Source organism: Anolis sagrei, chromosome 3 (genome assembly GCF_037176765.1).
Source record: "Anolis sagrei isolate rAnoSag1 chromosome 3, rAnoSag1.mat, whole genome shotgun sequence".
Taxonomy (NCBI): Eukaryota; Metazoa; Chordata; class Lepidosauria; order Squamata; family Dactyloidae; genus Anolis; species Anolis sagrei.
The window spans coordinates 166,696,190-166,768,278 of record NC_090023.1 but is presented as its reverse complement, the minus strand read 5'-3'; the positions used below and the strand labels follow the sequence as shown (position 1 = coordinate 166,768,278).

Genomic DNA, 72,089 nt, shown 5'->3' with positions numbered 1-72,089 from the left:
TGTATTGCTGGAGTCTTCCTTGCAGGATCTTGAGCATTACCTTACTGGCATGAGAAATAAGGCCCACTGTACGAAAGTTTGAGTATTCTTTAGCATTTGCCTTTTTTGGTATGGGGATATAAGTGGAATTTTTCCAGTCTGATGGCCATTCTTGTGTTTTTCATATTTGCTGACTTATGGCATGCATCACCTTGACAGCATCATTTATATTTATCCCAATAGACATACCCAGGCTGGATTCACAAAGATCAGAAGCTCTCTAGCAATACCTCACCACAGTGCTCTGTTTTGCTTTGTCTTTCTCTTCAATCCCGCTTGTCCTCTTTCTTTTTCACATCTTCCACTCCAGGGCTCAGTCCATTTTTTTCTCCCTGCTAATTCTCTTCTTCTCGGGACTTGTATTCCATTCCATAATATTCCTTTATTTATACTCTACCATTTCTCATGAGACATGCCACCTAGATGGACTCAAAATGTCTCTCATTATTTCTCTCCCTCCCATTCTCTTGCAACTGCTTGAAGAGTTAGAACAGGGGTCCTCAAACTATGGCCCACAGGTTGGATACAGCACACCAAGGGAATTAATCCAACCCCCACCGCCATTTCTAGGTTGCTGCTATTCCTTCCTTTTACACCACCTGTCTCACACACTACCATGGAAGAAAGGAAGGTCAGAAGAAAAGGAAGGAAGGAAGGAAGGAAGGAAGGAAGGAAGGAAGGAAGGAAGGAAGGAAGGAAGGAAGGAGAGAGGAATGGAAGGAAGGAATACATGGAAGGAAGGAGAGAGAAAGGGAGGGAAGAAAGAAAGGGGAATGTGGGAGGAAGTCATGGAAGGAGGAAGAAACAAACCTATCAGCCAAGTCACACTCTCTCAGCCTCAGAAAAAGCCAAAGGTAAATCTCTTGGAATAAATCTTGACAAATAAGCTCTGTGATAGCCTGAAATTACTTGAAGGCACACAACAACAACAATCCTAATTAACTTGATTATCTCATCAGCCAAAAGCAGGCCCACTCTTAATAGCATCAGCCTAGCCCTCCACTCCTGAGAGATTTCTTACATAACAGGGTTATTTGATTGCTGAACTTCCAGTAACATTTATGTATGTATTCTGCTCCTGTCCTCTAGACTATTGGCTATCCCTCCCAATTTGGTGTCGTCTGCAAACTTGATGATCGGTGAGGTGGATCTGTAATTGGTTAAGTGGACGAACACAGAGAGTGCTCACTAATGCTTCCTCTTCATCTTGGAAAGAAGTGACAAGTGGAGTGCCGCAGGGTTCCGTCCTGGGCCCGGTCCTGTTCAACATCTTTATTAATGACTTAGATGAAGGGCTAGAAGGCATGATCATCAAGTTTGCAGACGACACCAAATTGGGAGGGATAGCCAATAGTCCAGAGGACAGGAGCAGAATTCAAAACGATCTTGACAGATTAGAGAGATGAGTCAAAACTAACAAAACGAAGTTCAACAGTGACAAATGCAAGATACTCCACTTTGGCAGAAAAAATGAAATGCAAAGATACAGAATGGGTGACGCCTGGCTCGAGAGCAGTACGTGTGAAAAAGATCTTGGAGTCCTCGTGGACAACAAGTTAAACATGAGCCAACAATGTGATGTGGCGGCAAAAAAAGCCAATGGGCTTTTGGCCTGCATCAATAGGAGCATAGTGTCTAGATCTAAGGAAGTAATGCTACCCTTCTATTCTGCTTTGGTTAGACCACATCTGGAATATTGTGTCCAATTCTGGGCACCACAATTCAAGAGAGATATTGACAAGCTGGAATGTGTCCAGAGGAGGGTGACTAAAATGATCAAGGGTCTGGAGAACAAGCCCTATGAGGAGCGGTTTAGGGAACTGGGCATGTTTAGCCTGAAGAAGAGAAGGCTGAGAGGAGATATGATAGCCATGTATAAATATGTGAGAGGAAGCCACAGGGAGGAGGGAGCAAGCTTGTTTTCTGCTTCCTTGGAGACTAGGACGCAGAACAATGGCTTCAAACTACAAGAGAGGAGTTTCCATCTGAACATGAGGAATAACTTCCTGACTGTGAGAGCCGTTCAGCACTGGAGGCTCCTTCTTTGGAAGCTTTTAAGCAGAGGCTGGATGGCCATTTGTCAGGGGTGATTTGAATGCAATATTCCTGCTTCTTGGCAGGGGGTTGGACTGGATGGCCCATGAGGTCTCTTCCAACTCTTTGATTCTATGATTCTATGATTCTATGTTCACTGAAGTCCAGCAAGTAAATGAATGGATGGTTGTCTTCCACTATCTACCTATATGCCTTCCCTACCTCCATCCACATTCCTAGGATCCTTGAGATAGAGGGGGAGAGAATCCTGTCATTCCCATAAAATATATTGCTTTGGCAAACCCAAAATGTTGAATTGGGCAAATGGATAAGGGATTGCCAAAAGAGAGTAAAAAAGGGTGCAGTTGAGCAGTACAAGATTATCCCCACCACCACCACCATTTTACAGTTACCAAAAGAAGGCAACCTTTTCATCTGTAAGGCACAACAGTTTAGATGGGTGGGTGTAGATTGGCCAAGTAGCCAAACAGCTATCAGTAAAGGCTGGAGATACAACCAGCATAATAGCTATGTAGACAATAAGCAGTTGCTGGAGAAACAGATTGGTGGTGTCATAATTACACTAGCCAACAGGGAGCATTTGGAATTTTTTCTCCAGAATTACATTTTTAAAAAGAAATATTGTTAAACAAATGATAGTATAACTTGAAGTCATATAGGTGCACAATAAAAAACTAACCTCAATGAATGGAAAGAGGAAATAAATTTGGAAGAAGGTTAAAAGAATTTTTTTAAACAAATGATGGCAGTATAACTTGAAGTCAAATAGGTGCACAATAAACAATACTAAATAGGAAGCCCCCGGTGGCGCAGTGGGTTAAAGCACTGAGCTGCTGAGCTTGTTGATCGAAAGGTCGCAGGTTCGATTCCGGGGAGTGGCGTGAGCTTCCGCTGTCAGCCCTAGCTTCTGCCAACCTAGCAGTTCGAAAACATGCAAATGTGAGTAGATCAATAGGTACCGCTCCGGCGGGAAGGTAACGGCGCTCCATGCAGTCATGCCAGCCACATGATCTTCGAGGTGTCTACGGACAACGCTGGCTCTTCGGCTTAGAAATGGAGATGAGCACCACACCCCAGAGTCAGACATGACTGGACTTAATGTCAGGGGACTACCTTTACCTTTACCTTTAACATCAATTAATAAAAAGAGGAAATAAATTTCAAGGACACCAGTTTTATATTCTTCAAGAAACCAAGCAAAAACTCTGTTTAATTGATGCAGAATTCAAGTAGCATAATCTGATTAGGATAGTTTTTCTTTTGGAAAAAAAACCACCCCAAAATATCCAGCAATGTCACGGAAACATCTTATCTAGAAAACATCCTCTGGTATTTGCCTTAAAATTAAATTGAGTTTGGAAGTTAATCTCTCATTCAAGTCTAGATCCAATGTTTTATGGAATTAAAAATGTAGTTCTGAACAGTGGAAAACCTTCTAGTTTGCATCTCCACCACATTCAAAGTTGTGAAATTAAATATTTGTTCTTCAACTTTTGATTTATATTTATAAATAAGTTAATAAAAGTGGAACTCTCTGCCCTGGAGTGTGATGGAGGCTCCTTCTTTGGAGGCTTTTAAACACAGGCTGGATGCCCATCTGTCGGAGTGCTTTGAATGCGATTTTTGTGTTTCTTGGTAGGGGGTTGAACTGGATGACCCATGAGATCTCTTCCAACTCAATGATTCAGTGATTCTAATAAAAGTTCATTTTATATGCAATTTTTCTATTCATGTTTTCTATGAGAGGAAAGATCTTGTCAATAGAATGGGCTTGCATTTTTTATGAAACAAAGATAATTTGAAGAGCTATCGATAAGTTCCCTCATATACTCTGAAAATGATTTGAAAGGAGCATTGGGGATTTGTATATCTAGGTCAGTTTTCTAGAGCCCTTTTACTGTACTTCTAATATCACAATAGTTTTCTAATAGTTTATTATACATTAAAGCTATCAGGCATTTGTATAATAATTTGGGAGTTGGTATACATGATTTCATATTCTGTCACTGCTCTACGTAAATATTTCCCTTTTCATCTATTCCTTTACTGTATGAAGCATGATCGAACCAAATGATCTTCATGGATCCCATGTTACTTTTCAATAGAACTATTGTTTTTGCTTTCACTCCATTAAACAAGTCCCTATGTTTCTATTGGTGTTGTGACCTTATTCTTGTGCACCCATCTGTAGATTGCTTGTGTCCCTGTGTGTCTCTTTGCTCTCCAACTGGCAAAATCATAGAATCATAGAATCAAAGAGTTGGAAGAGACCTCATGGGTCATCCAGTCCAACCCCCTGCCAAGAAGCAGGAATATTGCATTCAAATCACCCCTGACAGATGGCCATCTAGCCTCTGTTTAAAAGCTTCCAAAGAAGGAGCCTCCACCACACTCCGGGGCAGAGAGTTCCACTGCTGAACAGCTCTCACAGCCAGGAAGTTCTTCCTCGTGTTCAGATGGAATCTCCTCTCTTGTAGTTTGAAGCCATTGTTCCACGTCCTAGTCTCCAAGGAAGCAGAAAACAAGCTTGCTCCCTCCTCTTTGTGGCTTCCTCTCACATATTTATACATGGCTATCATATCTCCTCTCAGCCTTCTCTTCTTCAGGCTAAACATGCCCAGCTCCTTAAGCCGCTCCTCATAGGGCTTATTCTCCAGACCTTTGATCATTTTAGTCGCCTTCCTCTGGACACATTCCAGCTTGTCAATAGAGAAGGCTGAGAGGAGATATGATAGCCATGTATAAGTATGTGAGAGGAAGTCACTGGGATGAGGGAGCAAGCTTGTTTTCTGCTTCCCTGGAGACTAGGACACGGAACAATGGCTTCAAACTACAAGAAAGGAGATTCCATCTGAACATGAGGAAGAACTTCCTGACTGTGAGAGCTGTTCAGCAGTGGAACTCTCTACCCCTGAGTGTGGTGGAGGCTCCTTCTTTGGAGGCTTTTAAACAGAGGCTGGATGGCCATCTGTCAGGGGTGCTTTGAATGCAATATTCCTGCTTCTCGGCAGGGGGTTGGACTGGATGGCTCATGAGGTCTCTTCCAACTCTATGATTCTATGATTCTAACTGGTCCCGGTAAGCATTCGGTCTATAGTATTTTGCAGCTATATAACTATATCAGTGTATGTGGATTTTATGCATATCTATGTCCTGTATTGTTCCTTTTTTTGTGACATAGTCTTGCTTTAAGCTCAAAAAAAGTCTCTATCACTTCCATTCCTTTGAAAGGAGACCAGTCTGGCTCCTTCCTTGTTGTTCTTCTGTCAGCAAGCAAAGACAGGTGGTCAGCTTTTAGACTGGCGAGAAAACATATTTGAATGGGTGAACACTGTATGTTTTTTTTTACCAGTGTGCTTCTTAATTAATTTAATTCTGCTCTCTTTTATAATTACAATTTATTTAATTGTATTTTAACACAGCACTGCAGCCTTCTGCACTTTTATCTGTCTCTGTAATCTTGTGAATTGCTATGGGATCTGTTTCAGAAGAAATATGGAATACAAATTAGTTATATCATTTATCTACCGAGTTTTCTGTTCCATTCTGGTGATGTGAAGGTCTGTATGCAAATTATACACAATACGAATGATGAATATATGTACTATTTTACCCCTGTTTCACTTAAAATATATGCAACTCAAGGGCACAGTCTGACTTGGATGTAGTATTTAGTGGATTTGCCTAGCATGCAAGGATTCTTGTAAAATCATGTTACTAAACCACCTTGTGACTGAGCTGCATTTGAAAATGGAAATATTAGCCTTGGCTGAAAATAAATTGAATTCAGTTTGATGGCAACTGTAGCTACTAAAATCCACCATATTTTAAAGTTGGTCTCACTTAAATGCTATACTTGAAAGTCACAAGAGAAGTCCTAGAAAATGTGCCAAAAGAAAGCAAAAGGGTTGAATAACATAGTAGAGTTTTATCATCCCCTAGTGGAGAGAAAGAGTGTGTGTGTTAAATAACTGTGTTCCTATGTCTTACCCCAATTACTGGTAATTTGGTATTTATATGGGGGGAAATCCTAGAATTTATAGTAACAAAATATTTATAATTGCTCTTCTTATGTTACATCTGTAAATAAGTAAGTAAATTGAAATTGTTATAAAAGATCATTCCATTTTGGCTTTCATAATGTTAATTGCTTTGCATTTGATCCTTTGCTGAACTCCATATCTACCATTTTGTATGAACAATCTGAATCTAGTATGGCTTTTCAGATATTCCTTATATGTACTTAATTTGGGGTTCCAAATCTAATGATTCTGAGAAATATCATCCTTCTCTGGCTGAGATAAAAGAGCCTCGGAACTGACACAAAAACGTTTACTGGAAGTTTGTTTAATTTATTCTAATATTTCTTTAGAATTTGCTGTGCCCCTAACAATATTTGCAGTTGTTAGGGGCACAGGACCCCATAAAAGTGAAAACCACAAATACAAAACACTGTTGGAAATTGACCATAGAATTGCACTGGATCATCTAGAGCAGGGGTCCTCAAACATTTTAAACAGGGGGCCAGGTGACAGTCCCTCAAACTAGGTTCTTGTGGGGTTTTTTGGGCTATAGAGCCATGTTCTAGAGGCATTTCTCCTGACGTTTCACCTACATCTATGGCAAGCATCCTCACTACCTCTGAGGATGCTTGCCATAGATGCAGGTGAAACGTCAGGAGAAATACCTCTAGAACATGGCTCTATAGCCCGAAAAAACCCACAAGAACCTAGTGATTCCAGCCATGAAAGCCTTCGACAATACATAGTCCCTCAAACTCTTGGAGGGCCGTATTATAATTTGAAAAAAGAATGAATGAATGAATGAATGAATTCCTATGCACACTGCACATATCTTATTTGTAGTGCAAAAACACTTAAAAACAATATTTGTGTAAATATTGAACATGGATGGACAAGCACGCTCCTCTGAGGCAGTTCTTCTGTTTCCGCCATCTGCTTCTTTGGCCTGAAACTCAGCAAAAAAGCTCCTGTTTTGTAGCAGGTTTCCTATGAGGCGGGTGAGATAGTAGTCCTTTGTGATATTATACATTTTTCTCAGGAAAAATTCAGTAGATGTAAAGGGTTCATGAAGGTTGTTGTTCTCAGTCTCTGGTTGTACTTTTCACATGAAGTCATTTCAATCTTTATTTCAAACCTGTTTTGCTTTGCACCTTTCCAGTGTTGGTAGTGGTGTGACAAGGCAGAAATGCCATTGCTGACAGTTTGGAAAAGATTTTTCACAGATAATGTAATCTGCCATCCTAGCTGTGCCCTGCCACGCGTTGCTGTGGCCTATAGTAAAACTTATCAAAGTTGAGGTAGATATCTGGACTATTATGAAAGAGAGGTCCCTACCTATTCCTTCCCCCTTTTCCTCCCCCTTTCTCTACTTTCTTCCTTCTCTACCTCTTTCTTTCTTTCCTTCTTTCACTACTTGGTTTCATCCTTCTCTCTTTCCTTCATTCCCTCCCCCTTTCTTCCTTTGCCTTTCTTCCCTCCCTGTTTGCTTCCTTCTTTCACTTTTTATTTCCTTTTATTTCACCACCATCATAACAATAACAATAATGCAATGCATTGCCTCCGGGACCTGACACCTCTCCCATTCCCCCTAAAAGGGTCTCAGGAACAATAGCATAATAATAATAATAGAAATAACACCCTTTACCCGCCACGTGTTGCTGTGGCCAATCTTCCCTCTTTCTCTCCTTCTTTCCCTCCCTCCCTCCCTCCCTCCTTCCTTCCTTCCTTCCTTCCTTCCTTCCTTCCTTCCCATCTTTCCTTCTCCTCTTCTTTCTGTATCTCTTTCCTTCCTTCCCCCTTTTTCTTTCTCTTCTGCTGTCTCTCTTTTCTTTCCTTCCATCTTTCCTTTTCTTTCCTTTTCTTCTTCCTCTAACTTTCCTTCCTTCCCCCTTTTACTTTACCTCCCTTTCTCTTTCTTCCTTCTTTCCTTCCTTCCTGTCTTTCCTAGATTTTGACAGGGCGGGAAGGGGCGGGGTGGGGTTTGGAGGTGGCCTGAAGTAAAAGGAGGTAAGATTGGGGCAGGGGAGTGATGGAGCGTGGGGTTGCGTGTGTGTGTGCGGCGGCGGGGGGAGTGATGGAGCCTGGGGTTGCGTGTGTGTGTGCGGCGGCCGGGGGAGTGGGGTTGCGTGTGTGTGTGCGGCGGCGGGGGGAGTAGGGTTGCGTGTGTGTGCGGCGGTGGGGGGAGTGATGGAGCGTGGGGTTGCGTGTGTGTGTGCGGCGGCGGGGGGAGTGATGGAGCATGGGGTTGCGTGTGTGTGTGCGGCAGGGGGTGTGTGTGTGCGGGAAGCGGCGCGGCGGGGCTTGGAGTGGGCATGGTTTCCGCAGAGGGAACGTTGGCCGGAAGGCCATGTGCACGCGCGATGGAACTTGCGGCTGGGCGCCAATGCGCATGCTCAGTTGTTTTGCCGTTTTGTGAGTGTGTTGTTGTGTTGTTTTTCATTTTGAGTAGATATGTTTGTACCTTGTGGGTTGTGTTATGGGCACAGGGATTTTGGTTAAGTTTCGTTGGGGGATTTTTGAGTTTTGTTGTTTTGCCGTTTTGTGAGTGTGTTGTTGTGTTGTTTTTCATTTTGAGTAGATATGTTTGTACCTTGTGGGTTGTGTTATGGGCATGGCAATTTTGGTACAGTTTCGTTGGGGGTTTTTTGAGTTTTGTTTCCTCGTTGGATGCCCCTAACAAATTTATATATATAGATTGTTGGTAATACTATGGTATTTTAAATTAGAAACAAAAATTAAAGAAGTTATTAAATACTGAAAACCCTTTGGAACTTTCAACCCACTTTGTGTAAGCATTCCCTTATTGTTAGAAAGACTTCTAGTTTCTGCTTTGTGTCTCTAGCTATATTCACGGATGTGCTAACTCCATCACCACCTTGCAGAATGCACTAATCAGACAGAAAAGTGCTGAGAATAGCAAGAGTCATGTTTATTTATTTATTTATTTGTATGGAACATTTCTATGTCGTGTTTCTCCGAAGATTCAAGGGGATTTACAACAGCAGTTAAATATAAAATAAACCATTAAGAGATAGAACATCTCCCTCAGTCCTAGTCAGATGTAAAATTATCATTCAATAAATAAAACCATTTAAAATTCCCCAAGAAGATAAAATATAATTAAAATACAGCTCTTAGGCTTCTGTCAACCCTAATTAGAAGCTATTCCACATAGGAAGGTTTTCAGGTTTTTCCTAAAGAACAAGAGCATGGGGGTTGCTGTGATCACTTCTGGCAGAGCATTCCAGAGTTTAGGTGCCACACTCGAGAAGGTGCCATCTCTAGACAATTTTAAGTGACGACTGTCTCTGACCTGAGTGGATAGGAGCGTTTCGTTACTCAAGCTTTAGAGTCTGGCTGGTATTTATTTATTTATCATGTCAGGAGCGAACCAAAACAGTTGTATTGCATTAAAAACAAACAAAACACAAAGTTTGCAGACTTCGTATTCTATTAAATGTCCTTTGACCAGTAGGTGGCCACTTGGAGTGCCTCTGGTGTTGCTGCAAGAAGGTCCTCCATTGTGCATGTGGCAGTGCTCAGGTTGCATTGCAGTAAGTGGTCTGTGGTTTACTCTTCTCCACACTTACATGTCATGGATTCCACTTTGTGGCCTCATTTCTTAAGGTTGGCTCTGCATCTCGTGGTGCCAGAGCGCAGTTTGTTGAGCATAAGTTCAATCAGGGTTTCTTAGAAAACTGTTTGCTGTCCCCAGTTGTGTTCCATCTGCCGTTTTAAGACTGGAATCAGAAACAGCCTCACTCGAATCACTGGCTTGGAGAAGGGCCCTAGGATACTGGATGGTGAGGGTGCACAAAGGGCCTGAAGCGGGATATACATATCTGATTCAAAAAGACCTCTTAAATTCCACCGAATCAAAGCGCTAAATCAGAAACTCAGGCAGATGGGCCTCTCAGAGAATATATTGAGCGGTTTTGAGCATAAAAAGTTAATGCAGATCTTAGCGGAACGAATCAGTGACATAGACAAACAGGACTCAATGACTCTGGCGTGCTCCACATGCTCTCCATTGAGTTTAGGCCTAACATTTAATTCTTTGGGAGGTGCCAAATACTTAGAAAATTTAAACATCCCAAAATTTCGCCTTGCTTTCAGTTGGGCCAGATTCAGTGCCCTCAAATCAGCCATACTAGAGGGTAGATACAAAGGGACTGATTACGAACACAGAGTTTGCCCATGCGGGGAGGGTAAAATTGAAACTGTAATACATGTACTTTTTCAGTTCTTGTGGGTTTTTTTCGGGCTATATGGCCATGTTCTAGAGGCATTTCTGTACTTTTTATTTGCACAATTTACAAGAATGATAGACTAAGGTTAATATCCCCTCTACTCACCAAGTGGCCAGGAAGATCCCTAAATTAGTACTGCACTTATTTACTGTCTGATCTTGATAAAAGGGTAACAGAACAGGTGGCCAAATTTCTGTTTGCAGCAGCAAAAAGCCGCAAGTGCTTCATGAATAACCTGTAAAGGCTGAGTGTAACGAAGAGTACTCGGGAGACTTATTATTAATTTGCAATCAGTTCCTGTTTTAGATTATATAGACAGTCATTTATCCGATAGCAAATGGTGATACTTGTTTTTATTAGTTATAAGCCAAATGTGATGTTATTAATTGTTAATTGTTGTATTTCATCATCCTACTTTTACTTGACTTAGCCGATGGTTTGTTGACCGAAATAAAGGCTACTGACTGACTGACAGTTTGTTGAGCACCTTCCAAGTCGTCCAGTTTTCTGTGTGCCCAGGAGGGAGTCTCTCATTTGGTATCAGCCATTGATTGAGGTTCTGGGTTTGGGCCTGCCACTTTTGGACTCTCGCTTGCTGAATTGTTCCAGCTCGTGTCTCTTTAGATCTTAGAAAACTATTTCTTGATTTAAGTCATTGGCGTGCTGGCTAATACCCAAACGGGTTGGGCCGAAGATGTCACTGCCTTGGTCTTTTCACTATTGGTTGCTATTCCCTGGCAGATGTCAGGTGGTGCAATAATGGCTAAACAGTGTAATTTCTCCAGTGATGTAGGGCGCAGACACCCCATGATAATATGGCATGTCTCATTAAGAGCCACATCCGCTGTTTTCGTGTGGTGAGATGTGTTCCACACTGGGCATGCATACTCAGCAGCAGAGTAGTATAGCACAAGGGCAGATGTCTTTACTGTATCTGGTTGTGATCCCTAGTTGTGCCAGTCTGGCTGGTTTATATGGTAGGAAATGCTGTCTCAAGTATCTTGAACCAAAACTGTGTAGGGATTTATAGGTTAAAACCAGCACATTGAATTGGGCCCAGAAACTAATATGGAGCCAGTGGAACTTTCTCAGCTGGGGGGGGGGGGGGGATATGTGCCAATGGGCAGTCTGGCTGCCATATGCTAGAGCAGTTGAAATTTCCAGACACTTTTTAAGGGCAGTCCCATGTAAAGCACATTGTAGTAGTCCAAATGGGATGTAACCAGAGCATGTACCACCATGGCCAAGTCAGATTTTTCCAAAAACAGATGCAGCTGGTGCACAAATTTTAATTGTTATTTCTTAAGTTATCTATATGTATTATTTTGGAAGATACAGAAATGTATGTGTATTCAGAAACCTGGAACTGAGTTACTCTGCAACTACAAAGGATTATGGTAAACACACACACACACACACAATAAAATGGTAAACTACCATAAGAAAAAAATTATATCTCAAAATTGCACAGTTCTTTTCAGGTGCAATGCAACCATCATTTGGGAAGAACTTTCAGGAGAAATATTCATATCCCAAGTTGTAGTGCTGTTGCTTCCTATTAAAATTCTGCTTATCATGAACTTGTTAAAAGCACACAGATTCTGACAGGAGAAAGAAATTAGCCTTGAAATGGAGAATGAAGTCTTTCTGGAATGGGCAAGTTTAAGACAAAGCCATGGAAAATATGAATAGACATTTTTTCAAATCATATTTGCTAGGCACAATAATGACCCTTTCGACTATATACAAGATGACAATTTCTCAACCTAATCCCCCACTCCATATATATATAGACTAAAATATGCACTAATGCAAATACTTGAGATAGAAAGTACACTGAAATAAGCAGCATTAGACTAATGCAAGAACAAATAGCTATCAGTGTTTAGTGATGCTAGGCAAAACAAAACAAAGAAGAAGGTTCTAAGTTGAGTAGACTCAATGAGTTTACTGATATCAAGTGGATGATTACAGTGGACAAATAGGTAATTTCCAAGAATGGAATAAAGGAAGAGCTCTTAACTGTGATGCATTTCCTTTGTCTGAAATGTGTGGGTACAACTTCTGAAATAGTAGTGCATGTTCATATTATATACGTTCACAGAGCATACTTATTATGTCTCTCCCACCCCTCATTACCACCCCAAGCCTATTACTTTTAAAGAGGTTCAGCGACGGGGCAAGAGTGAGTGACAGCTAACAACTCTGCTTCACTAGCCGGATTTGCTAGAAATGGTGCTAATTAGTTCTCTGTTATTCCACTTTTTTAAAGTTGCTTTTAAAATGTTCTAATTTCTCTTTCCTCTTCCTACTTTCCCCTTTGCCCTCAAATTACTACAGTTTATTATTTATTTATTTACCTTACTTATATACCGCTGTTCTCAGCCCGAAGGCGACTCACAGCGGTTCACAACAAATACGAACAGCAAAAATTCAGTGCTACAGTATAAAAACAGTTAACAACCTAACACATTACACAATTAATAAACAGTTACTACAATACCCATCACTGTCGTCTCGTCATCAAAAACATGTTCCAGATTCGTCATCCATTGTTCCATTCCAGTTGCAGTAGTTTATTCAATTAACTCAGCAAGGGGAGGGGGGGGGGATCAGATAGACTCGGGCAAAAGCAAACTGCTGCAGCCTCTTCTAGCTTGTATATTGTGGCATTGCCAGGTGACATTATAGGAGATGACATCAATCATGGGATTTGGGAGAGAAAGCAGCAGAGTAATACTGACCTGTCATCTTTACTCCCTCAGTTTACTAAGGCGGAATGGAAGAGGTCTGTCCTTCCCCTCTCAGCTGGATTTCTGTACAGCAATTCAGCTCATTCGTGTCCCACTCACTTGCCCACGGGTGATCCCAGTCTGATTAATGCAGCGTTTCTCAACCTGGGGGTCGGGACCCCTGAGGGGGTCGTGAAGGGACGTCAGAGGGGTCGCCAAAGACCATCAGAAAACACAGTATTTTCTGTTTGTCATGGGAGTTCTGTTTGAGAAGTTTGGCCCAATTCTCTTGGTGGAGTTCAGAATGCTTGTGATTGTAGGTCAACTTTAAATCCCAGCAACTACAACTCCCAAATGTCAAACTCTATTTTCCCCCAAACTCATTTGTACATATTGAGTGCCAAGGTTGGTCCAAATCCATCATTGTTTGAGTCCACAGTGCTCTCTGGATGTAGGTGAAGTACAACTCCAAAATTCCAGGTCAGTGCTCACCAAACTCTTCCAGTATTTTCTGTTGGTCATGGGAGTTCTGTGTTTGGTTCAGTTCCATCATTGGTGGAGTTCAGAATGCTCTTTGATTGTAGGTGAACTGTAAATCCCAGCAACTACAACTCCCAAGTGACAAAATCAATCCCCCCCCCTCAAATTTGGGCATATTGGGTATTTGTGCCAAATTTGGTCCAGTGAATGAAAATACATCCTGCATGTCAGATATTTACATTATGCTTCATAACAGTAGGAAAATTACAGTTGGGAAGTTGTCATGAAAATAATTTGTTGGTTGGGGGTCACCACAACATGAGGAACTGTATTAAGGGGTCGTGGCATTTGGAAGGTTGAGAAGGACTGGATTAATGGATTGAATGGAATTGTATGATTGGGTCTGGCTGTTGTTGTTGTTCATTCGTTCAGTCGTCTCCGACTCTTCGTGACCTCATGGACCAGCCTACGCCAGAGCTCCCTGTCGGCCGTTACCACCCCCAGCTCCCTCAAGGTCAGTCCAGTCACTTCAAGGATGCCATCCATCCATCTTGCCCTTGGTCGGCCCCTCTTCCTTTTGCCTTCCACTTTCCCCAGCATTATTGTCTTCTCTAGGCTTTCCTGTCTCCTCATGATGTGGCCAAAGTACTTCAACTTTGTCTCTAGTATCTTTCCCTCCAGTGAGCAGTCGGGCATTATTTCCTGGAGGATGGACTAGTTGGATCTTCTCGCAGTCCAAGGCACTCTCAGCACTTTCCTCCAACACCACAGCTCAAAAGCATCGATCTTTCTTCGCTCAGCCTTCCCTAAGGTCCAGCTCTCACATCCGTAGGTTACTACAGGGAATACCATGGCTTTGACTAGGCGGATCTTTGTTGCCAGTCTGATGTCTCTACTCTTCACTATTTTATCGAGACTGGACATTGCTCTCCTCCCAAGAAGTAAGCGTCTTCTGATTTCCTGGCTACAGTCTGCATCTGCAGTAATCTTTGCACCTAGAAATACAAAGTCTGTCACGGCCTCCACGGTGACCTATTAAAAGTCTGGTGGGGCTGAAGACATTATGGAGGAAGTGAAGAATTTGGTTAACTTTGGCAACTGCTGTTTCTCTCGGGGCCATGTGAAGAGGTCTACGGAGACCCTTTTCTCTTCAGCTGTGTCTCAGACCTGCAGGAATGCAACATCCTGAACACTTGCCTCCTCCCAAGAAGCCTGCTGAACTGAATGAAGAGGGATGATGAGCATGAATGTTAAATCTATGGATTATGAGTGAATTTTAGAGTACACTAGCGGTCCCCTGCCACGCGTTGCTGTGGCCTAGTCTGGTGATCTGGAAAATAAAGTAATGAGAAAGTGTTGGTTTCTAATATATGTAATGTCTTTCTGCTTGTGGATAAACAGTATCTCTTGCTGTTTCTTTGCCAGTGTTGATGTGGAGATTGTCTTGTTTGCCTACTCTGGAACAGGCAACATATCAATGTCCTTCTTTAGAGGTCCCTTTCAAATCTTTGATATGTGTGTCAGTGAATGGCTGGATGGCCATTTGTCAGGAGGGCTTTGATTATGTTTTCTTGCCCTGATGAAGGGAGTTGGACTGGATGGCTTTAAGTATTTTCTGTTGGTGATGGGATGGTTAAGGTTCAAAAAGTATTCATGATAAGTCCCTCCCTCTCTTTTTCATGTTTACAGAGTGTTTCACTTCCTCTTCTTCAACATCCCACATTTCTCTTCGAAGAAAGATATTTTAAAACATTTCTCCTCAATTTCACTTATTAGAAGTTAAATGACCTTTGATTCCAGCAACAACTACGTGTGTTTGTCCCACTGTATACTAAAGTGGCATGCTTTGATTAGCAAAAATAAACATGGACTTATTTGTGATTGCAGTGAGACAGATTTCCTACCAAATACCCAGTCAGACTGTCCTCCTTTCGTGGGGACTTGAAAATATGGCTCTTCAATCAAGGCTTTGAGAATTTTTAGTCCTTAGTTGTCCTACATAGTAGTCACACATCCTGCACTTCATCCTATGCCCCCTCTCCATTACTGCAGCTGTCACTTAGTTTATTCCTAACTAGCCATCCCCTGCCACTCATTGCTGTGGCCCAGTTTGGTGATCTGGAAAATAAAGTCATGAGAGAGTGTTGGTTTTTAATATATGTAATTTCTTTATGCTTGTGGGTAAACAGTATTTCTTGCTGTTTCTTTGTCAGTGTTGATGTGGAGATTGTTTGGGTTGCCTACTCTGGAACATGCAATATATAATTGTCCTTCTTTAGGGGTCCCTTTCAAATCTATTATACTATATCTCTCTGTGTGTGAATCGTATATATATATATGGCTGGATGGCTCTTTGTCAGGAGGGCTTTGATTACGTTTTCTTGCCCTGGTGAAGGGAGTTGGACTGGATGGCTTTAAGTATTTTCTGTTGGTGATGGGGATTCTGTGTGGGAAGTTTGCCCCAATTCTGTCATTAATGGGGTTCAGAATACTCTTTGATTGTAGGTGAACTATAAATCCCAGTAACAACAACTCCCAATTGTCAAGGTCTATTTCCCCTAAACTCCATCTGTGTTCATATTTGGGCATATGGAATATTCATGCCAAGTTTGGTCCAGATCCATCATTGTTTGAGTCCACAGTGCTCTCTGGGTGTAGGTGAACTACAAGTCCCAAACTCAAGATCAATGCCCACCAAACCCTTCCAGTATTTTCTGTTGGTCATGGGAGTCCTGTGTGCCACGTTTGGTTCAATTCCATCACAGGTGGAGTTCAGAATGCTCTTTTATTGTAGATGAACAATAATTCGCAATAACTACACCTCCCAAATGACAAAATCAATTTTTTGAGTGATGGTCACTCCTTGGGTTAGTAGGTGTCTTGTGGCGAAATTTGACGGCAATTCATCCAGTGGTTTTTGAGTTATGTTAATCCCACAAACTAACATTCTATTTTTTATTTATATAGATGTTTACAGCTTGGTCATGTCTACAGCTATTTATCACTATGGTGAGAGGACCACAGTTTGATTGAGTCTGAGTTGATGTGCATGTGTTTTATTTTATTGTACAGGGTTAGTCAAAATGCATAGGCCAATAAGCCATTCAATTGAATGGCTTATTGGCCTATGCATTTTGACTAACCCTGTATTTTATATTGTGCTCACTCTTATGTTTTGTTTTTAGGCACTTTATGCCATCTGTAAGCCGCTCCGAATCCCTTCAGGGAGATGGTGGCAGGATATTAGAATAAAGTTGTTGTTGTTGTTGTTGTTATCATCATCGTTATTATTATTATCATTATTATTATTATCTTCATTACAATAAAAGTTTCCTGGGACCAATTGGCCCCTTTTGTTTGTCCCATGCTGGGACCACATAATCCATTCAACCATTTCAGAACCTTTCTCTCCTGGACTGCCCAGCCCCGTCAGCCATTGGACAGAGGGAAATCTGCATGGGAGGTGAGGAGCGCTCCCCATTGGCTGATGAGTGCCACACTCACTCCTCTTCAGGGAAACCTCCTTGACATCATCAGGTGTCAGCCAATCACGGCAAAGCCTGGTCCGGCTGGGTGGGAGTGGGAGTAAAGTGTATAAAATGTCTGTTTTTCACTGTAATGTATCTCAGCTTCCTTTGGTGGAATACAGCAGGTTGGCATCTCTATCAGATGATTGAATGAATACTTCGGTGGCTTCTTCTTCAACTTGGTGAGCTTTATTTTGACACATCAGACTTCTCCTTTTGCTTGCCAGGTGTGTGGACTCACAGGACAGTTGATCGGCAGTACCAATTGCCGCTTAATGGACTGCACCTCAGGTTCTAGTATCCGTGGCTTGGATCTCACTATCCATGGCTTTTTAAAATTGCTCTGTTTCAATAATTCTCTCCAACATTTCTGGAAAATCAGCTCAAGCTTAAAAATTTGGAAGGGACTGTTCTTTGAGCTGCACTATCAGAGCATCATCTGTGGATATTTATGTATATCTATGGATATGTTTTGTATAAAAGGAAGTTTTTCTTTCTTTTTTGCTTTGTGCCCCTCCAGTTCATACATATTAACTGAAAATGGATCTCTAATTCAGTTTTTCTTGTACTAGGAACAAGAAAATATTCATGGAGACTATAACCCTTTGTACACTGCCTTGACAGTTCTCAGCTTCCTGGCCTCAGAAGGAAAGAAGAACCAAGTGTTGACCTCAGTGAAAGCCTCTGCAAGGGGATTTGTGAAGGAGACAAAGGGGCACCAAAAAACTCTGGGGGAATGCAGAAAAGCAGAAGTTGTGGGACAAGAGATGGGCCTTGGTGGTCTCCTTTGGACTAAATGTTGGGGGAGTAAAGTGTCTCAAGGAAAGTGGACTGTGGGTTTGCTGAGCTGTCTGACTGGGAAGGTACTTTGAGAAAGTGAAGCCATGGAGAAAGCCTTGGAAGTAGCTGGCAAAAACCCTGCTTCTAATGAGAAGGCCGACCAACGAACAAAGCTCTTCCCCCTGCAAATACTTACCAAGGTCTTTATCCTGAAGATACTTAGTGAGACCTGTGTTGGCTAAGGATTTGTGGACCTTAAATAAAGTCCCTTTTCCCTACTTGAGAGGCTCCAGGTATGTTTGAGGAGTCATAAAAACAGGGGTGTTTGATATACCCTTTCCCACAGGGGGTATAGATCCCAAAACAATCTGTTTTAGTTGTTTTTGGTATCTTTTTCTCAGTGTACACAGCAATGGTAACATGTTTCCTCCCCTGGGAAAACACCTGAGGTCAGTAGGAGTTGGAGGCTCGATCTCTGGGAAGAGGGAGCCAGATTACAGAGACTTTGTAAGAAATCCTTGAAACAACAGAGCAGATGTCAAAGACATGACCATGGCTTTGTGGTCCTTAAATTAAAGGATTGTTTATTAAAAGAGTTAGAGCAGGCAACACCTTGGTCTTGTTCCACATTCAAGTTTAAGTTCCTTTTGAAAGCTTTGTGTTCATGTTCATGTTTTCATGTTTGAAAATAAGTTCTGATCTTCCTTGTTATAGATTTATGCTTATGTTTTGATTCCTGATTTTTCCATGTACCTTGTTACTTTTGGACAGAACTCTGATGAACTCTGATGCATAGACTATTGCCTTTTATTTTCCTATTGCTTTTTGGGACATTGCTTTTTGTATTACTTTTTTGCCTTTTGATATTTGTTTTCTTCAATAAACTGTTTAGTTAGTAATATTGGGCTCTTGTGTGGTGCAAAGGTGAATCCAGGCCAGAGTGCATCAACTAATTCTAATGTATTTCAAGCAATCAATGTCATGAGATGTTATAAATGAACTAGCTATCCCCTGCGACGTGTTGCTGTGGCCCAGTCTCATAAGCTAGAAAATACAGTAACGAGAAAGTGTTGGTTTCCAATATATGCAATGTCTTGATGCTTGTGGGTTAAAAGTATTTCTTGTCGTTTCTTTCTCAGTGTTGATGTGGAGATTGTCTGGTTTGCCTACTCTGGAACATTTAACATATAAATGTCCTTCTTTAGGAGTCCCTTTCAAATCTATGATACTATATCTCTCTGTGTGTGAATCATACATATCTATCTGTGGTGGCCATAAGGAGAAAAATAAAATAATTATAATTTAAAATGAAAACTTAGAAAACTTTCAGGCTGGCTCTATCTTAAGTCAATATTTGAAGAAGCCAAGGCTAAAGGCTGAACGCTGAGGTAGGAAACTTGGCTCATGAGTTAAATCGATATTATTGATCCAAAAACTAACATCTAAAGGTCACGAAGTAGTAGCGCCACCTCCTGTCTGGTTGATGTAAATAGCAGGTAATTTCACACACCTTTTTAAATGATCAACTGAGAAAAATAATGTATTGTGAAAGTAATCACAGAAGAATTAATGGGGAGGCTGCTTTTGAATAAGTTTTATGTTAAAGATACATATATGAAGACATATGTATAAAGAGATATATATGAAGTTATGATTCATTCTAAAGATTACGTAATTCATCTGGGAACGTGGCTGATCAGCTGACGAAAAGGGGAGCAGTGGAAATTATAATATCTTGCCAACAATTGTTCTTGGCTGCGGTTCCTCGAGGACAAATTGATATTGATTAGATTGTGTAAATGTCAAGACCCATATGCGCATGTGTAAACCTGTGAATTTATGCTATAAATGCTGGAGCAAATCTGACTTCCAACTTGTGTCAGATATTGTTTTCTGGACACCCTATCAAGCTTGATAGAATTAAAAAGCCTGGAATCAGTTGCCGTCTCCTTTCTCTTCCTTCCTGATTGTGCTCTAAATGATCTCGGGTAACGAATCTTCCGCAACATATCTATATCTATGGCTGGATGGCACTTTGTCAGAAGGGCTTTGATTACATATTCTTGCCCTGGTGAAGTGAGTTGGACTCGATGGCCTTAAGTATTTTCTGTTGGTGATGGGGGTTCTGTGTAAGAAGTTTGCCCCAATTCTTTCATTCTTGGGGTTCAGAATGCTCTTTGATTGTAGGCGAGCTATAAATCCCAGTAACTACAACTCCTAAGGTCTATTTCCCCCAAACTCCATCTGTGTTCACAATTGAGCAAATGAAGTATTTGTGCCAAGTTTGGTCCAGATCCATTGTTGTTTGAGTCTCTGGATGTAGGTGAACTATAACTCCCAAATTCAAGGTCAATGCCCACCAAACTCTTCCAGTGTTTTCTGTTGGTCATGAGAGTCCTGTGTGCTGAGTTTGGTTCAATTCCATCATCGGTAGAGTTCAGAATGCTCTTTGATTGTAAGTAAACTATAAATCCCAGCAACTACAACTCCCAAATGACAAAATCATTTTTTTGAGTGATGGTCACTCCTTGGGTTAATAGGTGTCGTGTGGCCAAATTTGGTGGCCATTCATCCAGTGGTTTTTGAGTTATGTTAATCCCACAAATGAACATTCCATTTTTATTTATATAGACTTAACCTGTTAAATACTGCTTCAGCTGTAGTGTGAACCAACAAAGAGATGAAAGTGGGTTGCTGTGAGTTTCCCAGGCTGTATGGCCATGTTCCAGAAGCGTTCTGTCCTGAGGTTTTGCCCACATCTAGGGCAGGCATCCTCAGAGGTTGTGAGGTCAGTGCTTTCATCTGTTTGCAGAGCTGGGCGACCACAGATTAAGAATTGTTGGCTTTGTTGAAGGATTTCTAATTGGCCTTAATTAAGAGTATTCCCTCTTCTGTGGTGGCAAATTATTTGTGCACAGTGGCAGGGAAGTTGACATTCCACTGATAAGTGAAGGCCATACAAGATGGGCTTTTATTTGCCTCTCTTTGTGCTTTTTGCAGCTTAGTATCATCTTCCTTGTGTGCATTCATTGACTATGCCTGTACCAGGCATACTACTTCCACTAGATTCAGAGATAAACTCCACAGATAGTCCTAGATCCCAAGATGAAGCATGGGCCCATAGCTGGCTTACCATCAGCAGAGTGGGCCAACTGCCTCAGGCAGCTTCTTTTGGCTATGATAAAAAGACAAAAAACATGGCTAGAGATTGTGGAAATATAGCATTTACTGCTCTGCCTCAGACAACAGGTTTGCTTTTGGTAGGCCCTGTAATGACAAGACTATACAATTACTAACTGGGAAGAAAAAGGACAAGGGAAGGGATAAACTGGCCAAATTCCCACAATTTCTCACTGCACTGTTGTGGAAATAATTATATTGTATTTCATGGATCTTAAGGCACATTTTCCCCAAGTTTTTGTTTTTTAAAAAATTGGCTTACCTCCAAGGGAGGAGGAGAATGAAGGGCACCAGGTTTGTTTTTTTTAATGGCATACCTCCAAGAGAGAAGACAAGGAGAAGGATGAGGAAGGTCTCCAGCCCAAAACTGTTTCAGTTTTTGTTTTCATTTGCTTACCTATGAGAGCGGATGCCTGGCTCGAGAGCAGTACATGTGAAAAAGATCTTGGAAGTCCTCATGGACAACAAGTTAAACATGAGCCAACAATGTCATGTGGCGGCAAAAAAAGCCAATGGGATTTTGGTCTGGATCAATAGGAGCATAGCGTCTAGATCTAGGGAAGTAATGTTACCCCTCTATTCCGTCTTGGTTAGACCACACCTGGAATATTGTGTCAAATTCTGGGCACCACATTTGAAGAGAGATATTGACAAGCTGGAATGCGTCCAGAGGAGGGCGACTAAAATGATCAAGGTTCTGGAGAACAAGCCCTATGAGGAGCGGCTTAAGGAGCTGGGCATGTTTAGCCTGAAGAAGAGAAGGCTGAGAGGAGATATGATAGCCATTAGGCTTGGGTAACCACGGAAAAATTTGGTTCTAAACTCGTTTTGTTTTTAGGGGGCCCTTGCGTTTCGTTTTTTTTAATAATTCCGAAATTTTCCTTTTAAAAATTTCAAAATATACGAAATTTCGTAAAATTAGAAATTGATTCGTTACTGGAGGACGTGATTGCGCAATATGCTAAAAAAACCTCCAAATGGGACAGGGGGGAACGTCTGAAGTTTCCCTCTCGCTCTGTTGTTGACTGTTGGTGTGATAAAACAAACAACAACTATAAAACTTGCACCAGACATGCGAAAATAATTACGAAATAATTACGAAACAATTACAAAACAATAACGAAATAAATTGAAAAAATTGTTTCGAATCTAATTTACTCCTCACACTATTCCTGCATGGCTCAATATTGGATCGTAAGCTAATTTAAATACAAATTAATAACGAATTACGAAATTAATGAACGAAACCGCCCAAGCCTAATAGTCATGTATAAATATGTGAGAGGAAGTCACAGGGATGAGGAAGCAAGCTTGTTTTCTGTTTCCCTAGAGACTAGGATGCGAAACAATGGCTTCAAATTACAAGAAAGGAGATTCCATCTGAACATGAGGAAGAACTTCCTGACTGTGAGAGCCGTTCAGCAGTGGAACTCTCTGCCCCAGAGTGTGGTGGAGGTTCTTTCTTTGGAAGCGTTTAAACAGAGGCCGGATGGCCATCTGTCAGGGGTGCTTTGAATGCAATATTCCTGCTTTTTGGCAGGGGGTTGGACTGGATGGCCCATGAGGTCTCTTCCAACTCTTATGATTCTATGAAACATTCTGGGTGTCCCCTGGGCCGAACGTCTTTGCAGATGGCCAATTCTCTCACACCAGAAGCAACTTGCAGTTTCTCAAGTCGCTCCCGACACACACACACACACAAGCAAACGTTTGACTTCTATACTTTTTCTCTATGCCTGGGGTCACACAAACATTTCTCAGGTGGAAAGGGGTCTGGAGTGGTGACAACTTTAAGCCCTGCCTCAGAGAATCATACCTCGGTCCCCCACTTTGGTAGACTCCAACTCCCAGAAGCTCCAGCCAGGACGCCAAAACGGTGGGGAAGGCTGGGAGTGGAGGTCCAAAAACACATGAAGGACCCAAGTTTGAAAACTTAAGGGAATTCAGGTAGGAAAAAGGCTTTCTTCACCTGGGGGAAGTGCAGGAAGCCTTCCCACAGTCTGAGGTGACCCCCAGCCTTTTTGGGGAGTTGTCCTGCTTTACACAGGAAGCCCCCAAGCTGAGTTCTGAAGGTTTGCTCTTCAGTGTATCTGTATTCTGGGCACCACAATTGAAGAGAGATATTGACAAGCTGGAATGTGTCCAGAGGAGGGCGACTAAAATGATCAAGGGTCTGGAGAACAAGCCCTATGAAGAGTGGCTTAAAGAGCTGGGAATGTTTAGTCTGAAGAAAGGAAGGCTGAGAGGATATATGATTGCCATGTATAATGTGAGAGGAAGCCATAGGGATGAGGGAGCAAGCTTGTTTTCTGCTTCCCTGGAGACCGTGGAACAATGGCTTCAAACTACAAGAGAGGAGATTCCATCTGAACTTCCTGACTGTGAGAGCCGTTCAGCAGTGGAACTCTCTGCCCTGGAATGTGGTGAAGGTTCCTTCTTTGGAAGCTTTTAAACAGAGGCTGGATGGCCATCTGTCAGGGGTGCTTTGAATGCAATATTCCTGCTTCTTGGCAGGGGGTTGGACTGGATGGCCCATGAGGTCTCTTCCAACTCTATGATTCTAGGAGGAGGAGCCTCTGCCCCAACACTTCTCCCAGCCTCTACCATTTTGTCCTCAGCTTCAACCAGATGGATGTTACCAGTGTGATTGAGGTAAGCACCACCTTCTGCTCACCCAACCACCCCAAAGGGCCCATAGGGATATTTAAAAAGATGTATGCAAACTAGATGATTACAGGTTAGAACTTAAACAAGGTATTGTGCATGCTGGGGAAAATCTAAAACATAGTCAAGGAAAATCCTTTTTTCAAAAATTAAAGCTTCAAAAAAGGGGGACACCTTACATTCGATGCCACATTACATTTGGTGAAATATGGTATTATCATACTGATACAAGGGTGAGTCAAGACGTTTTGCCTCCCTTGTCATATTGTTGTTGTTCATTCGTTCAGTCGTCTCCGACTCTTCGTGACCTCATGGACCAGTCCACGCCAGAGCTCCCTGTCGGCCGTCACCACCCCCAGCTCCTTCAAGGTCAGTCCAGTCACTTCAAGGATGCCATCCATCCATCTTGCCCTTGGTCGGCCCCTTCCTTTTGCCTTCCACTTTCCCCAGCATAATTGTCTTCTCTAGGCTTTGCTGTCTCCTCATGATGTGGCCAAAGTACTTCAACTTTGTCTCTAGTATCCTTCCCTCCAGTGAGCAGCCAGGCTTTATTTCCTGGAGGATGGACTGGTTGGATCTTCTCGCAGTCCAAGGCACTCTCAGAACATTCCTCCAACACCACAGCTCAAAAGCATCGATCTTCCTTCGCTCAGCCTTCCCTAAGGTCCAGCTCTCACATCCGTAGGTTACTACAGGGAAGACCATGGCTTGGACTAGGCGGATCTTTGTTGCCAGAGTGATGTCTCTACTCTTTACTATTTTATCGAGACTGGACATTGCTCTCCTCCCAAGAAGTAAGCGTCTTCTGATTTCCTGGCCACAGTCTGCATCTGCAGTCATCTTTGCATCTAGAAATACAAAGTCTGTCACGGCCTTCACATTTTCTCCCTCTATTTTCCAGTTGTCAATCAGTCTTGTTGCCATAATCTTGCGTTTTTTATGTTTAGCTGTAACCCAGCTTTTGCGCTTTCTTCTTTCACCTTGATTAGAAGGCTCCTCAGCTCCTCCTCGCTTTCGGCCATAAAACCTTGTCATAAAACCATGTATTTCTGGTTTGGTCAGAAGCACCAGAGTAACTCTTTGGCTAAGAATTCTGAATACCTCTCCTTAAACTGCAAATCCCATTCGGCCATGGCCACTACAGTAGAATCATAAAGCTATAATTTGTGTCATGTGAAAGAGGACTTAGCGATAACAAATAGAATGCAAAACAGCACATGTACGTCTCTAAAGTTTAAGAACTATTTTTACATGGGACAATTATACAGCCCACCAATACAATGATTGAGAAATATAATCTTTATTAGATATTTTTAATAGTCTAAAATGTTTTTTCTCTCTGAAGTTACAGTGCATTCCAACTGCTTTGTAACTGATTCAGTCAGCATATGATGATTTAACCCATTCTGGAGCAGGGGAAATAACACATGCAGGCTACAGTGTTTTTTAATGGGAGGAAAAAGAAACCCCACATACCATAAACTTAAACAGGGATGAAAATAAGTGAAAATAAGTGAATCATATGCAAGCCATTATCTTCTGTTTCTCTTTAGTGGCTCATGGTTATCTAAAATGTAGATAAAGTCTTTATGTATGAAAAGACTACTTTGTTCTTGGCTCAGGAAAAGAAATGAATGGGTGCACCGAAGGAACCATATGTTGCAAAGAAAAGTGGAGTGCTGCTAAAAATGGCAACTTCCTCTTCCTCTCCATCACAAATCTCCTCTCTATAACATTTTGTATAACATTGGTCCCATATCTTAATATCATTACAATATGCATCTTCCCATGCCTGCCAGCCCGTGACGTTGAGGGATATATATATAGGGGGGGGGGGGCAGTCAAGAGAACACCTGGCTCAAAGTCATGGTGGAAAAGAGGGGACACAATAGTTCAATAGTTAACTGTCCAACTTGTTTGTCAAAGGAATTGATTGCAAAGCAGAAGAAATACTCCAATATTTTGAGGTTGTTTGAACTGCAACCGGAATTTCTCATTTCATAGTACCTGACAAAATAAGAATATGCAGTACAATTGTTTACACTAGCACATAACATGTGGCCCAGCAAAATGTCATACAGAACAATGGGATGTCGAACAAGTAACATTTGAGGCTGGCTCAGCCATGCATGTAGACCACTGGACTTTACTGAACTTGACTGCTCTTTACCTGCTGTCTGACACTGACACAGAACCAGAGCTTGGGAATCGCATATTATAAATAAAGTTGCATGTAGTACACCACTTTGGTGAGGAGGGTGAATATCTTTTTTTTAAAGGAAATATTATAACAACCAGTAACTTTTAGTTATTACTTCCAAAGCAATCTGGGGCATTTTTTAAAAAAGGTTTCTTTTAGTAAATAATTTTAAATGTAATTTAAAATTAGCACATTATTAATGCATGGCTCATAAAGGGTAGAGAAATGGGCAATGCACTTGCCGTTGTCCTGTATCAGGAAATGTACCTGTTTCAGGCAGCTACATCTCCGTAGCTACATTTCCCTTTACAACCTTGTGAGCTACACAGACATCCCAAAACAGTTATTTCCAGGTTGTAGGAGAATGATTTTTTTTTTTTTGTCGTGGCAGGAGCAACTTGAGAAACTGCAAGTCACTTCTGGTGTGAGAAAATTGGCCATTTGCAAGGACGTTGCCCAGGGGAATGCCTGGATGATTTGATGTTTTTATCATCCTTGTGGGAGGCTTCTCTCATGTCCCTGCATGAGGAGCTGGAGTTGATAGAGGGAGCTCATCCGCCTCTCCCCGGATTCGAACCTGTGACCTGTGGGTCTTCAGTCCTGCCGGCACAGGGGTTTAACCCACTGCGCCACCAGGGGCTCCAGGAGAATGAGGTGATCACCAGCAATATGTTCAACTCTTTTCCTTTATCTAGATGCATAGCTACAGACACTGGCAGAACTTCTCATTGAATGAGATATCCCCGTGGCACATCCAGCTAAAAGGAAATAGCTTAACATTTAATAGGAAATAGCTGAATGGAGAATTCTCTTAACTCCAATAACTTGGATATGGGTTGGGAGGGGGATTGCATGGCCAACAAGGTGTGACGAAGGGAGCCTTTCAGGTGTAAAGCTGGAAGATCCATGTCCAAAATTGAGATGCAATGACATAAAACAACCATACAATGTTGTAACTTGTTACTAGCCACTTTAAAAAAATAACATAAGTGCATTCACTGAAAAAAAAAGTTTCTTAATTCTATATGGAGGTTACTGGTAAAAAGGCAGCTCTGTCAGGCTATCCTTCAGTCCATGTAGCACATGAATGCAACTGGGGCAGTAACAATAACATCTAAGGCCTGAGGAAGTCACAGTGAATGGAATCATTAGCCCATTTTTTCAACTTTAGTTGTCACTACTGTATATAAAAGCCAGGAACCAAAAAAATGCTGGTGCCCACAAACATCCACGTTAAAACGAATCCATTGAGTGCCACCTTGTTCTAGTTATGTAGCATACTTCTGGTACAAGAGAGGCGCCACAGTTCAAGAGAGATATTGACAAGCTGGAATGTGTCCAGAGGAGGGCGACTAAAATGATCAAGGGTCTGGAGAACAAGCCCTATGAGGAGCGGCTTAGGGAACTGGGCATGTTTAGCCTGAAGAAGAGAAGGCTGAGAGGAGATATGATAGCCATGTATAAATATGTGGGGGGAAGCCACAGGGAGGAGGGAGCAAGCTTGTTTTCTGCTTCCTTGGAGACTAGGATGCGGAACAATGGCTTCAAACTACAAGAGAGGAGATTCCATCTGAACATTAGGAAGAACTTCCTGACTGTGAGAGCCGTTCAGCAGTGGAACTCTCTGCCCCGGAGTGTGGTGGAGGCTCCTTCTTTGGAAGCTTTTAAACAGAGGCTGGATGGCCATTTGTCAGGGGTGATTTGAATGCAATATTCCTGCTTCTTGGCAGGGGGTTGGACTGGATGGCCCATGAGGTCTCTTCCAACTCTTTGATTCTATGATTCTATGATTCTATGATTCTATTTCGCCATTTGGAATCTGGAAAGGTCAGCATTTGGAAGGAGCACAACAGGAACATATGGGCATGGAGGTGGGAAGTGTGGCTTGCAGGCTGCAAAGGCCCCTGGCTTTTTTCCCTCTTTGTCCTATTTTTTTTTTTAAATGCTGCTCCTGGAGGCACCCAAATCCTCCAAAGACCCTGACATCAGGAATTTGCAAATTAAGTGACTACCATTTCTGGCTGTATAGAAGAGATTTCAGTAGGTGCTGCTTATGTCCTTTTGCATACAAGCAACATCCAATGAAATTCCCTCTAGAATCATCTTCAGATTTCAGTTTAGCAGCCCAGTTACCAGTTGTGATTCGGGACACACTTGTAGCCAAAAACAGAGCATTTGTTTACCACAAATGTGAAAATCAATCCCTATACCTAAGATCTGGGAAGTGGACATTTGACATCCTCTTCCTCTCCATCACAAAGTTTCATTCCCCACTAATTCTTGGAAAAGAAAAAGAGTAATCTAAAAGAAGGTACTCCAGACCAAGGTGAAGAATCAGGACTGGGACGCATTTGCCCCTGAGTTTAGATTCTTTAGAGAAAAATACTTGGCACATAGTGTCTTTTTCTTTTTAAATCAATAGGTTTATTGTGCACCACCACTGTCGCAATCGCCTTTGGTGGGGACAAGGGACAGGACCTTTTCTGTGTTGGCCCCTCGTCTATGGAACTCCCTCCCAAGTGAAATTAGATCGGCTGCATCCCTCTGTCCTTCTGGAAACAAGTAAAATCTTGACTATGGGATCAGGCTTTTGGAGAGTAGGCTGACTTGCTAATGTGCTGAAAATGACACTATATAGAATTGATGGATAATGTTTAAATCTGTGACCGCTGACTGTTTGTTTTTATACTGTTTTTATATTGTTCATATGGTTTTATACTGTTTAGATTGCTGTTTTATTAAATTGTTGTTAAATTGTATATTCATGTCTTGATGTGGGCGCCATGAGTGCTGATTTGTAGGGCTGGGCAACCACGGAAAAATTTGTTTCTAAACTCGATTCGTTTTTTGGGGTTTTTTGCATTTCGATATTTAAAAGAATTCTGAATTTTTTCTTTAAAAAAGTTCGATATTTACAAAATTTCGTAAAATTACAAAACGAATACGAAACAAATACGAATCGATTCGTTAATGGCGGACGCGACCGTGCAATACGCTAAAAAACATCCATATCGGACAGGGGGAACTTCTGAAGCTTCCCTCTCCCTCTGTTGTTGACTGTTGGTGTGATATTTATAATTTTTTTTCACTGATTAAACAAACAACAGCTATAAAACTTGCCCCAGACATGCGGAAATAATAACAAAACGATTTCGAAACGAATACGAAACGAATACGAAGCAATTACGAAACGAATTGAAAAATTCGTTTCGTTTTTTAGATGCTCCTGAATGGTTCGTTATCGCTTCGTAACCAAAAAAAAAAAATAACGAATTTTAACGAATTACGAAATTACGAAACGAAACCGCCCAGCCCTACTGATTTGTTAGCCGTCCTGAGTCCCTCTGCAGAGATTGAGATAGGATGGGATATAAAAGCCCTAAATAAATTAATAATAAATAATTTATAATAATTATCCTTTTTAAAAATATATTTATTTCAAATGCTGCTTTAGCAACCTCTTTTCAGGCATAAATGTGAACAGTAACTATTGTAAATAAACAAACATGCCCTGTGTCCAAGCATCATTCTGTGGCACTTTTCTTCATACTGAATTATGTGACGTGGGCATGTACAGCATAATGGTGTCACAAAACCAAGTAAATTACAGCACATGTCAAAATAAACAATAGTTTAGACTAATAATAAGTTTTTTTCTGCTGCCAGGCTTCCAAATTTGCACCCAGATCAAAGAGATAATTTTAGATAATTGCATTCTAGGATGTCATTTACCACCCCAATAGTGGTCATTCTGAACAAAGTGAAAAACTAGCTTGCTTTAGAAACTTAGTTTGAAAATGGTTTTCCTTCTGGTTTTGAACATTAAGATTTGCTTCAGATTTTTCAGTTCCAGAAAACACATCAAAACTAATGGAAAGAAAAGAAAAATGAGCTGCACTGGATGAAGGAGGGGGGGGGGGGTTAGGCTTGTTTTCATAACATTAAACAGTATTTTTTGTGGCATGACTAAAATAAGTTCATTGTGGAAACAGAATTTTCAACAGTAGCTCCATACTCTTTATAAGCCACAGATTTTGATTTGTTCTATTAGAAAGGTTGAGTCTGGAGAACTGGGAAGTAATTTGAAGATTCTGTCTGTGTCCTTTGGTGTGTGATAAACCATTCAGACATCAAGTGATGTGAACAAGCATGTATGAACCAGCCTATTATAAATACAGGACTGTAACCTGAAACAGCATAGCGAAAGCTGAACATCTGCAAAAATGGTTTCTTTTATGTTATAAAATAAAAATACATTTTCATATATTAGTCTCCAAATGCCAACTGGTGCTATTTATACAACAGCAAAAACTCTAACTTGTATTCCATCTCTGCTAAATATAGTGTAAACCCTGTTTTTATTGCCACAATCATAATAGTGTGTTTATTCTTTTTTTCAAAAAATTCATTGTAATGGTTGTGAAAAAACAATAACATTTTCCACAAGTTTTAGTACGCTTACTGCAAAACCACTTCACAGAAAGACATTTCACATCTCTTATAAGAAGCATTTAAAAATAAATGACATGAAAATGACGCTGCTTTTTTTTCCTTTTTCTTTCTCTGGATGGGGGAAAAACCCTACTTTTCCCTGTAACATTACTACGATGTTAACTACCTGTCAGAAAAAGTAGCATAGCACAAACAAGACGCGTTCACACACATACAAAGTAGTAGAGAAGAACTTTGTGATAAAAGTAGAATCCTTCTACTTGGCACAATCCCGAAGGAATATCCCACCTGAGCCTCTTCTAAGCCAATAAAATAAAACAGTTGCTATAATGTGCTCTTCTGAGATCTCTTAATGGGACATGGTTTTATTTGCAAGGGCAAACTCAGAAAGAGCAATTTTTCTAGGGCTCTAGCACAAGGATGGCCTAGAGACTACAACCAAACCCTACCCTGATTCTTCTCTGCCCCCTGCTCATCTTACCCAAAAGATTAGAGATATAGGGCACAGTGCAATGTCTGGGTTGGCAGGAATATCTCCCATGAAATGAGGTAATGCAAGGTGAGAAGCAGTCAATAAATGACTTTTTCAGCCTGATACAATTGTGCTAAAGCTAGGAAATAACACTTCTTCCCTATCCAACCTTTTTTTTAAACTACAATTCCCAGAATACCTCTAATCAGGGGCTTCCAAGAGAACTAATTTAAAAAGTAACTTTCCAATCTCTACAATTGCTTTGAATGCAATTTTCCTGCTTCCTGGCAGGGGGTTGGACTGGATGGTCCATGAGGTCTCTTCCAACTCTATGATTCTACACTAGGAAGCTGTTGGGGATCCAAAATCCTAGTGGGACTCAGTGCTGATGCCTACCCTGGTCTCCTTCACTTAATGTGTAGGGCTCTGAGGAGCTGCCACTTTAATGTCCTCAAATGCCCTAAATATGTTGCTGCTTTGGGGAATTGCGGAAAATAATAATAATAATAATAATAATAATAATAATAATAATAATAATGACCTTGGTCATTCAGGATTGCTCCTGGATGTTATCTTTGTCAGATAAGATTGACAGGACGTAGCCAACAGAAGAAGAGGACCTCCATAACTGCACTTTGTTCAGGGCCCTTACTTTGAAGCTCCCTCTGCCAAGTGACAAGGAAAGGGAAATTTCCTTGTGAATCTGCTCAATATGATGTTGATATTACATCCACAGGTTATACAAAACTATATTTAGCAGGGAAAGTTCTGTCACCAACACCACAGATCCAGCAGCAGACAATGCCTTCCTTTGATTGTTCTAGTCCCACCAGAATGAAGCCCATGGTATAAAATAGTATGATTATCCCTCTCCTAAATTAGTGCAAAACTGAAGGGATATTGTTCAATTTCTAACTCAAAGGCCTCCTGAAATCAGTTTATGGATACCCTGTTCTACATTGTTGAAAAAGCTTATTATTTCTATGCTGTCATGAGATCCTGTGATATATGGCAGGATGTAAATATTACAATAGTTTGAGTAAAAATACTTCCCAAGTCTATAATTTCTTTTACATTCTATTCTGTTAATAAACCAGGTTTCTAGGTGAAGTTGTCTTCTCTCACTTTGAATATATGGAAGGTGGACACTCCATCACATGCATTCTGATGTGGTACAGTCCAAGAACAGTGAAGACGAGGTTACAACTGCCCGAATTAGAATATTCCTTGTGTTGTTTTAGCAGCCAAACTTCCTCAACAAGGCAGACTGAAGACTCTTTTACACTGCCATAAAAATGCAGATTATCTTCTTTGAAATGGATTATATGGCAGTATAGACTCATATAATCCAGTTCAAAGCAGATAATCAAAGCAGATTATCTACTTTGAAACAATCTGGATTATATAGCAATGTAGAAGGAGCCTAAAGCATGTGTAGCAATCAGAATAAGCAGGGCTACATGGACTGGTCAAAAGATGTTGAATAACATTTCAAGGTTGTCCAGAACCAAAGTACAAGCTCTGTTTTGGGTTGTAATGTTGGCTACACCTTTCATAGGCAGCATACACTACAGGTCAGAATCAACAGACTCTGGCCCTGTTTACACTGCCATATAATCCAGATTAACAAAGCAGATAATCCAGATATCGATAAAATAGTAAAGAGCAGAGACATCACACTGGCAACAAAGATCCGCCTAGTCAAAGCCATGGTATTCCCTGTAGTAACCTACGGATGTGAGAGCTGGACCTTAGGGAAGGCTGAGCGAAGGAAGATCAATGCTTTTGAGCTGTGGTGCTGGTGGAAAGTTCTGAGAGTGCCTTGGACTGCGAGAAGATCCATCCTCAAGGAAATAAAGCCCGACTGCTCATTGGAGGGAAGGATACTAGAGACAAAGTTGAAGTACTTTGGCCACATCATGAGGAGACAGCAAAGCCTAGAGAAGACAATGATGCTGGGGAAAGTGGAAGGTAAAAGGAAGACGGTCCGACCAAGGGCAAGATGGATGGATGGCATCCTTGAAGTGACTGGACTGACCTTGAAGGAGCTGGGGGTGGTGACGGCCGACAGGGAGCTCTGGCGTGGGCTGGTCCATGAGTCGACTGAACGAATGAACAACAATAATCTGCTTTGAACTGGGTTATATGAGTCTACACTGTCAGATAATCCAATTCAAAGCAGATAATCTGGATTTTATATGGCAGTGTAGAAGAGGTCTAAGGGGTTTGGTTTGGTTGTTTCTCTGATTTGAAACTTGTATGACTTCTGCCTATTGCAGATTTAGAATTTTGCACTACAGAATTACTGTGATAACTTGCGATCACCCCCTTCAACGGACTTTCTTTAAAGAAGCAAAGAGAAAATTAAACACGCTTCGGGCAATGCAGAATAAGGAAACTGCTTCAATCAGCAAAATTGGAATGTCATAAAAGAACAGTAAATTGTTGGCTATTTCATATCTATTTTTTGCTATGGACAGGGAGAGGTGCCTGTAAGGTCTTTATTTAGCTAAATGAGGCAGCAAATAAAGGGCCCTTACACATAGCCATATAACCCAGAATATCAAGGCAGATAATCTACATTATATGAGATTATCTGAGTCCACATGGCCATATCATCCAGTTCAATGTGGATTTTATACAGCTGTGTGGAAGAGTGACTTGGGTGACTGAAGGACTATCCTTTTCTGCCCCAACTTAGGCAGCAAAATGTAACTAGTGACATTTTGCTGACTAGTGGAGTGCTGCAGGGTTCAGTCCTGGGCCCAGTTTTGCTCAAAATCTTTATTAATGTCCCCACTGTTTTATTTTCTTGGGCTCATATCAATTACATATTTTCTATTCCTACCTCACCCAGGGTTTTACCATTTTATCTTGTCCATTTGGCCTGCCCATCCTGTTCGATTTTATATTGTGTGAATTTGCTTTATTATTTCATTTTGTTATTTTAATTTATTTTCTGATGTATTATGTTTTTTGTATTCTGTATTTCACTGTGTTGTATTGTATTTTTAAAAGGGCTTGGCCTCATGTTAAGGGCCAAGTCCCCATTGGGAAGATGATAGCGGGGTATAAATAAAGTTCATTGTTGGGTTGTTGTAGGTTTTTCCAGGATATATGGCCATGTTCTAGAAGCATTCTCCCCTGACGTTTCGCCTGCATCTATGGCAAGCATCCTCAGAGGTAGTGAGGTCTGTTGGAACTAGCAAAAAGGGTTTATATATCTGTGGAATGACCAGGGTGGGACAAAGGACTCTTGTCTGCTGGAGCTAGGTGTGAATGTTTCAACTGACCACCTTGATTAGCATTTGATGGCCTGGCAGTGCCTGGGGCAATCTTTTGTTGAGAGGTGATTAGAAGTCCCAGATTGTTTCCTCTCTGTTGTTTTGCTGTTGTAATTTTAGAGTTTTTTTTTAATACTGGTAGCCAGATTTTGTTCATTTTCATGGTTTCCTCCTTTCTGTTGAAACTGTCCACATGCTTGTGGATTTCAATGGCTTCTCTGTGTAGACTGACATGGTGGTTGTGAGAGTGGTCCAGCATTTCTGTGTTCTCAAATAATATGCTGTGTCCAGGTTGGTTCATCAGGTGCTCTGCTATGGCTGACTTCTCTGGTTGAAGTAGTCTGCAGTGCCTTTCATGTTCCTTGATTCGTGTTTGGGCAATGCTGCATTTGGTGGTCCCTATGTAGACTTGTCCACAGCTGCATGGTATACGGTAGACTCCTGAAGAGGCGAGAGGATCCCTCTTGTCCTTTGCTGAATGTAGCATTTGTTGGATTTTCTTGGTGGGTCTGTAGATAGATTGTATGTTGTGTTTCCTCATCAGCTTCCCAATGCGGTCGGTGATTCCCTTGATGTATGGCAAGAACACTTTTCCTCTGGGTGGATCTTCATCTTTACTCTCGTGGCTTGTTCTCGGTCTTGCAGCTCTTCTGATGTCTGAGGTGGAGTATCCATTGGCCTGTAGAGCCCAGTTTAGGTGGTTCAGTTCATCTTGGAGGAGGTGGGGTTCGCAGATTCTTTTTGCACGGTCTGCCAAGGCTTTAATGGTGCTTCTTTTTTGACTTAGTTTATTATTTATTGTTATTATTGGATGAAGGTTTAGAGGATGTGCTTATCAAGTTTGCAGATGACACCAAATTAGTAGGGATAGCTAATCTCCAGAGGACAGGATCAGAATTCAAAATTACCTTAACAGATTAAAGAGCTGGGCCAAAACTAACAAAATGAATTTCAACAAGAACAAATGTAAGATACTACACTTAGACAGGAAAAAATGAAATGCAAAGATACAGAATGCGTGATGCCTGGCTCGACAACAGTCCATGTGAGAAAGATCTTGGAGTCTTTGTGGACAACAACAGTTGAACATGGGTCAACAGAATGATGCATCAGCTAAAAAAGCCAATGGGATTTGGGAGTGTATCAAAAGGAGTATAGTGTCTAGATCAAGGGAAGTCATGGTGACCCCCTATTCTGCTTTGGGTAGACCTCAGTTGGAACACTGAGTCCAATTCTGGGCACCACAGTTCAAAAGAAATATGACAAGCTGGAAGATGTCCAGAGGAGAGCAACTAAAATGATCAAAGGTCTGGAGACTATGAATCCCTGTGAGGCGCATACTAAAGAACTGGGTATGTTTAGTTTGCAGAAAAGAAGGTTGAGAGGAGATAGCCATGTATAAATATGTGAAAGGATGTCATAAGGAAGAGGGAGCAGGTTTGTTTTCTGCTGCCCTGGAGACTAGGACTCGGAGCAATGGGTTCAAATTACAGGAAAGGAGTTTCCACTTGAAAATTAGGAAGAACTTCCTGATCGTACGAGCTGCTCAACAGTGAAACACTCTGTCTTGGAGTGTGATGGAAGCTCCTTCCTTGGAAACTTTTAAAGAGAGGCTGGATGGCCTCTGTCAGGGATACTTTGATTGTGCTTTTCCTGCATGACCGGGAGTTGGACTAGATGGCCCATGTGGTCTCTTCCAATTCTACTATTCTATGATTCTGTGTCTTGGGTAAGCCTGGCTCAGGGCTCAGGTCATTCTCTTGGGACATTCGATGCTGAGCTTGAGCTAAATAAAGACCGTATGCGGCAACTTTATAAATAAGCAAATAAACTTAGATTGAAAATAGGAAGGAAAAACCACTCAGTGTCATGAAGGTCCTTAAAATGCAGATTCCTGAAATATGAAATAGCAGTTAACTGGGGTTCATGTATATGAATCCAGTATGTTAACTGTGGAAAGAATACATGGTTTTGAAACTGTTGGATAACGTGGGTACAAATTATCTCTCATCAGTCAATATCATAGAATTGTAGAGTTGGAAGAGTTCAGAAGGGCCATCAAGTCCAACTCCTTGTTTAAGGAGCTCCATTGGCTACCGTTCATTTTCCGGTCCCAATTCAAGGTGCAGGTTATTACCTACAAAGCCCTGAATGGTTTGGGACCCACCTATCTTTGTGACCGCATCTCCTACAACAAACCTGCACGATCTCTTTGATCCGCTGAAGAGGCCCTTCTCTCGCCCCTTCCTCTATCACAGACTCGTCTTATGGGAATAAGGGAGAGGGCCTTTTACGCTGTGACCCCTTGCTTTTGGAATTCGCTGCCTAAGGAGATCAGGCAAGCCCCCACCCTAGCTGGTTTTAAGAAAGACCTAAAAACCTGGCTCTTCCGTTGTGCTTTTGGAGAATGACCATTCAACCCATCTGGTTGTCTTAGTCTACCCTCAGAATAAAGCTGCCCTCAGAATAAAGCATCTCCCCCACCCCCTAAAATGACTAAATCCCATGGTTCCTCCTTGTTGGGCTCCTTTCCTACAAATGCATTTTTATCCCTATCTCACCCAGGGTTTTAACTTTTTAAACATTTTACCTCACACATTCGGCCCGCCCTCCGTGTCTGGTTTAAATATTCTGTTTTATATTGTTGATTTTGTTATTTTATATTTTGTTATGATGTATTTTGTTACTATGTGTTTATTATTTTGCATTATTTTGGGCTTGGCCTCATGTTAGCCGAGTCCCCTTTGGGGAGATGGTAGCGGGTTATAAATAAAGTGTATTATTATTATATTATTATGCAGGAATACAGAATCAAAACACTCCTGATACTGTATATGGCCATCCAACCTCTGCTTAAAAACCTCCAGAGAAGAACACTACATTCTGAGGCAGCATATTAGTGAATGGGCTTTGGGCCAGCCACTCTCTGTCCACCCAAGGGGGGAAAAATACAAAATAAGGCTCATGCACATTGTCTTCAGTCCCACTGAGAAAGTATAGGGAGAAGCAAATAAAGGGCTGGATTTGTGCTCAGATAGAAGCCTTGCGGAGCTGATTTTGGATGCCTTGAAAAGGAGAAAATTCCTCCTTATTCCATATTTTACTTCCAGGGCTTGAAAGAAATGCTTGTGAAACTCTATAACTCATGTGTCAAAAATAGCAACAAGTGCGGCTGGCTTTGGCTACCATGCAATTTGACAGGGAGAGGCCTGTTCTATGATTTTGTTTTTGGCAGCAAAATGTCTGGGGCTGACCTTAGTTCAAGGCACAGAAATGAATCACTGTAGTATTTTCCTGCATTGGACTGTATACAACAGGAGTAACTATATCAGAACTTGGAAATGTTTCTTTTGGATATTGTGGCAGCAATATCACATAGCCAGCACAGTTAATGGTCATTAAGTGCCGTATAGAGAGGGAGATGAGCCACTGATTTGGAGTAATTTCTCCAAACTAGTGAGGGAGCGTCCCACTTCCATATCATTTCTGCTTAAAGTTGTTTCTAGGCAAGTTCTCCAACCCACTGGATCTCCTAAAAGAAATGAGAAGGTAGCAGAAAGAGGGCATTGCCCAACCCAATTCCTCTCAGCTGCTTTCTACTGTTAGAATGCCATCATAATATTTGTACCCTGAGTTCAGAAAAACACAGCTCAAGGGAGTTAGGTTTAAATCAGAGGAGAGGAAACTTTGGTATTCCAGATGCTTCAGGAATACAACAGTTCTTTCTACACTGCCATATAAAATCCAGATTGTATGCTTTCAGATGGATTATATGGCAGTGTAGACTCAGATAATCCAGTTCAAAGCAGATAATCTGGATTATGGCAGTGTAGAAGGGCCTCCCACAATCCCTTGCCATGGCCATGGGAGCTGAAGTTCAAACATCTGCAGGGCCAAAGGTTCCCAACCCCTGGCTTCAATCTCTAAACCTATTCCTGACGATTTGTGTCTCAATGTAGATTAAAGAGAATAATTTTTTCAAGGTGCCAGGCAGAAGGGGTTCTTCTGAATATAAGCAGCAAAATTGTTTCGCTTGAAGCCACCTGCCAAAAACCAATGTTTGGGATTATATTATAAATAGATATACAACAAGAAGAAATGCTGGGCTAAACTGATCTTGCAAATAAATAAAGTGCCACCTGACATACACAAAGTCCTGGGAATGAGGCATATATAGTTTTCTATATTTATATAGCATTAGTATCTATTAAATATATCAAGTCATTGCCCAAATGAACAGGGAAACGGTGAAAGATAATGGGTGTGATTGACGATGCACTGCTATGCCTGTCTACTCAGAAGTAAGTCCCACTGAGGCCCGTTCTACATTGCCATATAATCCAGATTATCAATCAATTATCTACTTTGAACTGGATTATATGAGTCTATACTGCCATATCATCCAGTTCAAAGTAGATAATCTGAATTTTACATGGCAGTGTAGAAGGGACCTGAGTTTAAGGAGACTGAAATCCAAAGTGTTGTCTACACAGGCAAAAATATTTTTCTTCAACTCACATTTTCCTCGTGGATAGTGATAGTATTAATAACACACACATCCTTATTAAATTGAAGTAAAAGTGACATTACCAGGCATATGTTTCTCCAATGCAAGTTTGCTTCAGAATGGTTCTGTGATGATCACGTGTGCTATGCTTTGCATTTTTCCAACCACAGCCATAGACACCCCAAGAGTTTTTCCCCTCATGCATGAGAGTATAAATTTGTCTGCATTAAATACATGTGACTCCATAGAGCAGGCATCCTCAAACTGTGGCCCTCCAGCTGTTTGGGCCTTCAACTCCCAGAAGTCCTAAAAAGTTTGTTCAATTGTCAGAAATTCTGGGAGTTGAAGGCCCAAACAGCTGGAGGGCCGCATTTTGAGGATGCCTTCCATAGAGCACTGGCCTTTCTATTAAACTGGTATTTAAATGCAGAGAACACTAAGACCAATATGTAATAAAGGCAACTTTATCCATACAAATGCACCTTGTGATTGCACACCGGCAAAATGGATACAAATAGCATTTCATGGCAGAAAGATCTGGAGATCTCCCATCTACTTGTGCCACTCAAAATCCCACCCGCAGTTCAACATCAAAGCCGATTCGGACTGGGGGCACCTATAAAACAACTCAGATTTCCCAGAAATGGTCAGGGTAAAAGATCAATCTCAGTTTTAAGCCCGCAGGGGTGGAAAACTACTGAATTAGATTTGAATCCCCAAGAATGTTGTGCATTATGCCAGCACCGAATACGAGGTATATTTTTGCCTGTGCAGACAACAGCCAAGTTGACATGCTTAGCATTGTGCTCTCCTTCACTATTGGTAGTAAAGTGCTACCACAACTTGCACTATGTGTTTATAGATAGTTAAATTAAGTTAGAGACATACATGTATACATATCTATATCTCTCTTTATATATATATAGGTATTGTCTATGCGTTTTAGTATAACTGTTTGCTTTTTTTACTGATCTTTGATTTTGCGTTAACCTTTCGGGCAGCGTTTGCGGCGTCTCCTTTCTTCTGAGGTCTCCAAACATCCCTCGAGCAGTCAACAGCTTCATAAAATAGTTTCACTGGATGGGCACAGATTTTGTCCTCCTTGGTTTTCTTCAGGTGCATCCGTCCTTTCTGGAAGGAATGCGGTTTTGACTCTGAACTGTTATAAAAAACATGCTGAGCTCCTCGGCTGTTGATGCAAAGTAAAACAGGACAGAGAGGGAATCAGAGAAAATAAAACAAATCCACTAGATAAAAGACAAAGGACAAACTGTTTTTGGCAATCCACTGTAGGTAGCATTATTTCTAGGAGTTTTAAAAAAGTAACCATGTATAATAAATTTATTAAAAAAACCAAAACAATGAATGGAAGTTGAAAACTTTAGACGAAGTAAGAGAACTTGATGGAAGAATGAGTTGGTTTCACTATTTACAAATGAAAGACTGCTTTAAAGAGGATTTAAAGATAGATTTTAACTCACAAGAAACGTATTGGGATTTAATAATTCAAAAAGAAAAAAATTAATTAGAATACTTTATCAAAAACTATTGGAATGGGATACAGAGAAAGACTTAATAAAGGACAATATGATTAAATGGGCGATAGATGTTGGACATTCAATCTCATTAAAGGAATGGGAACAGGTGTAGAAGACCAGAATAAGATACACAAGGTCAGTCAATATAAAGGAAAACTGGTACAAGATATTTTATCGTTGGTACTTGACACCCGTCCAAGTACCAACGCTTCTAAATTTTCCAAAAAATAAAAAATAAATCAGTTCTTGTGGGTTTTTTCGGGCTATATGGCCATGTTCTAGAGGCATTTCTCCTGACGTTTCGCCTGCATCTATGGCAAGCTTCCTCAGAGGGTGAGGAAGCTTGCCATAGATGCAGGCGAAACGTCAGGAGAAATGCCTCTAGAACATGGCCATATAGCCCGAAAAAAACCACAAGAACTGAGTGATTCCGGCCATGAAAGCCTTCGACAATACATTAAAAAATAAATGTTGGAAATACGGGAGAGAAATAGGAACCTACTTGCATCTATGGTGGGGATGTAAGATAATAAAGAAATACTGGATTTCAATACATAAACACAATCAAAAAATATTATGGTCAAATATGACTTGAAACCTGAATATTATTTATTAAATTTAATAAATTTTGAGTTGGGAAAGAACGAAGAGAAGATCTTATTCTACCTGACAGCCGCAGCGAGAATTATGGCAGCTCAGAAATGGAAAGGGAAAGACCTACCCTTGATAGAAGATTGGTTAGCCAAAACTATAGGATATATGGATATGGACAAGTTATCACAATTAATGGAAAATATAAATAAAAGAAACCACATCAAGTGGGAACCCTTGAAAAGAAATGAAACTTCGAATTTAAAAAAAAGAAACAAGATGGAAAAGATGAAAATAAGAAGTTAGTATTTTATGGAAGAACTTTTTGTTTGTTTAGAAGAATATATCTCTGCGGATCGTACTGGAAGCATCCCACCCCTCAGCTCCAAACCACTTACCCTTTTCACCAGACCCTTTCCCCTTTCCCCACCCTCCCTCCCCAGCACCACTCTATCCCAACCTATCCATTCCTACTTCTTTTTTTTCTTTTTTTCCTTTTTTCTTTCTAGAAAACAAACTGTTCACCCTCTTTCACTGTAAAACAAAAACTTGAATAAAGATTATTTTAAAAAAGTAACAATGTATAATTATATACTGAAAGTGCACAGTTCAAGAAGTGGGACTCCTTATATTATTACACTATGTAACACAATTTTTGTTCCTAGGTTATAAATGTCATTTCCTAATTGGTTCTATCATAAAAACTTAGGAAAATTTATTAAGTTGCAAAAACTTTGTTTTTGTGGGACATTTTGCTATAATTTTTCAATGAATATCTCATTGAATCTCAACCAATTCAACATAGTTTGTGGCAGGCACGAAAACCAAGTTTCTGGAGTATAAACACTACTTTCAAAGTAAGTACTGCAAAATTAAACAGGAATAAGGGCCCTTCCACACAGCCATATAACTCAAAATCCCACAATATCTGCTTCGAACTGGGTTATCTGAGTTCACAATGCCATAAATTCCAGTTCAAAGCCAAAGATGTGGGATTTCATTCGGCTGTGTGGAAGGGGCCTAACACTTTCAAACCAGGAACTGAATTTCTTTCCCTCCTCCTCCTCCTTCGTGACTTCCACGTCAGTGGGGCAGTCAATCTCCCCTGGGTTTTAGTCTAAACATAAAAGACATGATGAAAGGTGCTTAAAGGGTTCCGTAGCTTTAAAAAAAAGGCTAAAATCCAGAGCAGATTCTTTGCCTTAATAACACAGGAGCTATACTTACATAGAAAATGATGTCGCATTTACCTCTATATACTCGTGTATAAGCTGACTTCATGTATAAATTGAGGGAAGGTTTGGGGGCCAAATTATGGATTTTGATAAGACCCATCAATACCTCAATGTCCATTCTATGGAAAAGGGAAATCACCGGTGCCTTCTCAGAGGGGCTAGCCTTCCCATCCACTGCTCTATCATTAGGCCAATCAGATCTTTTGCTACTCAAGATTACTAAGATCATCTGGAGAGGCCCTGCTCTCAGTCCCACCAGCCTCGCAAGCGCGCCTGGTGGGGACGAGGGACAGGGCCTTCTCGGTGGTGGCCCCGCGACTCTGGAACTCTCTCCCTCTGGAGGCCAGAACCGCCCCATCCATCCTAACATTTAGGAAACGGGTGAAGACGTGGCTGTGGAGTCAGGCCTTCGAGGAATGAGACAACACCATAGGACTCTGGATGGAAGTGGATATAGATCCATCTTAATAGGACGACTGACCACTGTAGTTTTATATTTAGTGTATTTTAAAGTTGATGTGTAATTTGTGATATATGATATTTTAATGAATGTATATGTTTTTATGGCTGTAAACCGGGCTGAGTCCCTCAACGAGGTTGAGAAGCTCGGTATACAAAACTGTGAAATAAATAAATAAATAAAGGTTTTCCCCTGACATGAAATCCAGTCGTGTCCGACTCTGAGGTGTGGTGCTCATCTAAATTTCTAAGCCGAAGAGCCGGCGTTGTCCGTAGACACCTCCAAGTTCATGTGGTCGGCATGACTGCATGGAGCGCTGTTACTTTCCCACCTGAGTGGTACCTATTGATCTACTCACATTTGCATTTTTTTGAACTGCTAGGTTGGCAGAAGCTGGGGCTGACAGCGGAAGCTAATGCTGCTCCCCGGAATTGAACCTGTGACCTTTCGGTCAACAAGCTCAGCAGCTCAGTGCTTTAACCCACTGTGCCACCGGAGGCTCCCGTCTTTTGCTTCTCTATTTTTATATTAAAAAGTGTAATTTTTTAAAAGGAACTATCCCCTTCTCTGGGTAGATTGGTTAAATGCAAGACCTTAGTCCATCCTAAAACTTAAAAGAAGCTCTGCCTCCAATCTCTTCTATTTATTTATTTATTTATTTATTTGGTATGCTTGTATACCGCTAATATCTCAGCCTGTGCGGCGACTCATTGCGGTTTACAACATGTTAAAATATACAATTCATTTAAGCATATAAAATTAAAATAAAAATACATACAAAAAACATACACAGTATTGGGCCACCAATACAGATCGGGACATCTCATAGTTAAAATCATCATCCAATTCGTTATCTTGATTGCTAATCCATGGTCAGATAAAACATCACATCGAAGGTCAATTGAAGACTTGCTCAAACATCCAGGTTTTTAGTTTTTTCCTAAATGCCATTAGCGAGGTGGCTGATCTTAATTCAGTAGGGAGGGCATTCCAAAGCCGGGGGGCCACCACAGAAAAGGCCCTATCTCTCGTTCCCACGAGCCGCACCTGTGAAGCAGGTGGGATAGAGAGAAGGGCTTCTCCTGAAGATCTAAGGGTCCTGGTGGGCTGATAGGCCGAGATACGTTCGGAGAGGTATGTAGGGCCAGAACCGTTTAGGGCTTTAAAGGTCAAAACCAGCACTTTGAATTGGGCTCGGTAGCTAATCGGTAGCCAGTGAAGCTGGTACAGCAGAGGAGTTGTGTGCTCCCTGCGTCCAGCCCCTGTTAATACCATGGCTGCCGCCCGTTGGACTAGTTGGAGCTTCCGGGCCGTCTTCAAAGGCAACCCCACGTAGAGAGCGTTGCAGTAATCAAGACGGGATGTAACCAGAGCGTGGACTACCGTGGCCAAGTCAGACTTCCCAAGGTACGGTCGCAGTTGGCGCACGAGTCTTAACTGTGTGAATGCTCCCCTGGTCACCGCCGAAACCTGGGGCTCCAGGCTCAGCGATGAGTCCAGGATCACACCCAAACTGCGAACCTGTGTCTTCAGGGGGAGTGCGACCCCGTCTAACACAGGCTGTAACCCTATACCCTGTTCGGCCTTGCGACTGACCAGGAGCACCTCTGTCTTGTCTGGATTCAATTTCAATTTGTTCGCCCCCATCCAGACCGTCACAGCGGCCAAGCACCGGTTCAGGACTTCGACAGCCTCCTTAGTAGCAGGTGGGAAGGAGTGACAGAGTTGGACATCATCTGCGTACAGATGACACCACACTCCGAAACTCCGGATGATCTCACCCAGCGGCTTCATGTAGATGTTAAACAACATGGGGGACAGTATTGAACCCTGAGGAACCCCACAAGACAAAGGTTGTGGGGTAGAGCAGGAGTCCCCCAGTGACACCTTCTGAGACCGACCCTCGAGGAATGACCGGAGCCACTGCAAAACAGTACCTCCGAGACCCATTCCCGCGAGGCGTCCCAGAAGGATACCGTGGTCGACGGTATCGAAGGCCGCTGAGAGGTCGAGTAGCACCAACAGGGACACACTCCCCCTGTCGAGCTCCCGACGGAGATCATCCACTAAGGCGACCAAGGCTGTCTCGGTACCATGTCCCGGCCTAAAGCCAGACTGTGCCGGATCTAGATAATCCGTGTCTACCAAGAATGCCTGGAGTTGTGAGGCCACCACACGTTCCATGACTTTGCCCAAAAAGGGAAGATTGGAAACAGGCCGATAGTTTACCAATTGAGTGGGGTCCAGTGATGGCTTCTTCAACAGCGGTTTTATCACAGCTTGCTTTAAGCTGGCTGGAAAAATGCCTTCCCGAAGGGAGGCATTAACCACCACCTTAACCCACTCGGCCAATCCCCCTCTGGCCTCCTTTAGAAGCCAGGATGGGCAGGGGTCTAGGATGCATGTGGTGGCTCTCATCCCTCCAAGCACCTTGTCCACATCCTCGGTTTGAACCAATTGAAATGAATCCATCAAAATCGGACAAGCAGATGCTCGTGTTACATCCTCAGAGACTGCCGTTAATGCGGCGTCCAGTCCAGAGCGGATCAAAGCGACTTTGTCTGCAAAGAACCGAGCAAAAGCTTCACAGCGAGCAGCCGAGTCATCAGGGCACCCATCCTGAATGGTGGGTTTTAAAAGGCCTCTGACAACTCGGAACAGTTCAGCCGGACGGTTCTTTGCAGACGCAATAGTGGCCGCGAAGAAAGTTTTCTTAGCGGCTCTTATTGCCGCGGCATATGACCTTAAAAAGGCCACAAACCGTGTTCGGTTTGACTCGCTCGGATCCGAACGCCACACGCTCTCTAGTTCCCTCTTCTTTCGCTTCAACACCGCCAGCTCCTCAGTAGACCAAGGGGCCGGTTTAGATCGGCTACTTGAGAGGGGACGTTCTGGAGCGATCGTGTCTATTGCCTTGGTCATCTCCCCATTCCAGAGAGCGACCAGGGCATCAACAGGATCACCAACCGCGGTGGCGGGAAAATCCCCAAGAGCCATCAGGAATCCTTCCGGATCCATAAGCCTCCTGGGGCGGACCAATTTAATAGGTCCTCCACCTCTGCGGAGGTTAAGGGGCGCAGTAAGTCTAAAGCTGACCAGGAAGTGGTCGGTCCATGGCAACGGAGAGATGGATAACTCCTCAACACCGCCACCTTCCTCCCATCCCTGACAGAAAACCAAGTCCAATGTATGTCCAGCACTGTGGGTGGGGCCAGATACTTGTTGGGACAGACCCATGGTCGCCATGGTAGACATGAAGTCCTGAGCCGCTCCCGTTAGGGCAGCCTCAGCATGGACATTGAAGTCCCCCAGCACAAGCAGCCGCTGGGACTCCAATGCCAGGTCCGAGACTACCCCCGCTAGCTCAGGTAGGGAGACTGTAGTGCAGCGAGGTGGACGGTACACTAACAGAATCCCTAATCTGTCCCGGTCACCCACCCTCAGGTGGACGCATTCAAAATTTGTTGACTGTGGGATGGGGGTCCTGGTCAGAGAAATAGAATCTCTATAGACTACTGCAACCCCGCCTCCCCGCCCTCCGGATCTCGGTTGATGCTGCACAGAGAACCCGGGTGGACAAAGCTGGGTCAGATTTACACCTCCAGCTTCGTCCAGCCAGGTTTCCGTGATGCACGCCAGATCTGCCCGCTCATCCAAGATTAAATCCTGGATGACAGTTGTTTTGCCGTTGACAGATCTGGCGTTCAACAGCACCACTTTCAATCCCGAGGGACCGCCATCCTGGTTACACCTGCTTACCGTATCAGGAGACCGATTTGGGATTACTAAAGTTGTTCCACGTTCCCTAGGCCGAATTAAAGGTCTCCTTTTCCCGTATCTCCCCTTCCCCACCACGACTTCTATGGGGGCTCCTCGGTTAACGGAAGCCTCTCCCTCCTCCATGACGCATTTGGTGCTTATACTAATAAACCAGGGATCGTTATGGTTTACATACGATGTTATAATTGCATTTTGCCATAGCTTATCCTTCCAGGTGTACTTCAGTCCCGTTAAGCTATATTCAAGATCCCTCGCACTATTCCATTTATCCTTACCCACATATAAAATTAGCAACCAAGTCAACAGCTGCCAAGGAGCAGATGGAAACATGGGTGGTAGAAGTTACACACAGTTAGAGCAGGGATTACGCTGTTAAATTACTGATGGTGTTTTAACACAATATAATAGAACAACAATATAAATGCGATGGCTTAATAACCCAAGGTGTTAATTAAAATGCGTCATGGAGGCCTGCATCGGTACTAGCTATACAATCAAGATTAAAGTGCTGTAGTTGGCTAAATGCACCGAAAAGTCGTTTAAAGTGCTAGTGGCATAAAGTGCAAGATCAACAATTAGTAAAGTGCACAAGGTAACCAACTGGTCATGGAGTTGAATTAATTAGCAATTAGCAATAAACAAGGATGGTCCACACAATCAAAAGTCAAACAGACGGAATTAAAAACGATGGTCAACACAGTCTATCTAAGATTCTATCTGAAATTGGAAGCAACGAGATGCCCAAATGCCAAAATGCTGGGGCCAGAAGATGGTCAACACAATACTCCGGAAATTGATGGTTGGCAAGTGAGATGTTAGAGATCACATGCAATGGCGGCAGTTTTCAATAAGGTGGTGGAAAGATAGTCGTAGCCAGCGGCTAGTGTTGGTTCTGTTTTCTAATTGTCCTGCAGGGTAAAACACTTCCAGGCCTGCTAAAGGTCATATACTTAGATGTTAAGAGGGCTGACCAAGTCCTGGACAAGCAGACCAAGCCTCAAGATGGCGGTAGCGCGTTGGAGGGCGATAAGGCCAGCGCGTTGGAAAGCTGGCCAACAGCCAGCCCTCAAGATGGTGCGTTGGAAGGCTGATCAAGGAATAGGGAGGGAACAAATCTACTCTTCCTTTGTTAATGCCCGAGCAAGAAAATTATATGAGTCTACACTGCCATATGTAATGGAAAAGCTAATTATAGTGGAGTTTTATTGTCTATGTTTATTAGTGTTAATATTATGGCAAGGGCAGTCAGGAGTTGGTTACATCTGATGGGTTGTTGAGTTACTCTTCATTATGGGCCCTTCCACACACCCCTATATTCCAGGATATCGAGACAGGAATCCTACATTTTCTGAGTGTGGACTCAGATTAAAAGCAGATATTGTGGGATTTTGTGCCTCGATACTCTGGGATATTGGGCCCTAAGTTGCACAAACACTGTTGTGTCATCACTTAGTTATTAGAGGAAAGGAATTAATTTCAAATACAGTAATTATCCGATTACAATGAGGAAAAGATATTTATTGACTCCCAAGCTCTAATCATAACATTAATTTGTATAAAATAGGGAAGGGAATGTGCAGCCTTCAAAATGTCATTGGACTATGAGAACAGCAGACCCATACAGGAATGTCAATAGTAGAAAACAGCTGAGAGTTTGCATCCAGCAAACAGAGGCTCCTTCTACATTGCCATATAATCCAGATTATCAAATCAGATAATCCATATTATCTACTTTGAACTGGATTATATGGATCTACACTGCTATATAATCCAGCTCAAAGCAGATAATTTGGATTTTATACGGCAGTGTAGAAGAGGCCTGAGAGCCACATGATTTCCATCCCTGATATAAAAGATAGGAAATGATATACATACAGACATCTGGGCTTCTTACTCGATGACATATCTGTAATCTAAAGCAAACAAACAAACAAACAAAAACATAAGTGTTCAGATTGACAGGAACAAATACTATCCAGAATCCTTTACAGAAGGTAAAAATGGACAAGCAGTATAGTTAGAGTGCTATGCAGCGAATCCTGTACGAACTCCTCCAATCCCCACTGATTCGAAAGCGGCTGTTGTGATCAATGTAGATCTGTTACCTTGCCATTTGGGAAGCAGTTGATGTTCCTACTCCCTTTCATGAGCAATCTCCAGTGTGAGATGCAAAAAATGAGCCTGTTACAATTCCTGCTGTGCAGGAGATTGCAAGTATAAGCAAGTGAGGCCCGTTCCACACAGCTGTTTACAATCCACACTGAACTGGATTATAGGCAGTGTGGACTCAGATATTCCAGTTCAAAGCAGATATTGTGTATTATCTGCCTTGATATTCTAGGGTTATATGGCTGTGTGGAAGGGCCCGGAATGGGGAATGCCAGCCAACTCTTTTCAGACTGACAGGAGAACAGATCCCTGCAAATCACAGCTGCTGTTGCCCTACACAGGCCCTAAACTAGGAGCTGCATAGGGATCATAAATACTTGAGAATAGCAAGTGTGTAACTTTAGGATACACATTGGTGTATCCTAAAGATTCTGGCCACTATATTTTTTCATATTTTATCTATAATACAGTTCTGGACATGTCTACTCTGCATTAAATCCTAGGCCCCATCTATACTGCCATATAATTCACATTATCAAAGCAGATAATCTACATTATGTCTTTTGAACTGGATTTTTTGAGTTACATTGCCATATAATCCCATTATGGCAGTCTAGATTGCCATAAAATCCCTGGATTTTATATGACAGTGTGGAAGGCGCCCTACTGAACTCAATGAGGGATTCTACCAAGTAACAGGTTCCAGGGTTTCCTATGTAATCCTCTGCATAGTGAAACCACTTTCTTCAATACTGTTTTGAAACTGCATTTAATGCTTTAAAGCAGTAATTATTAAAGAGAGTTGGTACAAGATGTTTACACGATGGTACCTCACACCTTCAAGACTAGCCAAATATAACCGGGGAGTGAGTAATTTATGTTGGAAATGTGGCACTAAAATAGGCACATTCATGCATTGTTGGTGGGACTGCAAAAAAATCAAATTCTTTTGGAAGGAGGTCCACCGATATGTACAGGGGATTATACAAATAAAGTTTGATCTAAAGGCGGAGTACTACCTCCTGCATTTATTGGACTTCGAGATGGGGAAAAATAAGGAGAGACTATTGTTTCATCTCTCAGCGGCAGCACGAACCGTTATAGCGAGCAAATGGAAATTGAGGGAACTGCCTTCTATGGAGGCTTGGATCCTTAAGATAAGGGATTTTATGGACTTAGATACACTATCTAATATACTAGACAATACTAATGAAAAGAAAAAAATAGACTGGAGCCCACTCAGAAACTATCTTAAAGAAAAGAAAAATTTAAAGGTACGAGGCTTGGAAGATTGACGACTGCAATGACACAAAATGTCTAAAATAACAAACAAGTTTGAAGATACCCCCCGGACTGTTGGGAAGTTCAATGGACGTATGGATGTATGAGTCACGTTGCACATCCTATCCCTCTCCCCCACTCCCTTTCACTTCCCCTTTTCCCACCCCGCGTCCCCTCTCCATCCCCCCTTTCTTGTGAAATTCACTATAGTAGGGAATGATTAGAGAGTGGGATACAGTAAACTTGGACTTGTAGAATGCTTTTTTGTTTTATTTTTCTTTCTACATCTGAGGTAACTCAGTGAATCTGTATTTGCCAACAGTCGACAGTGATGACATTGACAACAGGAAAACCCATTGATGTGGAACGTTAAAGTAAACAAATCAAAGTCACTGGAAGTCATTGTTTACTGTGTAATGTAATCAGTTTGTCTTGTATGTTTGTAATGTATGTAATGTAATGTAATGAAAATCTTCTAATAAAAAATCATTTAATAAATAAAAAAAAAGAAACTGCATTTAATGGTTACTGTAGATACCCCCTAAAAGAACACTTCCTATTTAAATAACATGAGGTCACAAAAACGACTTCTTCCCTGCTTACCACTTGCTCATTGACGTCACTGTAGTTGCCCATGATTTGCTGATTCTGATAGTATTCTAACTGCTTCTCTGCCAGATCCACTCGCTGCAGCAGATTTTCAATGAAGCGCTGGAGCCGAGCTTTGCCGTGAAATTCCTTTTCAGCAGCTTCCTCCAGGAAGTGATTAAACGTAACTACTTCTCTACAAATGACAAAGATAAAAAAAACACAGGATCCCCTGTGGATATCAAAATTTGTGAACGCTCAAGTCCGATCACATACAATGGCATAATAAAATGGTGTCCTTTATATAAAACTAGCAGTCCCCTGCCACGCGTTGCTGTGGCCCAGTCTCATGATCTGGAAAATAAAGTAATGAGAAAGTGTTGGTTTCTAATATACTGTATGTAATGCTTGTGGGTTAAAAGTATTTCTTGTTGTTTCTTTGTCAGTGTCGATGTAGAGATTGTCTGGTTTGCCTACTTTGGAACATGCAACATATAATTGTCCTTCTTTAGGGGTCCCTTTCAAATCTATACTATATCTGTCATATACATATGTGTGTGTGAATAATATATATCTATCTGTATCTATGGCTGGATGGCTCTTTGTCAGGAGGGCTCTGATTACATTTTCTTGCCCTGGTGAAGGGAGTTGGACTCGATGGCCTTAAGTATTTTCTGTTGGTCATGGGGGTTCTGTGTGGGAAGTTTGCCCCAGTTCTGTCATTGGTAGGGTTCAGAATGCTCCTTGATTGTAGGTGAACTATAAATCCCAGTAACTACAACTCCCAAATGTCAAGGTCTATTTCCCCCAAACTCCATCTGTGATTATATTTGGGCATATGGCGTATTTGTGCCAAATTAGGTCCAGATCCATCATTGTTTGAGTCCACAGTTCTCTCTAGATGTAGGTGAACTACAACTCCAAAACTCAAGTTCAATACTCACCCCTTCCCCCCCCCACCCCGAAATTCTCATGGTGGTCCACGAGAAGGCCTTACTGGTACATTATTTAAACTGTTATGTTTATTCATATCATGATCTGATCACCATGCTCAATATATCCCATATGCATGGGGGTACTGGGGTAACAATACAAAAGGTTTGCTAGGGTAGATCCTCTTTCACTCAGACTCAGCCCCCCCCCCCCCCCGAAACAAAACCCACCAAACTTTTCTAGTGTGTTCTGTTGGTCAGGGGAGTCCTGTGTTCCAAGTTTGGTTCTATTTCATAGTTGGTGGAGTTCAGAATACTCTTTGATTATAGGTGAACTATAAATCCCAGCAACTACAAATCTCAAATGACAAAATCATAATTTTTGAGTGATGGTCACTCCTTGTGTTGTGAGATGTTTTGTTGCTAAATTTGATGTTAAGTTTCATTCATTGGTTCTTTTGTTTGTAAGGTACTCATTACGCACAGAGCATTTTTATATAGAGAGAGGCTAAATTAAGCTTTGCTTTTTAGACTTCCTTCCTTCCTTCCTTCCTTCCTATCCATGGATGGTGGAATGGGTGGATATAAAATCTGTGGATTCAGAGGGCTAACTGCTATAACAGAAATTGCTTCCATTGCACTCAATCCCATTTATTAGCTCGCTCTCTTTAGTTTCTACTTTGCACTTAATTAAAATATTTTATGACATCAGTTTTTCCTTCCTCTTGTCCTTCTAAAAAATTTCATAAAACGAGAGTATGGTTTCAACTTGAATCTACAATGCATTATTGGACATTGTAATTGCCTTTGCAAGTAGAGCTCAGATTCTCTGTGGATTTCTTCACAGAGACTGGTTCCTAAGCACCAGCGCAGTGTTTGGAAAGCACAAGACAGGTACCCAAATGCTCAAGGGAATCAATAACATTCACAGTACACAGTTCATTTGGCTTTTGGTAACAACAGCATTCTCGGAGAAGAGAAGTGCTTTGATTTCTTACTCTCAAGGCCCCCTGCAGAAACCTGTACTGTACATAATGGGACTAGAACATACATGGATTTTGGAGGGTCCTGGAACCAAATTCCAGCTGATACTAAGGGCCTACTGTACAATATTTCAGTTCTTACTGTTGTACTTCCATATTTGGAAGTGCATCTCTGATTTATGACCTCCTTCCTGAGCTGGAAAGCTCACCTACCTAAAATAATCCTAATCTTTGTACTAATGCCAATGGGACTTGCCTCACCGTAAAGTCTGTTTAGCATTGCTTCTCTAAACTGAGTTATTGTATTACCCATTTATTTTTTTTAATAGTAGCACTATGCTTTTAATTAACACATGACAAGGTATTAAAATATATTTAATAACTGGGAATATTGAGTATTGTCAAGATTGCAATCTGTAAGTCATTTGCTTGAGATGTCTTCCACTGGTGTGAGCAGGTTTGGGCAGCAGGAGGATTGCAGTTCTTAAGTAGTTCACATATAAATAATGTATCAGCAATTATTACATTTTTAATGAATACAACACTAAAGTATTTTTAGACAAGCAGGAACTGCCAAAAATTGTTTCAGAATTTAGCATGGAAAGCGGCAGGAAACTAAATTATGATTCTTTCCAAGCCTGAGGTTTCGTTTCCAACTCACTGCTGAACTGACAGAAGGGAGGGATAATGGAAGCAAGACATTTATATCTTTACCTCTAGTCCTAAAACCAAAGCGCAGCAGCGCAGAATTTAGCTCCTACAGCCATATTCACAGATACAATTAATCCCAATGGATGTTATGAGGGACTAAAAGCCTCACTCTTTGAAATGGACTGTGGAAAAGTGCTGTCTAATAAATCAGAATGTTTTAGATAATCCTTGGAACTGAATTTGAACACCTGGATGCACGCTTTCTTCTCCACTACAATCAAGGGATTTACACCAAAGGGAGAAAGGAAATAGATCCTGAAATGGAGGTGCACTTGGCATGAGGGGAAAAGGTGGGCCCATGACAAAAAGGTCTACCCATGGATTGGTGACAATATTTTTAATGTGTTTTTAACTTAATGTTCTATTTACTGTTATATTTGTTTATATTTGTATTATCTTGTGGCATCGATGGTGTAAGCTGCCCTGAGTCCCCCCCTAGGGGGTTGAGAGGGCAGGTTAGAAATGTGGCCTTGGCACTGAGTATTTCATAGAATCATAGAATCATAGAATCAAAGAGTTGGAAGAGACCTCATGGGCCATCCCCCTGCCAAGAAGCAGGAATATTGCATTCAAATCACCCCTGACAGATGGCCATCCAGCCTCTGCTTAAAAGCTTCCAAAGAAGGAGCCTCCACCACACTCCGGGGCAGAGAGTTCCACTGCTGAACGGCTCTCACAGTCAGGAAGTTCTTCCTAATGTTCAGATGGAATCGCTTCTCTTGTAGTTTGAAGCCATTGTTCCGCGTCCTAGTCTCCAAGGAAGCAGAAAACAAGCTTGCTCCCTCCTCCCTGTGGCTTCCTCTCACATATTTATATATGGCTATCATATCTCCTCTCAGCCTTCTCTTCTTCAGGCTAAACATGCCCAGTTCCCTAAGCCGCTCCTCATAGGGCTTGTTCTCCAGACCCTTGATCATTTTAGTCGCCCTCCTCTGGACACATTCCAGCTTGTCAATATCTCTCTTGAATTGTGGTGCCCAGAATTGGACACAATATTCCAGATGTGGTCTAACCAAAGCAGAATAGAGGGGTAGCATTACTTCCTTAGATCTAGACACTATGCTCCTATTGATGCAGGCCAAAATCCCATTGGCTTTTTTTGCCGCCACATCACATTGTTGGCTCATGTTTAACTTGTTGTCCACGAGGACTCCAAGATCTTTTTCACACGCACTGCTCTTGAGCCAGGCATTGTCCCCCATTCTGTATCTTTGCATTTTGTTTTTCCTGCCAAAGTGGAGTATCTTGCATTTGTCACTGTTGAACTTCATTTTGTTAGTTTTGGCCCATCTCTCTAATTTGTCAAGATCGTTTTGAATTCTGCTCCTGTCCTCTGGACTATTGGCTATCCCTCCCAATTTGGTGTCGTCTGCAAACTTGATGATCATGCCTTCTAGCCCTTCATCTAAGTCATTAATAAAGATGTTGAACAAGACCGGGCCCAGGACGGAACCCTGCGGCACTCCGCTCGTCACTTCTTTCCAAGATGAAGAGGAAGCATTAGTGAGCACTCTCTGTGTTCGTCCACTTAACCAATTACAGATCCACCTCACCGTAGTTTTGCCTAGCCCACATTGGACTAGTTTCCTTGCCAGAAGGTCATGGGGGACCTTGTTGAAGGCCTTACTGAAATCCAGGTACGCTACATCCACGGCATTCCCTGCATCTACTCAGCTTGTAGCTCTATCGAAAAAAGAGATCAGATTAGTCTGGCATGACTTGTTTTTGATAAATCCATGTTGACTATTAGCGATGACTGCATTTGTTTCTAAGTGTTTGCAGACCGCTTCCTTAACAATCTTTTCCAGAATCTTGCCCGGTATCGACGTGAGGCTGACCGGACGGTAGTTGTTTGGGTCATCCTTTTTTCCCTTCTTGAAGATTGGGACCACATTGGCCCTCCTCCAATCTGCTGGAACTTCTCCCGTTCTCCAAGAACTCTCAAAGATGGTTGCCAATGGTTCCGAAATGACTTCCGCTAGTTCCTTCAATACTCTGGGGTGTAGTTGATCTGGCCCTGGGGACTTGAACTCATTAAGAGCGGCCAGGTATTCCTGGACGACTTCTTTCCCAATTTGGGGTTGGATGTCCTCCAATCCCTCATCCACTCCATCTTGCTGAGGTTGAAGACTCTCTTTTTGTGAGAAGACCGAGGCAAAGAAGGCATTAAGTAGTTCTGCCTTTTCCCTATCCCCTGTCAGCATTGCCCCATCTTCTCCTCGAAGAGGTCCTATCGCCTCCTTGTTTTTCCTTTTTCTACTGACATAAGAATAGAAGCCCTTTTTATTGTTTTTAATGTCCCTGGCAAGTCTGAGCTCGTTTTTTGCTTTAGCCTTGCGGACCTTTTCCCTACAGGTGTTGGCTATTTGTTTGAATTCTTCTTTGGTGATTTCTCCCTTTTTCCACTTCTTGTGCATGTCTCTTTTGTGTCTTAGCACAATCCTGAGTCATTTCACAAAGAAACAGAGGCTGTGCTAAGTATCTTAGGGAACACTGATAGCAGGATCAGTAAAAGGAACAAGCTTTCAAAAGGCATCCTTGCTTGGCTGGGAAGAGGGCAGGTGGGACACTTCAAAATTGTATGTCCAGCTGGAATTGTACTTTTCCTAGGCATCAAACAGTATGTCTTTTGTGTGGCAGAATTGTTGGATAGTCATACAAAGGGAATGATGCCAAAGACAGAAAAAGTAGGGATATTTTTAACTCAAAATCATCATCACCACCCCACACTGTTCCTCTCCACCTTTCTCTCTACTCAGTGGTATGAGTGCATAACTACACTGGTATGTGTAAACTGTGGTGGGCAAGAATTGGCCTAGTGGTGTCCACACACAAGATGCACAGACTCTTCTCACTCCCAATGCAAGACAAGGCTGCTTAATGGAGTTTTACCGTATGTGCTTTGCTACTCTGTTGCTGAGTATGCATGCCCAGTGTGGAACACATCTCACCATGCTAAAACAGTGGATGTGGCTCTTAATGAGACATGCCGCATGATCACAGGCTGTCTACGCCCTACACTACTGGAGAAATTATACTGTTTAGCCAGTATTGCAGAGCTGTCTTCATAGACCTGTCAGCAGCTTATGATACTGTAAACCACTGCCTCCTGAGAAAAATGTATAACATCACCTGCCTCATAGGAAACCTGCTACAAAACAGGAGCTTTTTTGTTGAGTCCCAGGGCCAGAGAAGCAGATGGCAGAAACAGAAGAACGGCCTGCCTCAGGGGAGTGTGCCTGCTCCATCAATGTTCAAAATTTTACACAAATGACCAGCCACTGCCAGAAGGGACAGAGAGCTTAATCTATGCTGATGATCGTGCCATTACTGCTCAAGCAGGGAGCTTTGAGATGGTTGAACAGAAGCTCTCCGAAACTCTAGGTGTTCTTACTGCCTATTACAGGGAAAACCAGCTGATCCCTAATCCATCTAAAACACAGACATGTGCTTTCCACCTTAAGAACAGACAAGCATCCCAAGCTCTGAGGATTACCTGGATCATTGCAGCGCACTGGAGCATTGCAGCGCACCCAAATACCTGGGAGTCACTCTGGACCATTCCCTGACCTACAAGAAGCACTGCCTGAACATCAAGCAAAAAGTGGGTGCTAGAAACAATATCATACGAAAGCTGACTGGCACAACCTGGGGATCACAACGAGACACGGTGAAGACATCTGCCCTTGCGCTATGCTCTGCTATACTCTGCTGCTGAGTATGCATGCCCAGTGTAGAAAACATCTCACCACGCTAAAACAGTGGATGTGGCTCTTAATGAGACATGCCGCATTATCACGGGGTGTCTGTGCCCTACACTACTAGAGAAATTACACTGTCTAGCCGGTATTGCACCACCTGACATCCGCCGGGAAGTAGCAGCCAATAGTGAAAGGACCAAGGCAGTAACATTTCCAGCTCATCCCTTGTTTGGGTATCAGCCAGCACATCAACGACTTAAATCAAGAAATAGTTTTCTAAGATCTACAGAGACACTTGCTAGAACACCCCAGCAAGCGAGAGTCTAAAAGTGGCAGGCTCAAACCCTGAACCTCAATCAGTGACTGATACCAAATGAGAGACTCCCCCCTGGGCACACAGAAAATTGAGCAACTTGGAAGGCGCTGAACAGACTGCGCTCTGGCACCACGAGATGCAGAGCCAACCTTAAGAAATGAGGCTACAAAGTGGAATCCACGACATACGAGTGTGGAGAAGAGCAAACCACTGACTGCCTGCTGCAATGCAACCTGAGCCCTGCTACATGCACAATGGAGGACCTGTCTGCGGAAACACCAGAGGCACTCCAAGTGGCCAGATACTGGTCAAAGGACATTTAATCAACTACCAAACTTGCAAACTTTGTGCTTTGTCTGTTTGTTTGTTTTGTTAAAAATGTAATACAACTGTCTGGTTGCTCCTGACACGATAAATAAATAAAGCCGGTATTGCACCACCTGACATCTGCAGCAAATAATGCAAGGACCAAGGCAGTGACATCTCCAAGGCAGTGACATCTCCAGCCCCTGTTCGGATATCAGCCAGCATGCCAACACCTTAAATTAACTAATAGTTTCCTAAGATCTACAGAGATGCTCACAGGAACACCACAGCAAGCGAGAATCCAAAAGTGACAGGCTAAAACTTAGAGCCTCAATCAGTGGCTGGTATCAAATAAGAGAGTCCCTCCTGGGCATACAGAAGACTGGATGACTTGGAAGGTGCTGAACAGACTGTGCTCTGGCACCACGAGATGCAGAGCTAACCTAAAGAATTGGGGCAACAAAGTCGAGTCCACGACATGAAAGTGTGGACAAGATCAAACCACAGCCCACATATTACAATGCTGTCTGAGCCCTGCCACATGCATCATGGAGGACCTTCTTATAGCAACACTTACAGCTACTGGTCAAAGGACATTTAATACAATCCCAAGTTTTTAAAGTGGTTTTTTTTAATACATTACAACTGTACCCTGGGTTCACTTCAGATATGATAACCATATGTTAGGCTAAGTTCAGGACATACTCTGGAACTTTCCCAAAGCTCTGGAACATCCATATACAATTGGTCTCGTTCTGAATTGGAACTCCCCCCACCTGTTCAGCCATCCATCCTGCTTTCTCCAGGCTCCATGCTACTGGGATTGGAAGATGCTACCTACCTTGGTAGTCCCCTGTTGCCATTGTTGAGGTGGCCATGGAACAGCAAAGAGCTCTTGGTCATCCCTGGGCACACTACTGTAGTCTGCAGGGGCATCTACATAACATTGAGAGGGAGAGAGGATGGGGAAGGAGATGCTCTCCCTCCCTGGGTCATGCAGGACAAAGATGTCAGTGGCAGCTAGGAACTCCTTGGAGCTCTGTGTCTGCTGCAATGACTATCAACATAAGGGTTGCCATTCATGATCAAGGGTCTGGAGAGCAAGCCCTATGAAGGAGCTGATCATGTTTAGCCTGAAGAAGAGAAGGCTGAGAGGAGATATGATAGCCATGTATAAATATGTGAGAGGAAGTTACAGGGAGGAGGGAGCAGGCTTGTTTCTGCTTCCCTGGAGACTAGGACTCGGAAAAATGGCTTCAAACTACAAGAAACGAGATTCCATCTGAACATTAGGAAGAACTTCCTGACTGTGAGAGCTGTTCAGCAGTGGAACTCTCTGCCCCAGGGTGTGGTGGAGGCTCCTTCTTTGGAAGCTTTTAAACAGAGGCTAGATGGCCATCTGTCAGGAATGCTTTGAATGCAATATTCCTGCTTCTTGGCAGGGGGTTGGACTGGATGGCCCATGAGATCTCTTCCAACTCTATCATTCTATGATTCAGTGGGCCTGAACTTGGTTTGGTCCTACTGATCAGGACTCTACCCTTCTACTGAAGATGGACAGAGGAAGTAAGTGAAGCTGCCCCAGGGTTGGTGCAGAGTGTTGCCCACTTAGATCATAGAATCAAAGAGTTGGAAGAGACCTCATGGGCAATCCAGTCCAACCCCCTGCCAAGAAGCAGGAATACTGCATTCAAATCAAACGGTTTGGGACCTGCCTACCTGCGTGACCGCATTTCTGTGTACGAACCCACACAATCTCTTCGTTCATCTGGGGAGGCCCTGCTCTCGCTCCCACCTCCCTCGCAGGCGCAATTGGTGGGGACGAGAGAGAGGGCCTTCTCCATGGTTGCCCCTCGACTCTGGAACTCACTTCCCAAGGACATCAGACAAGCCCCCACATTGGCAGTCTTTAGGAGGAGCCTGAAAACGTGGCTGTTCCAATGTGCCTTCCCTGAATAAAGGAAACAATCTCTGGCAAATACTCTGAGAAGCACTTTAATTACCTGTTGGGTTGTTCCTACCTTGATTTAAAATCCTCCCAATAGATACACCCTCTGCTCATGTCCAGCATCTATTTTTGAAAGTTTTTAACTATTACATCTGGCCCAGTCATAAGTTTTAAATTTTTGTGTGTTATTGTCTATTTGTGATTTATATTGATTGTACTGTTTATTTTGGTTACTATTATTGTTTTATTATTGCTTGTTGTTTTGATGTGTTTTTGGGCTTGGCCTCATGTAAGCTGCTCCGAGTCCCTTGGGGAGATGGTAGCGGGGTATAAATAAAGTATTATTATTATTATTGCTTTTAATGTTTGATACTGCTGTTTTTAAAATTGTTTTAAATTGCTTTTAAATTTTGTTAGATTTTAGCTATTCTTGTAAGCCGCTCCGAGCCCCAGGGGAGTGGCGGCATATAAGTTCAAATAATATATAAATAAATAAATATTATTATTCTATGTTACACTTCAAGCCTTTCTGCTGCTCTGGAGAAAAGGACGCAGAGCAATGGCTTCAAACTACAGGAAAGGAAATTCCACCTCAACATGAGGAAGAACTTCCTGACTGTGAGAGCTGTTCAGCAGTGGAATTCTCTGCCCCAGAGTGTGGTGGAGGCTCCTTCTTTGGAGGGTTTTAAGCAGAGGTTGGATGGCCTTCTGTTGGGGCTGCTTTAAATGTGTTTTTCTGCTTCTTGGCAGGGGGTTGCACTGGATGGCCCATGAGGTCTCTTCCAACTCTGTGATTCTATGATACTAAGTATAGTCAAAACATAGGGTTTGGTATTATCTGTAGTTTCAAGATAATGGCAGGAAAGATCTTGGACAGTATACCGTGCAGATACAGGGGTTGTACTGTAGAAATAAGTATACATGTTGTACCATATGTTATATTAGTGGGACAGACAGCAGTGTGACACTAGAATGGCAAGAAGCACTGGTTTTCTCCTACTAGGTGTGCTGGATAAAATCCCCCTCTTCAGTAAAACTCCCATTATCTGAGATGTTAGTAGTTACAGCCCAACATACCTGGAGAGCAAAATGTTGGGGAAGACTGAACTAGACCATGCCAAGGTAAGCCCTACTGTATAGAAAATGGACACTATAATGTCATATAATAATGTACATACTCTTCTTTCCTGTGCAGCTCTTCCTCGGACTCCGTCAGCCGTTGCTTCAGCACTGCTATCATCTCCACTGCGACATCCACCTGTCTGTTGAGGGCCATCTCCCGCTTCTGAACTTCCTGCTTCTTCTGTGAAAGCTGCACAAAAGCCGCCCGTACTTCCAAGAGCTCGGCAGTCTTTTGGGACAGCTCTTTGGTGAGCTTGTCGATCCTCTTCTCAATGGTTTTGTCAACTGCTTCCACCATCCTGTTAAACTTCTCTCTGACGTGGGCCTCAAAGGAGGCTTTGGAGTCTGTGGTTGCCAAGCCTGGCTTAGAAATGGGCTCATCGATGGATTCCCCTGATGTGTAATTGGACCCATAAGACGCAGGTCTTTCGGCTTCCACCTCCAGGGGCTTCCTGTTCTTGGAGCTCTCTCGTCCCGTGTCGCAGAAGTTCAGATAGGATGTCTTTGGTTTCATGATGTTGGTGTTGTCTCCCAGCATTGCATGCATGAAGGGCTCGGGGGAAGAGATCAGGTCTGCATCTTGGATAGATGAGAAGAGGTTGCATTTTGTCAGAAGGCTCCTGTCTTCGTAACTATGGTTGAATTCCAAATGGGCTCTTAGGGACGACAGGGTCCGGAATCGGGTGTGGTCCCCGCATCGCGGGCAGCGAAATGGCATGCAGACACTGACATTTTCAAAGGACTCCTGCCAGGGGTATCTGCTTTCTTCAAAAGTGTTCTGTTGCATTACTTTCCAAGTCCTGGACGAAAGGGAAATAAGACCAGGTTTCTCAGGTTAGTTTCAAAAGATAAATACATATTTATTTATTTGTTTATTTATTTATTTAAAACATTTCTATTCCGCCCTTCTCACCCCGAAGGGGACTCAGGGCAGAACACAGCATATACACGGCAAAAATTCAAAGCTTGGTCCCACAGCCAAGTTTTTACCATCCTTCTAAAGGACAGGAGGGAGGGGGCCGACCTGATCTCACCAGGAAGGGGGTTCCATAGCCGGGGAGCAATCACCGAGAAGCCCCTGTCTCTCATCCCCACCAATCGCACCTGTGACAATGGGGGGACGGAAAGCAGGGCCTCCCCGGAAGATCTTAATCTCCGCGATGGTACATAGGGGGAGATGCGTTCGGACAGGTAATTTGGCCCGGGGTTGTTTGGGGCTTCATAGGCCAAAGCCAGCACTTTGAATTGTGCCCGGTAGCAAACTGGCAGCCAGTGGAGCTGATGTAACATGGGAGTTATGTGCTCCCTGTATGCTGCCCCAGTTATTAACCTGGCTGCCTCTCGTTGGACTATTTGAAGCCTCCGAGCAGTCTTCAAAGGCAACCCAACGTAGAGTGCATTGCAGTAGTCTAACCTAGATGTAATGAGAGCATGGACCACCGTGGCCAAGTAACAATAAACTTTATTTCTAGACCGCCCTCTCTCCCAAAAGGGACTCAGGATGGTTTACACACAGAAACAAGCAAATATTCAATGCCTTACAAAGTACAAATAACATCAGAATAATACAAAATAATGCACAAGAATAACAGTAAACATATAATAAAAAAATTAAATGTTGAAATGGGGATTAGGTAGCATCTTATGATGCTTTTGTTAGGCTGCCATGAGTCCCCCTTCGGGGGGAGAAGGGCGGGATATAAATATAGGAAATAAATAAATAAATAGGTAGCAATAAACCAAGTTAGACAATAAACTAAGACATGAGTGAACATTAAACATATATCATTAAAAGCAGTTAAAATGAACTGCATTTGAAATGGCTGACACAGGTGTTTATTAAAAGCTAGCGGTCCCCTGCTACGCGTTGCTGTGGCCCAGTCTGGTGATCTGGAAAATAAAGTAATGGGAAAGTATTGTTTTCTAATATATGTAATGTCTTGTGGGTAAACGGTATTTCTTGCTGTTTCTTTGCCAGTGTTGTTGTAGAGATTGTCTGGTTTTCCTACTCTGGAACATGCAACATATCATTGTCCTTCTTTAGAGTCCCTTTCAAATCTTTGATACTGCATCTGTCATATACATATGTATATGCCCCTTGACTGTGTGTGTGAATGGCTGGATGGCCCTTTGTCAGGAGGGCTTTGGTTATGTTTTCTTGCCCTGGTGAAGGGAGTTGGACTGGATGGCCTTAAGGCAGCATTTCTCAACCTGGGAAGTCAAGACCCGGGGGGGGGGGGGGTCAGAAGATTCACAAAGACCACCAAAAACACACTGTTGGTCATGAGGGTTCTGTGTCGGTGGTGGGTTTCAGAATGCTCCTTGATTGTAAGTGAACTATAAATCCCAGTAACTACAACTCCCAAATGTCAAGGTCTATTTCCCCCAAACTCCATCTGTATTTAGATTTGGGCATATTGAGTATTGGTGCCAAGTTTGGTCCAGATCCATCACTGTTTGAGTCCACAGTGCTCTCTGGATGTAGGTGAACTACAACTCCAAAACTCAAGGTCAATGCCCACCAAACCATCTAGTGTATTCTGTTGGTCAAGGGAGTCCTGTGTGGTAAGTTTGGTTCAATTCCATTGTTGCTGGAGTTCAGAATGCTCTTTGATTATAGGCGAACTATAAATCCCAGCAACTACAACTCCCAAATGACAAAATCGTAATTTTTTGAGTGATGGTCACTCCTTGTGTTGTGAGACATTTTGTTGCCAAATTTGGTGTGATTTCGTTCATTGGTTCTTTTGTTTTTAAGGTACTCGTTATACACAGAGAATTTATATATAGATAGATGCAAGATGTATCATAGCTGTCATATAGTGCAAATGGATTCACCAGCATTCCAGTGGACTGAAGTATTGAAGTCCTCCTCCTCCTCTCCATATGTGTATTCAGCCTTCCCCTGATACCCTATGTTATCAATATGACACATTTCTATATATAATACATGCCCCCTGCCCCCATTAACAGATTATTATCCATCATATCACTTAGACCCCTTCTACACTGCCATATAAAATCCAGATATCTGCTTTGAACTGGATTATATGGCAGTGTAGACTGATATAATCCAGTTCAAAGCAAATAATGTGGATTATCTGATTTGATAATCTGGATTATATGACAGTGTATAAGGCGCCTAAGTGCTACGGTGGATACTAAATGTGTTGATAGGGGTGGGTGGGGGCATGTATTGTATATAGAAATGAGTTGCATTGATAACCTGGGGAAAATATTCCCACTTGAAAGTGTTTGTTGGTCTCTTCCAGTGCATGTTTCTGGTTCAAATATAGTCAAAATATAGAATTCACTAGTGTAAACTGTGCTCCATCATACCTGGAAGCATCAGGTTACAGACAGTGCTTTGTATTGAAAAAAATGTGAAAAAAGAAAAAAGATACTGAATTCCTTAGTTTGAAAAGTTAATGTTTTGCAGTTGCAGTCAGCTGCATATGTAAATGAAATCTATATACATTCCAATCCAGTCCCATCTCTGGCTCAGTGATTTCTATTGGATTTGGAGACAAGAATACAAGGGGCGCAGCACATGTTGAATAGTAAGGTTTTTAATTGAAGAAGGCTTTTAAAAATAAAGTTTTTAAGAACAGATCAAGAAGTGCTGCATGGGTCTAGGAATGGTTTTTAACATTTTTTAATTTGTTGTAATCATTACTTTGATAATTGTAATATTTAAATCCATTTTAAATATTTTGAAAGTTTTAAAATTGTACAGTTTTTAATGCTGTGAACTGCTTTTGGTTCCTGTCCTGGGAGCGACATACAGGGAGCACACCACCCCCCTGCTATGCCAGCTCCACTGGCTGCCGGTTCAATTCCGAGCACAATTCAAGGTGCTGGTTTTAACCTACAAAACCCTGTATGGCTCCGGTCCAGTGTATCTGTCCGAACATACCTCCCTTTACGTCCCACCTCGGAGTCTGAGATCATCTGGGGAGGCCCTGCTCTTGACCCCACCACAAGTGAGGCTGGTGGGGACGAGAAGCAGGGCCTTCTCAGTGGTGGCCCCTCACCTGTGGAACTCACTCCCAGGGGAAATCAGAACATCACCATCTCTCCTCTCCTTCAGGAGGAGGGTGAAGACATGGTTGCGGAACCAGGCCTTTGGGCAACCAGGCAATTAAATAAGACAATTAAATAAGACAATCAGATGTGCAAGATCAGCAGGATTGTTGAAGTGGAATCAAAAACAGATCTATGAGTTAGTGTACACTGATAGGGTAGGAGGAAGAATTAGGTTTGTATTGATTTTATTGATTTTATCAATTTTTTATTGATTTTATTGGGATAATGGCTTGAATTGTGGTAACTATGAATTGTTGTACTTCTGTGATGATTGTTTTGTGTGGCAGGCATCTAAGCGTGCCTTTGCTGTTGTAAGCCGCCCTGGGTCCCCTACGGGGTGAGAAGGGCGGGGTACAAGAACCCCAAATAAATAAATAAATAAATAAATAAATAAAAGTCAGGTTCAAATAGATATGACAATGACATTGAATTTTAGCAATGTGGAAGATACAGAAAAATCAATATTAAATTCCTAATATGTCCAGTTTATATCTTGGAAAAACTATATATATATATTTTCTTATACTGTTGGTTACAGGTATCAATTGTTTGCTTATAGCAGGGGTCCTCTAACTAAGGCCCAGAGACTGGATACGGCCCTCCAAGGTCATTTACCCAGCCGTTGCTCAGGGTCAAACTAAGTCTGAAATGATTTGAAAGCCCACAACAACAACGACAACAACAACAATCCTATCTCATCAACTAAAAGCAGGCCCATACTTCCCACTGAAATACTAATAAGTTTATATTTGTTAAAATTGTACTTCATTTTAATTATTGTATTTTTAAGTGTTTTTTGCACTACAAATAAAATATGCGCAATGTGCATAGGAATTCATCCATGGGTTTTTTTTCCCAAATTAAAATCCGGCCCTCCAACAGTTTGAGGGACTGTGACCTGGCCCTCTGTTTAAAAAGTCTGAGGACCCCTGGCTTATAACATGGCTAAGTTTTGTGTGTCAGCTATAAAAATGAGGTTCACATTTTGGAAACTTGGAAATTTTAGTAATGTGTCCTCTCTCGGAACTGATAGGTTCTCCAGGGTGACTCAATTGTCCACTTCCACACAAGTGGAGAACCTACTGCATTTACATTTGAGAAGAAAACACCACTGTGGCCCTCCAGGTATTGTATAACCTTGCTAGCAACAATACACATAGCCAATGCTAAGGGTTGATGGGAGCTACATTCCAGCAATATCTTGGAGAGCTGCAGCTTCTCATTCCTTCTTAAATGCAGCTGGAACTGAGCTCATGGGCTCTTTCCTCCGAGGAACCGTGCATTGAGGAACCATGGATTGCAACAGCCTAGCTCAGCACTAATAACTATATTTAGAAATAATCTAACACATTTGTACAAATTTTTGTTTTTAAATATTTAAAACACTTTCAACAGAAGGCATACTGGGAAAATTGAGTGGGAGGAGCAAAGGCATGCAGTTAAAAATTATCTGGACAGAATACACATTCTTTACAAAACCAAATGCACAGCTCGAATGATGTGGTACATTTAAGGTAACAGTCCTTCCTCTTTATACTGTAATTTAATGATTCTCTTTGTGTGCTAATTTCTATTTTGAAAAATAATCTGGGCTCAGTTAGAGTCTAAAAATATTTTTTTCTGCGGTTAAAGGTATGCAGGTTTAGCCAAGCCAGTGCTGGGGAGAAAAGCTCATAGATACTGCTCAGACTTTCCCAAAGGATTGGGATATAAGTGTTATGAGGCCTAAATAGCCAAAGGCACCAGATCTTGAAAACTAATAAGAATCACACTGGTTGATATTTGAAAAGGAAACCACCAACGAATCATTGCTGTGCCAAGATACACTAGCCGGTGTTTCTCAACCTGGGGGTCAAGACCCCAGAGGGGTCGTGAGGGGGTGTCAGAGGGGTCGCCAAAGACCAACAGAAAGCATAGTATTTTCTGTTGGTCATGGGGGTTCTGTGTGGGGCGTTTGGCCCAATTCTATCATTGGTGAGGTTCAGAATGCTCTTTGATTGTAGGTGAACTATACATCCCAGTAACTACAACTCCCTAATGTCAAGGTATATTTTCCCCAAACCCCACCAGTGTTCACATTTGGGCATATTGAGTATTTGTGCGAAGTTTGGTTCAGATCCATTTTTGTTTGAATCCATAGTGCTCTCTGGATGTAGGTGAACTACAACCCCAAATCTCAAGGTCAATGCCCACCAAACCCTTCCAGCATTTTCTGTTGGCCATGGGAGTTCTGTGTGCCAAGTTTGGTTCAATTCCATCGTTAGTGGAGTTCAGAATGCTCTTTGATTGTAGGTGAACTATAAATCCCAGCAACTACAACTCCCAAATTACAAAATTAACTCCCCTCTCCTAATCCCACCAGTATTCTAATTTGGGTGTATCAAGTATTTGTGCCAAATTTGGTCCAGTGAATGAAAATACATCCTGCATATTAGATATTTTTCATTATTTTTCATAACAGTAGCAACATGGCAGTTATGAGGTAGCAGCAAAATAATGTTATGGTTGGGGGTCACCACAACATGAGGAACTGTATTAAGGGGTCGCGGCATTAGGAAGGTTGAGAAACACTAGGCTGTATTTGAGAGGAAGAATTTGAGAGATGGGGAACACGTCTATTTCTTGCCTAAGAAAATCCTATGAAATTCATGGGGTCACCAGAAGTTGACAGGTTACCTGAATGGACACACACATACACACTCAGATTGTAATGAATAGTAATAAAGGAAATGCTTGAGATTCTGCATCAGGATCTGAAAATGATTCCTCAGGCTAGATCTACACTGTCCCAGGATCTGATCCCAGATTATCTGACAGTGCAGACTCATACAATCCAGTACAAATCAGAGCTATCTCAGGATCAGATCCTGGGATATAGGACAGTGTAGATCCAGCCTCCGCTTGCCAATCTAAGTGCTGGAAAGATGGGATACACATTGGTTGGACAACTACAGGGACTCCAATTAGGCAGCTGGATCTTATGCCACATGATCTCATGCCCCTGGCATGTTTCAAGGATTTTGAGCATGACTCAGCCCAAAATGAATCTCTTTCCAAGGGTGCTGGATTCTCCCCATTCAAATAAACAGGATCTGACGGTGCTTCACTCCAGTGCCACCACTCCCAGATGGAAAACGAGCATCATGCAAGCAAAAAAAGGGTCAAACACTTGGCAGAAAACCATCTGGATGTGAGTTTGGTTGATTTCACCAAGGAGGGTGAACAAATCTTCCCACAAGTAATTTTGAGGCTATTTCTGCACTGTACCTACAAAGCCTATTTCGAGTCTTGTTTCAGGGCCCTTCCACCCAGCCATATAACCCAGAATTATCAAGGCAGATAATCCACAATATCTTCTTTGAACTGGGTTATCTGAGGCCACACTGCCAGTTCAGTGTGGATTTTATGCAGCTTTGTGGAAGGGTCTCAAATTCAAAGTGCTGGTTTTGACTTATAAAGCTCTATACGGTTTTGACCCAGCTTACTTGTCCAAACGCATCCACCCCTACTCCCCACCTCGTAATCGAAGATCATCCGGGGAGGCCCTGCTCTCGCTCCCGTCAACATCACAGATGCGTCTGGTGGGGACGAGAGACAGGGCCTTCTCGGCTGTGGCCCCCTGCCGATAGAACACATTCCCAAATGAAACAAGATCGGCTTCTTCCCTCCTGGCTTTTAGGAAGAAATTAAAATTGTGGTTTTGGGACCAGGCTTTCCAACAGCACTTTAGATGGACATATACATATACATCAACATATACATTGATGGACATATACATATACATCAACATATACATTGTTATATGTATTGTTTTAATTATGATTTATGCTCAACTAGCCGTCCCCTGGCACGCATTGCTGTGGCCCACATGGGGGTTCTGTATGGGAGGTTTGGCCCAAGTCTATTGTTGGTGGGGTTCAGAATGCTCTGTGATTGTTGGTGAACTATAAATCCCAGCAAATACAACTCCCAAATGTCAAGATTCTATTTTCCCCAAACTCCACCAGTGTTCACGTTTGGGCATATTGAGTATTCTTGTAGAGTTTGGTCCAGATCCATCATTGTTTGAGTCCACAGTGGATGTAGGTGAACTACAACTCCAAAACCAAAGGACACTGCCCACCAAACCCTTCCAGTATTTTCTGTTGAGGATGGGAGATCTTTGTGCCAAGTTTGGTTCAATTCCATCGTTGGTGGGGTTCAGAATGCTATTTGATTGTAGGTGAACTATACATCCCAGCAACTACAACTCCCAAACATCAAAGTCTATTTTCCCCAAACTCCACCAGTGTTGACATTTGGGCATATTGAGGATTTATGCCAAGTTTGGTCCAGATGTATCATTGTTTGTGTCCACAGTGCTCTCTCTTGATGTAGGTGATCTACAACTCCAAAACTCAAGGTCAGTGCCCACCAAACCCTTCCAGTATTTTCTGTTGAGCATGGGAGTTCTGTGTGCCAAGTTTGGTTCAATTCCCATCGTTGGTGGGGTTCAGAATGCTCTTTGATTGTAGGTGAACTATACATCCCAGCAACTACAACTCCCAAATGACAAAATCAATTTTTTTTTAGTGGACATACATTGGGTTGTTAGATGTATGCTGTCCAAATTTGGTGTCAATTCGTCCAGTGGTTTTTGAGTTCTGTTAATCCCATAAACCAACATTACATTTTTATTTATATAGATTGTGGTTGCATTATTGTGATTGTTTATTTATTTATTTATTTATTTACCTTACTTATATACCGCTGTTCTCAGCCCGAAGGCGACTCACAGCGGTTCACAACAAATACGAACAGCAAAAATTCAGTGCTACAGTATAGAAACAGTTAACAACCTAACACATTACACAATTAATAAACAGTTACTACAATACCCATTCACTGTCGTCTCGTCATCAAAAATTGTTATGTATCTATTTCTGCCCCTGCCTTGTGGAATTCCTTGCCGCCCTACATAAGAGCTATGCGTGACTTAGGGCCTTTTACTCTCGCACTTAAGACCTGGCATTTTACTAGAGCATTCGATCTCTGTTGATTTTTAATTTTTGTATGTATGTATTTTATCTTTTGTAATTTAGCTGTAAATCGCCTGGAGCGTTCTCGGATGGAGGGCGATTAATAAGTTATTAAATGATGATGATGATATCGGTGCCTATTGTAAGCCACCCTGAGCCCCCCCCCCCTCCCTCGGCGGTAGAGAAGTGAAAGGGTAGAAATACCATAAATAAATAAATAAATAAATAAAAGAGGGTAGAAATAAATAGAAAAATAGTAACAATGATTTTAAAAGAAGGAGGTGTGAATGATCACCACCATTAATTAGGCAGTGGGTGGTGGTGCGGGGGGGGGGGATTAATAAACGAGCATCACCCCCGAGGGCCACAGAATTTATTTATATTTATTATTTATTTATTTACGGCACTTATATGCCGCCCTTCTCACCCTGAAGGGGACTCAGAGCGGCTTACAATATATATTTTCATACAATATATTATATTATTAGCAAAGTACAATATCAGTATATATTACTATATTGCACCATACCATTATATTGTAATATTACAATATAGAATATATAGAATATACATATATATATGTATATATAGAATATACAATATATACATATACATATATGTACGATATATAGAATTCTGCAAAGCAGAAGAGAGACCCAATCGCTTGATGCCCAGAGGTTTCCCTTTTTTCTTTGGTGTCATATTGGTGGCCTATCGGGGCTGCTGTGTCCGCCTCCGCTGTGACAAATCAACTCCATCATCCACAGCATGGGGAAAGGGAGTGCAGCCAGCAAGGTGAAAGGGAGAGATCTGCAGAAGGGAGGAAGAGAGGCAGGCAGTGGGGGGGGGGGGGGGGGGAGATACATACAAACAATAACTGTAATGGTATATATGTATAGGTGTGTGTATATAGAGAGAGATCCATTCAAGATCAAAAGGAACACTAGGGGATGGAGGATGGATGGAGAGATGTGGTCCTTCCTGAAAACGCTGGGATGCAGGATGCTCTGTAGGGAGATGGAGAGATGTGGTCCCTCCTGCAGATGGGCTTCCTTCAAGCCAACCTCTGCCTCCTTACCCACATCCCAGGCTTTTTTCCTTTTTGCCACCCACCTCCTTCTCCTTGCTCCGGATTGCAGTGATGCCTTACCTGACTTGTTGCTGCTGCTGCTGCTATGAAGACTGCCACCCTGCGCTTCTTCTTCCTCCTGCTTCTGCTGCTTTTCCTGCAAAGGGGAGGGGGGGGGAGCAGGGGCGAAGAAGCGGTTTTCAGCAAAGCCGTAAATCAGGCCGGCGCCCACGGACACGCGCCCACGCCCCCTCGCGCCCAGGGAAAGGAGGCGGGGCCGAGACAGGCCAGGCCAGGCCAGGGAAGCTGAGCATCCCTTCTCCTCTGCCTGCATCTGTACTGTGGATGAAAGGCAGCTTGGCCCCAGCTAACTGCCATGGCTCAATCTTCTATATGTTCTTTTGTGGGATTAACAGAACTCAAAAACCACTGGACGAATTGACACCAAATTTGGACACCATACACCTAACAACCCAATGTATGTCCTTCACTCAAAAAAATTATTTTGTAATTTGGTAGTGGTAGTTGCTGGGATTTATAGTTCACCTACAACCAAAGAGCATTCTGAACTCCACCAATGATGGAATTGAACCAAACTTGGCACACAGAACTCCCATGACCAACAAAAAATATTGGAAGGGTTTGGTGGGTATTGACCTTGAGTTTGGGAGTTGTAGTTCACCTACATCCAGAGAGCACTGTGGACTCAAACAATGATGGATCTGGACCAAACTTGCCACAAGAACTCAATATGCCCAAATATGAACACAGATGGAGTTTGGGGGAAATAGACCGTGACATTTGGGACTTGTGGCTCAATCTTCTATATGTTCTTTTGTGGGATTAACAGAACTCAAAAACCACTGGACGAATTGACACCAAATTTGGACAGCATACACCTAACAACCCAATGTATGTCCTTCACTCAAAAAAAAATTTTGTAATTTGGTAGTGGTAGTTGCTGGGATTTATAGTTCACCTAAAATCCAAGAGCGTTCTGAACCCCACCAACGACATAATTGGGCCAAACTTCCCACACAGAACCCCCCATGACCAACAGAAAATACTCAAGGCCATTCAGTCCAACTCCCTTCACCAGGGCAAGAAAACGTAATCAAAGCCCTCCTGACAAAGAGCCATCCTGCCATAGATATAGATAGATATGGTTCACACACACACTGATATAGAATTATAGATTTGAAAGGGACCCCTGAAGGACAGTTATATCTTGGATGTTCCAGAGTAGGCAAACCAGACACACTCCACATCAACACTGACAAACAGCAAGAAATACTGTTTACCCACAAGCAGAAAGACATTACATATATTAGAAACCAATACTTTCCCATTACTTTATTTTCCAGATCAACAGACGGCCACAGCAACGCAACATGTGTTCATATACAAAAATACAAACCACACAATGCATCATCATTACACAATTAAAAACATATTACAATACAACATTGTCATCATCACACTTACATAGCCACGTCGTCAAAACATTCCTGGTCATAATTCACAGTTATTCATTCTCCTTCCATGTGGACCAAGGTTGATTCACAAGCACTCAATACGCCAAAATATGAACACAGATGGAGTCTAGGGAAAATAGACCTTGACATTTGGGAGTTGTAATAACTGGGATTCACAGTTCATAGAATCATAAAC

General features: G+C 42.2%; 1 protein-coding gene across 1 annotated transcript; it reads right to left on the bottom strand.

The window, feature by feature from the left end:
• Nucleotides 1-29,347: 29,347 nt before the first annotated feature.
• ZNF365 (zinc finger protein 365) lies at nucleotides 29,348-70,605 on the bottom strand. The gene is made up of 5 exons (XM_060768936.2): nucleotides 70,500-70,605; nucleotides 60,302-61,045; nucleotides 50,242-50,422; nucleotides 48,124-48,161; nucleotides 29,348-39,833 (listed from the first exon to the last, which is right to left on the bottom strand). Exons 2-5 carry the CDS (start codon nucleotides 61,030-61,032, stop codon nucleotides 39,587-39,589), a joined length of 1,197 nt encoding a protein of 398 aa, XP_060624919.2. The 5' UTR covers nucleotides 61,033-61,045; nucleotides 70,500-70,605; the 3' UTR covers nucleotides 29,348-39,586.
• Between the last annotated feature and the right edge of the window lie 1,484 nt (nucleotides 70,606-72,089).

Excerpts from the sequence above, each read along its gene's own strand:
- ZNF365 (XM_060768936.2), bottom strand. The coding sequence starts at position 61,032 with ATGCAACAGAACACTTTTGAAGAAAGCAGATACCCCTGGCAGGAGTCC. Across the intron at positions 50,423-60,301 it reads GAGCTGCACAGGAAAGAAGA|AGAAGTAGTTACGTTTAATC; the intron begins GTATGTACATTA and ends TGTCATTTGTAG. Across the intron at positions 39,834-48,123 it reads AGTAAGAAGCCCAGATGTCT|CCGAGGAGCTCAGCATGTTT; the intron begins GTATGTATATCA and ends TTGCATCAACAG.